Source organism: Sorex araneus, chromosome X, assembly GCF_027595985.1.
Source record: "Sorex araneus isolate mSorAra2 chromosome X, mSorAra2.pri, whole genome shotgun sequence".
Taxonomy (NCBI): Eukaryota; Metazoa; Chordata; class Mammalia; order Eulipotyphla; family Soricidae; genus Sorex; species Sorex araneus.
Genome location: NC_073313.1, coordinates 216,705,063 through 216,777,151, shown reverse-complemented (window position 1 = coordinate 216,777,151; position 72,089 = coordinate 216,705,063). Strand labels below are relative to the sequence as shown.

The following is a 72,089-nucleotide window of genomic DNA, read 5'->3' as shown; positions in this document are numbered from 1 at the left end:
GTAATGTAAGACAAGTGCCTTAACCCCTGTACTATCTCTCTTGGACAGAGGGTAACACCCTAACTGCCTTATGTGTCCTTGTGCTATTTCCTCAGCATTGTTAGACTATAGCCTTTATGACAGAAAATACTCTGAGCTCACCTTGCACTTTCTTAACACAGACTTAAATGAGTCATTTTTGCAAGTGGGAATGAACCTTAGAAACTAAGAATTTTATATGTGCTTTTTGCATTGCAGTGTAATTCCTCTAGACCTTTTAATCAAAGCTAGGATACCTCTGTCTCTTTTGGTATGTCTCTTTCTATTAACATCTTTCCTGGGCTGGAGTGATAGCATAGCGGTAGGGCGTTCGCCTTTCACTCGGCCAACCCGTGTTCGATTCCTCCTCCCCTCTGGGGGAGCCCGGCAAGCTACCGAGAGTATCTCACCTGCATGGCAGAGCCTGGCAAGCTACCTATGGTGTATTGAATATGCCAAAAACAGTAACAAGTTTCACAATGAAAGACGTTACTGGTGCCCGCTCTGTCTAGATAATTCTTTATCTTTGTATCTTTTTTGTGTGTGTGTCTTCCTGTTTCTATGTTATCAGTGAACTGGAAATATTTAAGTACTTCTAGTACGGCCCACATGGCAGAGCCTGGCAAGCTACCTGTGTCGTATTTGATATGCTAAAAACAGTAATAACAAGTCTCACAATGGAGACTGGAGCCCGCTCAAGCAAATCGATGGACAACGGGACAACAGTGCTACAGTGCAGTGCTACTTCAAGTATGAATGGTTTCAAGCTACCTTTATGAAATCATTAATTGCAAATTTGGAATGAAAGTCACTATTCGCTCTTCTGAGTCAATGGGAGGTACTCCAGCAAGCTATCCCTACATCTTCTTCACCCTTCCATCTTTATGCCACCTACCCATATCTCTAGTTCCAATCCAAGCTGTAGAATTTTTCTTGACTTTGCTATTCTATATTTTAATCTGTCTTCTTCCATGAGAATCCTGGTTTTCCAAAATATTAATATGAACTCATTTGCAAAGAATATACAAAGAGTAATCTGAGAAGTTTTACAGCCATAGCAGCTCTGAAACAAACCTATTAAAAGTGGTTCAAAATTTATTTGCATCAGTGTTTATTTTTTATTTATTTCATTTTTTTTGCCACTCCCAGAAATCCTCAGCATTTACTCCTGGCTCTGTGCTCAGGGATCACTCCTAACAAAATTAGTGAACCATATGAGGGGCTGGGGATCAAACCTAGGTTGGCTGTGTGCAAGGCAAACAAACACCCTACCTGTTGTACTACCACTTTGGTCACAAGTGTTTGCTTTTAGTCTTTTAATTCTCTTTCCCTTTCATTTTTGTTGTTTTTGTGCTGACTGTTGGTTGTGGTGTTTTCACACCTGCTTGCTGGGGTTGCATTCTTTAATTGTATGCTCACACACACTTGGTTGAGATGAGATCACATTCTCTGTAGTGAAATATGGGCTTCCAAAGGGCAGTACCATTGTGATGTCCTTCAGTGCCAGAGATTAAACTTTCAGTCTAACACTTGCAAAGCAAATGCTTAGACTACTGAGTTATCCCAGGTTGTCTCTGGAATCTATTTTTTAATCCTATTTTTCCCTTTTAAGGTGTTTCATTTTTTAAGCTGTTTATTTATTTTTTTTTAAATTGAGGTGTGAGGCTGGAGCACTGGCACAGTGGGTAAGGCTCTTGCTATGAATGTCTGATCTGGTTTGATTCCTGGCATCCCATATGACCTCCCAAGCACTTCCAGGAATAATTTTTGAGTTGCAGAGCCAGAAGCAAACCCTAAGCATAGTCGGGTGTTGCACCCCAAAATAAAATATGAGGTAAAAAGGTAAGTAACGTGTATATATATATATATATATATGTATATATATATATGTTACTGTGCCCATGACACACACAAATACACACACACATATATATTTACATGCACATTTCTCGGAGGGCCTGGCAAGCTACCAAGAGTATCCCATCTGCACGGGCAGAACCTGGCAAGCTACCTGTGCCATTTTCGATATGCCAAAAACAGTAACCATAGGTCTCATTCCCCTGACTCTGAAAGAGCCTCCAATTGTTGGAAAAGATGAGTAAGGTGAGACCACTAAAATCTCAGGGCTGGGAGGAATCGAGACGTTACTGGTATCCGCTCGAGTAAATTGATGAACAACGGGATGACAGTGATACAGTGATTTTTCCCTTTTAGTTAAAATTATGTTATTCATTTTACATAAAGCAGAGGCAATTGTTTTTCCCCCCTGCAATTTGAAGATTTCCATTTAAATCTTTGTGGGCTTAAAACTTATTTATTTGGGTCTTGAGACTCGCCTAACTGTGCTTAAGGCTTACTCCTAGCTCTGTGCTCAGGGATCTTTTCTGGTAGCGTTTCAGGAGACCATGTGAGGTGTCAGGGATTGAGTCCAGGTTGGCAGTGCATAAGGCATGCACCCTGCCCACTGTATCCTCTCCCCAGCCTCTAATTTATTTATTGAATATTTAAAACATGATGTAAAAGTAGAAAAAGGGTAAACTTAGAGAAGTGCTACTCTCATCTCTGCCCCTCCGTCTATTCTGTCACATTTCTACAAGAGGGCTCCATTTCCATTAGTTTTTTAAAATTTATCCTTCCTATATTTCTTTTTGTAAAAACAAGCACACACATGTACATTTTTTAAATTCTTTCTTAGATTACCATTCTACATATGTTTGGTACTGCGCTAGTTAATAATATATTTTAGACATGACTACATTTTATTTTCTATAGATTTCTCTCTTTAAAAATATTTCTTTTCACAATTACTTATAACTCTATTGAATAGATATGTCATACTGTATGAAAACCAATTTCCTCTTCATGTACATTTAGGTTACTTATAGTATTTAGCAATGATAAAATACTGCAACCGTGACATTTTGTGCATATGAATTTTCATATTGTTGGAGTGCCTCCAATGAAGACTTCCTAGAAGTAGGTTGCTAGGTAAAAGATAAATGGAGAAGTTCATTTGATCTATGTTGTTATAACCAGTTCTCTTTATAAATAAATCTTTATGGAGATTTATTTAAATAATAATAAAGATTTAGAAACTAAATATAGAGATTATAAATATTTGTAAGTAAATCTTCCTTCTGCTTTAAAAAATACATTTGCTTAAATGTTGACATGTGTTTATCTAATTGAAAATATAGCATACTAATTTTTTTTTACTCCTCCTTTCCAATTTAGTTTTATTATTGCTCTCCTGGAGTGACTTTGGGAAAGAAATTTTAGCTCACATGATTTCCCTTAATCTACATCCAAAAGCAGCACAAATAGCATGCTTGTAAGGTCAGTGTATCTTCAAGACAGGCTGCTGGCCTTGACTATAAAGGATGACCTTCTGGTGTCCCAGAGTAGCTGTTGACAGCTTATCTTCTGTGCTGGTAAACTCTTCATCTTCAAATGCCTTCATTTTCTTGTCCATCTTCTGTGGCAAGGTCACACACAGTTCAGACTCCAGGCTGGATCTGAAATTGTTTGATATCATAGTACTTTAAAATGTTTTAAATAAGGTTGCAGAACTAGTACAAGGGTTAAGACTCCTGCTTTTCATTCAATTGACTCAGGTCTGATCCTTGACACTACTTGAGTAGGGAGCCAAGAGATTAAACCCTGAGTGTCACTGGTGGTGACCCCTGCATCCAACAATGTTTTAAGTACTATTAAAACTTAAAGATTTTTTGTAAAAGTTCAAACCCTGCCTTTTCTTGGTTATTTGAATTTTGTGTATCTGTTTCTTCAAGACAAGTATCCTTGGGAGCTGTGAAACTGTTGCCGACTTTAGAATAGGCAGGAACCTCCTTCGTTTATTGTGTCCAGCAACCTGTGTGAGTTTGCATCCCTAAACTGCAGAGCCTTTCTTTAGATCAGGGTATCTGTACTTCCTCCTTCCTCTTAGTTTGGGTTAATGTCAGTTTTAGTTTTTATTTTATCAAGCTGAAAATCAATGACATTTGCATTTTTTAACTTACAAATGAATTTAGAAAAAATACTAAATACTAAAAAAAATACTAAGAATTACTAAATACCACTAAATGCTAAAAACTACTAAATACTAAAAAAATACTTCCAAAAGAACCTAGTGGCTAAAATTATTTACTTCTCATTCTTTAGTTTGAATGCTATAATCAAAAGAGAGACAGATTCTTCATTTAATCCTTCACCAACTTTTTACTATGACAAAAGATGTTCATGTCCATCGATATAGATGTGCTTCCCCAATCTTCCTCATCTGATTTTCCCAAATACTCTTTCTAGCTCCAATCTCTAGTTCTTTAAATTTGACTTGCATCTCTCTTGGCTTGCAGCTTTTGTCACCCATATCTTGTGTATTTTTTGTTAATGCATTCATGTTATGGAGACATCCACCACACAACCACCTCAGCAAAACCGTATTATTTGCTTGCTATTTTTGTCTGGCCAAGTATAAAATTCAAGGTTAAAAATAGCCAGAATCTGGAAACAACCTGAGTGCCCGAGAGCAGATGACTAGATAAAGAAACTATGGTACATCTACACAACAGAATACTATGCAGTCATCAGGAAAAATGAAGTCATGAAGTTGCTTATAAATGGATGAACATGGGGTGTATCATGCTGAATGAAATGAGTCAGAGATATAGGAACATACATAGAATGACTGGACTCATTTGTGGGATATAAAAAAAACATAGAATGAGATTAGTACCCAAGGACAGAAGAAAGAAGGGCCAAGAGGACTGGTTCCTGGTTAGAAGCTTGCCACAAGGAGTGGTAGTGGGGGGAGAGCACCTAGAGCAGAGAACAAATCACTATGAAAAAGATAGTTGGGAATGATCAGTCTGGACAAGAACTCGGTGCTGAAAGTAGGTAAAGGGACAAATATTATAACCTTTCAGTATCTGTATTGCAAACCATAATGCCCAAAAGGAGAGGGGGTGGAGAGGGGGAGAGGGGGAGACAGGAAGAGGGGCAGAAAGGGGGAGAGGAAGGGGGACAGGGAGGCAGGGGGACAGGGAGACAAGGGAAGGGAGATAAAAAGTACCTGTCATAGAGACAAGCTTGGGGATGGGGATCTGGAAACTGTGGACACTAGTGGTGGGAAAAGTACATGGAAGCGCCTGGCAAACTCCCTGCAGCGTATTCGATATGCCAAAACCAGTAACAATAATAGGTCTCATTCCCCTGACCCTGAAAAAGCCTCCAGTTGTTGGGAAAGACGAGTAAGGAGAGGCTGCTAAAATCTCAGGACCAAGATGAATGGAGACATTACTGGTGCCCGCTCGAGCAAATCAGCAAACATCGGGATAAAAGTGAGTGACAGAACATGAAAGGATTTCCTTTATAGTCTGTCAGCATATCCAAAATTCCAATTACAACCTGATTTTGTTCTTCCCTCTGTGAGTATTTTCTACAAAAGTTTTTAGTATCTGCTGTTTGATTCTGGGACTTGATCATTTCATTTTGACTAAAAGTCCTTAGAGTAAGTCATTAAATAATCTCTCTATGGTCTGAGATAATAACCCCCTCCAACTCTGACCCACATCCTCTCTTCAGACCTGTCACAATAACCTCCTGTTTCCCTGAATAAGGCCTAACATGTCTTGATATCTGTTTTACCTGTTTTTACTACTGATATGTCTATCGGCAGACATTCTTGTGGCTGCGTTGCTGTCTTTTTAACTTCTTCAAAGTCTTTCTCCAAGAGACCTGCTACTAAATATAAAGCATTAAATACCCATTTTTTTCTTTCATCCACTGCTTTTAACACTGTAACCCACCCGCTGCTACCTCTTCATTGCTAACCCTTGACAACCATCACTTTCTTTATTCTCTAACATCGCATTTACTTACTTTAAGTATTTATTGTTCATCTCTCACTGCTATACTAAAGTATTACCAAGGTCTTAAAATTTGTTTCATCAAATAATCATGAATGCTAGAAACAAAGTATAGCACGGTTTAAGTGCCCCCCCAAATCTTTTTGACAACCATAGAGATAGTATAAGGGTTAGGGCGCACATCTTGCATGTGGCTGACCTGGGTTCAATCTGACACCACATGGTTACCCGAGGGTTGCCAGATACAGCCCTAAAACCCCTGAGCATTACTCGTGTGGCTGTGAAGGCTCCTGAGCACAACCAGGGTGACATAGTTAACTCATACACTGCAAGGCCTGAGCAGTGCCGCACCCTTGGGCTTTTATTGAACTGCAGAGGCAGTTGGCTGAACACTGCCGAGTAGGACCTCAGGCCTCCCACTCACTGCTTGGAGACCTTCCCAAGTTGTGGTGTTGTCGTTTTGTTTGGAAACTTACACCTGGCTGTGCTCAGGGCTTATTCCTGGCTCTGCACTCAGGGATCACTGCTGGTGGGATTTGGGGGAACTGTCTGGCATGCCCTATCTGCTGTACTAATTCTCTAGCTCCTCTCCACCAACTTTTTTTTTAGTTGTTGATTACATGGGTCCATGTAGTACTAATATAGATAGCTCATAAATTATTTGTCTTCAGGCTGGCTAAAGGGAAGATATCAAAGAGGATCACAGTGCAGTTCCATTAGTGGAACAGCTGTACCTAATACTTAATCACTGTGAGGTTGCGGACTTGGAGTTTACTAAGAAACTGGCATGCATTTCAGATGGACGCCTATAAACTCATGGACCTGTAATTTGTGGGGTGCAAAGGACTAGTCCTTGAAAGAAATCTATCTGAATTGGTAGCAGCTCTAACGAAAATATTTAGGGGAAATTGAGATTTCCGTATTAAACTTTTGTATTAAATTTTGGACTCAAATATTCTTTGTTCCACAATCCCGAAAACAATCTTACAAAATAACCAACTGTCCTAGTATAATTTTTAATTAGGTGCCTAATTCTAATGAAAATAATGAAAGATTATCACATGTAATTTAATAATTTTTCATTTGTTTATACACACTTGCAAGGACTGCTTAAAAATGGATTGGTGCACCTGTTTTTTCCTTCAGCTTCCAAATATTCAATGCTGAATCCTGAACTAAAATGTGAATCAACTGATCTTTACTGTTTATGTAATATTATTCAGGAGCATAGACAAGTAGATAGGTCTTAACTTACAAGGTGAGTCTTAGGTTTCAAATATTTTGGTTCTGTAAAATATTTCTTAGACTCTAATTTAAAATTTGTTTTTGGGTATATAGTATCTATTCAGTACATGTTTAAAATTCAATTTAGACCCGAAATGCTGAAATGTAAGATGTGCTTCTGACTTTTAAGCCTTTATTTTCTACTCATGCTGCAATTCATTAAAACATACTAAAAAAATCTAAATAGAAATATTATTGTATATTATGACTGAATTCCTACTTTGAAGTATTTTATCCACATTACATTTGGATGCCTCAAAACATTGCATGCAGTTTGGATGCCTGAGTACTGAATTTGATTAATTGAAAAGAAATGAAAGCCAGCATAAGGAAGTGTATGGGAGACAGATTTCTCTAGTCAATGAAAACCTGAGGCCAGTTTGAGCTCGTGAAAAGCGTTTTTTAAGTTAGATATGGAATTGCAGCAAGTTTTATTATTATTTTGCCAACAAACATAACCATTATGGGTTAATTTATTTCCCCCTAGCTTTATATTGTCACACATGAAGTTTTAGTTGAGTTGCCCTTTTAAGGTTATATATACATATTAGTTTCATCCAAGAAACTTCATTTGATGCTAATTTGCTAAAAATAGTAATAAAAAATACTATGTATAAATGATCACCTGGATATGTTTCGCCCCTAAATTATAACTCTTGAAGCAGAGAAGGTTTTATGTTAAGACTTATTCACACCAAGGAATACCAGCTTTTGTTGCCAACTAGTTTTGATGCAGGACGACTGAAAACTAGGCTCTAGAATTTCTTTAATTGGAGAATTACAGCTTGGATCCAAATTTTATGGCTTGATCCCATAATGGATGAATTGGCCTGCTTAGACGGGAACACATTTCATGGAGGTATTTATTCAGTGAATTAATATAGTGTCTCTTTTTTTGCCAAATGAAGAACTTTAAAATATTTACTTGAAAATAAGTCACAGGGTTTAAATACCAGAACATAGAACAAGGGAACAGAGAGTAAAGATAGAATTAAAGAAGGGAATATGGTTACTTGAAAAGAGAATAAAGCAAAGACAAAATTCAAAGGAAAAAAAATAATCAACTTTCAGTTGTAACTGATATAGTTAATCATAAGATTATTTAATTTTGGTGTTGAGAGGCATAACTATTACTTGTAATTTAAAGAAGGAAGGAAACATACTTTATTGGGGTGATGATTTTTTTTTTTTACATTTTATATAGGATATTTAAACACACATTGGTATTCAATTTTGTAAGACTAAAGTATTTATTCAGATTTCTCAAGTTTTATAAGTAGAACATTATAAAAACTAAATGAATAAGCTAAGTTTACTTAGCACCCTATGATATTTCAGCAATCCAAGGAAGGCTATACACATAAAACAAATTTCTTTAGCTTTCAACGACCAATTTTGTTAGGTCGTCAACATCACATGGAATAACTGAAAAATAAGACAGGATTCAATTAAATCTTACATTTTCTTATAACAAATACTTAACAAATGCTAAGTTAAATGATAGTTTTTGAGAGATATTTCTAGAAACTGAGAAACCAATGTGAAGTAAAGAAGTCAGCACAGGGGCTGTGGAGGTAACTCAGATTGTTGGAGCATGTGCTGTGCTTGCTGGAGACCATGGTTTGATCCCCAGCACCCATGGTTCCCTAACTACCACAAGGAGTTACCCCTAAACACTGTGCTGGGAGTAGTCACTGAGCATCACCTGGTGTGTCACAATCCCCACCCACCAAAACCCCAAAATTTCATTTAAGGTTTCACAAAGAAAGATAAGGTTTGAATTAATATTTTTTATTTTAATTTCAGTTTAGGAACCGTGATTCACAATGTTCGAATAACAGTGTCTGGAAAAGATTGCTCCATAACCAGCACCAAATGAATGTCCTTCCACCAAAGCTTCCTCCTCTCCTCCCATCGTAGAAGCTGTAAGCTTTAAAAGTAATTCTAATTTGGCTCACGTAGTTGTAATAAAGTTACTGCTTCTGATTTTGATGTAAAAAGTTACCTCACCTCATAGCAAGGTGTCCAGGTTCTCCTGCCGGAAACCTTGTTATTTCTAGTTCACCTAATCATTTTCTAACACCTATCCTCCACTTTACTTGGCATTCTTGGTTCTATAATCCAGGTTTTGCCACGGTTTTGTCATCATCAGAAACCCTCCATTGTCTTATAAAAATAACAACATTTAAAAGCACAGATGAGTAGGATCATCTGGTATTTGCCCTCTTCCCCCAGTTCTATCCAACTTGCAGTAAATTGCATGACTTCATATTTCCTTCTTGCTGGATAGTATTCCACTGTGTATATTATACCACAACATCTTTATCCATTCATCTGTTGTTGGATATTTGAGCCGCTTCCATATCATGGCTATTGAACTGCAATGCTGCAATGGAAAATAGAAGTTGCTTAACATAAACTTGTCTTGGGGGGTAGATGTTTGGGGGTAGTTGCCAAGAAGTAGAATTTTTGGGCCATATGAAAGTTCTATTATTACATTTTTGAGAAATCGCCATACTATTTCCATAAAGGATAAATTAAACAACATTCTCACCAACTATGAATGAGGGTTTGTTTTTCACCACAACCCTGCCAACATAGTTTTTTCCCTGGTCTATTTTGATACATGCTATTCTCACTGGCCTGAGATGATATCTCATTTGTTTTGACTTACATTTTCCCTAATAGTAAGTGAAACTTTTTCATATGCCTATTTAACATCCATATATCCTCTTTATGGAAGTGTCTGTTCATATACATGTACCATTTCTTTTTAAAAAAATTTAATGAATCACAGTGAGGTAGTTACAGACTTACAAACTTTTGTGATTACGTTTCAGTCATACAATGATTGAGTACCCATCCCTCCACCAGTGCCCATTCTCCATCACCAATGTTCCCAGTAACCCATCCCCCTGACCTCTGCTTCTGTGGCAGGTACAGTACTTTTTTTGTAGGATGACATTATTTTGTCCTCTCCCCCCTTGCCACGAGGAGATTGTCCCGGTTTTTCCCAGAGTTTAGGCTTACCCCAGTCTCACCCATCATGGTGTTCCTGAATCTCTCCCATCCCTTTGTTTAGCTGTAATCACTTCTCTATGCTCTCTTTCCCAGAAAGAGTTAATCACCTTCTCCCCCTAATCTGACTCTACTAATTTGTAAGGTCAGACCTTCCTAGGATACTGAATTTATATTATAAGTTAATATTGCCTTTCTCCTTTCCTTATGCCTTTGAATAATTTACTTTAAAGCAATGTCCTTTTTGTATGGGCACAAGAAGACAATATTATGCTTTTGTAACTTGGGACTTAATTGGCTTCGAATATTATTCATTCCAGGGCATCTGCTTTCTCCACTTAAGCCTCAGTTGCCCTCAGTTCCTAGCATCCCAAAAGCAGGGTCCTGACGAGGGACGGGATGGATCCAGGGCAAGCAGTGAGTTATGTGCTACCCTGGCATTGAGATGGGCCTGGCCAAAGTGCCTAATTCTTAACTATAAGTTAAGAGCTTGATCATAGACAAAAGCTGTCATGATCCAAAAGTAATGACGAGACTAGGACCCTGCTAGGGATAGGAAAGACTGATCCGGCCTGAGCACTGTAGTCTGAGATCGAGATGGCCCCAGGAGAGCAATTCTATAAGCTTTGATGCATCTCTTATTGTGTCCATACAAAATGATTATTATTATGAATGCTTATGTTTGCTGGATGAAGAGAGGAGAAACACACTCATGGGACTCCACCCTTGGGTGGATCCTCCTGCTGAAAGAGAATCAGTCCTAGGAGAAGCATCCCCTGAGGGAAAGGAACCTTACCCTATTGATTGTGACCACACCTATGTGTACGCCCCAAATCCCTCATGATGGGGGGACTTAACTAGGCTGTAAGAGTGGGTTGGGAGACCAGATCCAGAGATCCAGAGAGAGATCCAGAGCCGGGAGAGAAGCAGAGAGAATGAAATAAACTGATTGGGCAACCAGTTTGGCCTTCTTTCTTCCGTTGCCTGCCCTTGACCGACAGCACACACAGCAGTTCCAGAGCACCAAACGTGGGCGGTGAGACAGAGCCACCCAGAGAGCCCACGAGTGCACATGCCCCTCAGCGTTAGTTTTTTCCACTTTTCACTCTCTCTCTCTCTCTCTCTCTCTCTCTCTCTGTCTCTCTCTCTCTCTCTCTCTCTCTCTCTCTCTCCTTTTGGGTGTTATGATTTGCAATACAGGTAGTAAGTGGCCATCATGTTTGGTCTACAGTCTACTTTCAGCATGCATCTCCCATCCTGAGCAAGCCCTCCAAGCATCATTCAGTTAGTGATCCCTTCTCCATCCCCACTGTCTTTTCCCCTAGGATGTGAGGCTGGCTTCCAAGCTGTGGAGCGATCCTCCTGGCCCTTATCTCTACTATCCATGGGTGTTAGTCTCCCATACTGTTACTTTATATTTCACAAATAAGTGAAGTCATTCTATGTCTGTCCCTCTCTCTCTGACTCATTTTACTTAGCATAATATTCTCCATGTCAATCCACTTATATGCAAATTTAATGATCTCATCTTTTCTAACAACTGCATAGTATTTCATTGTATATATGTACCAAAATGTTTTTTTTTCTTTTTCCAAAGTTTTTTTTAACCAGTCATCTGTTCTTGGGCACTGTTTTTTTCCAGATTTTGACTACTGTAAATAGTGCTGCAATGAACATACAAATACAGATGTCATTTCTACTGTACTTTTTTTGCATCTCTGGAAATATATTTCCAGAAGTAGTATTGCTGGGTCAAATGGGAGATCAATTTCTAACTTTTTGAGAAACATCCATACTGTTTTCCAAAAGGGCTGAACCAGTCTGCATTCCCTTCAGGAGTGCAGGAGAGTCCCTTTTTTCTCCACATCCATGCCAACACTGGTTGCATTTGTTCTTTTGGATGTGTGCCAGTCTCTGTGGTGTGAGATGATATCTTATTTTTGTTTCGATCTGCATGTCCTTGGTGATTAGTGATGAAGAGCATTATTTTCTCATGTGCCTTTTGGCCATTCGGATTTCTTCTTTGAGAACATTTCTGTTCATTTCATCACCCCATTTTATGATGGGATTGGATACTTTCTTCTTGTAGAGTTCAACTAATGCCTTGTATATCCTAGATACCCCTTATCAGAAGAGTATTGAGTGAATATTCTTTTCCATTCTGTAGACTGTCTTTGTATTCTGGTCACTGTTTCTTTGGAAGTGCAGAAGCTTCTCAGTTTAAGATAGTCCTATTTGTTTATCTCTGTTTCCACTTGCTTGGTCAGTGGCATTTCGTCTTTGAAGAATACCTTTAGCTTCAGTGTTGTGGAGGGTTTTGCCAACTTCTTCAATGTACCTTATGGATTCTGGTCTGATGTTGAGGTCTTTAATCCATTTTGATCTTACTTTTGTGCACGGTGTTAGGTAGAGGTCTGCGCCCATTTTTTTGCATGTAGCTGTCCAATTTTGCCAGCACCATTTGTTAAAGAGGCTTTCCTTGCTCCACCTCACATTTCTTGCTCCCTTGTTAGATGATAATATATTTGAGAGTGTGTGTAAGGCTATTCAACCCAATTCCATTGGTCTGTGGATCTGTCTTTGTTCCACTACCATGCTGTTTTAATTAGTATTGCTTTATAGTACAGTTTGGAGAGTGGCCTTGAGCATGGCTGTGACTGGGTCCTGGAAGTTTTTGGTTGCCAGGGCTCTGCTCGGGGCAGAGAGGGAAATTCAATCCAACCCCCTCTAAGGGGCCCCGGTGAAGACAACATGGCACAGGAGCAAGAGACTCTGCTGCAACTAAAGAGAGGCTGCTAAAAATCTCAGGTCTAGGACGAATGGAGCCTTACTAGTGCCCGCTCGAGCAAATTGATGATCAATGGGATAACACTGATACAGTGACAGTACAGTTTGGAGTTGGGGAAGGTGATGCCTCCCTTCATTTTTCCCCCCTAAGAATTGTTTTAGCTATTCACGGATGCTTGTTGTTCCATATGAATTTCAGAAGTGTTTGATCAATTTACTTGAAAAATGTTATGGGTACCCTTATAGGGATCAGATTGAATCTGTACAAGGCTTTGGGGAGTGTTGCTATTTTGATAATGTTAATTCTCTTAATGATAATGTTAATTCTCATGAGCAGGGGATGCGATGCGTTTCCAATTCCTCATATCTTCTTTTTCTAAAATTAATTTATTCTTTTATTGAATCACCATGTGGAAAGATACAAAGCTTTCAGGTTTAAGTCTCAGTTATAAAATGCTCGAACACCCATCCCTTCACCAGTGCACATATTCCACCACCAAGAATCACAGTATACCTTCCCCCTCCCCCCAACTACTTCCCCAGCCCCCCACCCCGCCTTTGTAACTGATAAATTTCACTTTACTTTCACTTATCTTCTTTTATTACTTGAAGTAACATTTTTAAATTTTCTTTGTTTAGGTCTTTACCTCCTTAGTTAAGCTGATTCCGAGGTACTTGATTTTCTAAGGCATGATTGTGAATAGGATTGTTTTTCATATCACTTTCTTTTCTCTCATTATTTGTGTATAGGAAAGTGTATGGACTTTTTGGGTACTGATTTTATAGACTTCGACTTTACTATATAAATCTATTGTCTTTAGGAGCTCCTTGGTAGAGGCTTTAGGGTTCTCAAAACATAGTATCATGTCATCTGCAAATTGTGAGAGCTTGATTTCTTCCTTTCCTATCTGGATGCCCTAAATATATTTTTCTTGCCTAACTGCTATTTGTCCCATTTATTGATGGGCTATTCATTTCATTTTTATTGTTGCAGAGCTTTGTCACTCTCTCTCTCTCTTCCCTCTCTCTCTCTCTGCACGTGTGTGTGTAAGGCAAGAAAGCTGTTATTGAACAAAACTTAGAAAGATGTGAGAAGAAAGAGGAAATACATGTTCAAGAGAGAACACAGGCTGTTTAACAATATTTGTTGAAAAGACCATTCTTTGTATTTGAATGACCTGAGCACCTGTGTTAAAATGAGAGGGGGGGAGAGGGAAGGAGGGAGGAAGGAAGGGAAGAAGGGAGAAGGAGAGAAAAATGAAGAGAGGGAGAGAGGGAGATGGAGAGTCTTCTCCAAAGTAGAAAAAGCACAGGCATAGAAACAAGTGAAGTACTTGTTCAATAAAGAACATGGGCTTTAAGAGCTCTATATATAGTTATGAGTGCTTTATATATATTGGTTATTAGCCCTTTATCTGATACATTGTGTCAAATATTTTCTCCCATTTTGTACGGTATCTCTTAATTTTATTATTTTTGCTTTTGTTTTGGTTGCTGATTCTGGTGGACCTTGGGGCTTCCTCCTGGCCCTTCACTCATGCATCACTCCTGGCAGGAATGAAGGGAACCATATATTGTGCAGGGGATCAGATTTGATTTCACTGAGTGTAAGGCAAGCCCTACCCCCATACCCTCACTCCCGATATAGTATATTTTTATTTCAGCCTGTTTCTGTTTCTTGCCCACACGCCTGACTGTCTTCCCCGGGGCCCCTTGGAGGGGATGGGCTCCAGCTTCCCTCCCCACCCCGAGCAGAGCTCCTGGCAGCCGAAGACTACGGAACCTAGCTACAGCCATACTTGAGGCCCTTCACACATTCAGACAGGCCTCATGCATGAAGGTACCGGCAGAGGAACCCAGGTGTGTGTAATTCCATCAACAGCCAACATCCAGAGACTTAAAAGCAAGCTCTCAGAAAGTCTCGGTGGCGAATAGATAACTTGTAGCCTACTTCTCCCTCTGGGAGAAACTGGCAATTTTCTGAGAGTTTCCTGCCCACATGGGACAGCCTTGCAAGCTTCCCATGCTGTATTCATATGCTAAATCAAGTAACAAGCTGGATCTCATCCCCTTGACCCTGAAAGAGCCCCCAGTGCGACATCCTTGGGAGGGCCGAGTTGAGATAGACTTCTAAGATCTCAGGGAAAGGATGAAATGAGAGGTTACTGAGTCCACCCGAGATATTGGTGGTTAACGGTATTTTGTGATCATGATCGTGATCTTTTTCCATGTAAAAACTTTGAAGTAATTCCATATGTTATTTTTTTTATTTTTAATAGAATTAAATTATTGCAAATACCTCCTGAGGTCCATATCCAGAGAGTTCAGCCTGTTTTCCTTGATATATTTTATAGATTCTGTATTGCCTTGTTTTGGGGCAACACCCAGTGATACTCTGGGGTTACTCCTGGCTCTGCACTCAGGAATTACTCCTGGTGGTGCTCAAAAAACCATATGGGACGCTGGGGATGGACCAGGATAAGTAGCATGCAAGGTTCATGCCCTACCTGCTATACTATTTTCCTGCCCCTATTATGTGGATTCTGATCTAATCTTGAGGCTTTTAGCCTATTTTGGATTAAATTTTGTGTATGGTGTGTGATATTGAACTAATTTAATTAGAAAAAAATTGATACATATTTTAATTAAGGTACTGATTTACTAAGTTGTTCATAATAATTTCAGGCATATAGTATTCCAACACTAATTCAGTATGAATAGGTCTTTCCCTCTAACCCCTAGGTGCCCTTAGGTTTGCTCTCTTCCCCTCACCTGCCTCTTTGGCAGGTACATTTTTAAGCTGAGTTGTATTTGGATCTCCTGCCTGTAGTGTTGATGGCTCTGTGCTCAACATATACACATACCTCTTATAACCTATGATGTACTAATAACCCCTGGCCCCTCTGTTACTTTCCACTCATCTCTTTTTTAAAATAAAAAAAATTTTATTAGTGAATCACCATGAGGTAGTTACAGATTTACATGCTTTTGTGCTTGTGTTTCAGTCATACAATGCTCAAGTACCCATCCCTCCACCAGTGTCCATTCTCTACCACCGATGATACCAGTATCCCTCTCCCCCATCCCATCCCATCCCCCCTGCCCCACCTCTGTGGCAGGGCATTCCCTTTTGTTCTCTCTCCTTTTGGATGTTTTGGTTTGCAATAGAGGTATTGAGTGGCCATCATGTTTGATCTATAGTCTACTTTCAGCACACATCTCCCATCCCGAGCAGGTTCTCCAACCACACTTGGTGTTCCCTTCTCTATCTCTATCTCTATCTTCTCTATCTCTTTCCCCCAGCATGTGAGGCTGGCTTCCAAGCTGGAAGCAAAACTCCTGGTACTTATCTCTACTATTCTTGGGTGTCAGTCTCCATTCTGTTACTTTATATTCCACAGATGAGTGCAGTCTTTCTGTCTGTCTTTCTCTGACTCATTTCATTTAGTATGATACTTTCCATGTTAATCCACTTATAAGTTCATGACTTCATCTTTTCTAACAGCTGCATAGTATTCCATTGTGTAGATATACCAAAGTTTCTTTAACCAGTCATCTGTTATCGGGCACTCGGTTTTTTTTCCAGATTCTGGCTATTGTAAAGAGTGCTGCAATGAACATACAAGTGTCATTTTGACTATACTTTTTTGCCTCTCCAGGATATATTCCCAGAAATGGTATTGCTGGGTCAAATGGGATCTCAATTTCTAAATTTCTGAGAAGAGGCCATACTGTTTTCCAAAAGGGCTGAACCAGTTGGCATTCCCACCAGCAATGAAGGAGGGTCCCTTTCTCCCCACATCCATACCAACAACTGGTTGCTTTTGTTCTTTTGGATGTGTGCCAGTCTCTATGGTGTGAGGTGATATCTCAATGTTGTTTTAATCTGCATCTTATTTGCCCTGGGACCATCCCGTCCCTCGTGGGGACCCTGCCTTTGGGGGTGCTAGGAAGTTAGGGCAGCTGAGGCTTAGGTCGAGAGATGCCCAGGAAGAAAATATCACGTAGAGTTAAATGACTCCCAGGATACAAAGGCATAGCATTTGCTACAGTCTTCCTGTGCCCATAGGAAAGAACATGGCTCTGAATAAACTATGCAAAAGACTCAAGAAGAGAAAAACAATATTTACAAGTCAACAGAACACAAAGAAAGAAGTTACAAATAAACACAGAGGAATGGGAGCACTGTGATGGGAACAACCCAATAAACCTAAAACTACCTGAGGCTATGTTATCCTACACATCTGCCTGATGATGAGTGACGAAGAGCATTTTTTCATGTGCCTTTTGGCCATTCATATTTCTTCTTGACCACTCACCTCTTCTTACCCCATTCACTTTCTTTCCTTTTCTTGTCCTTCTCATTTCTATAAGCTAGGGTCCAAGTAATCTAAATATTCCACTTTGAGATCTTGTATTTCCTTGTCCTGTAACGCTACATACTGCAAGAAAGGCAGATCATTAGGTACTTGCCCTTCTTCTGATTTCACTATCATGATATTCTATTTCTAATTGCAGAATTTTATCATTTCCTGGAAGCTGCAGGACATTCCACTGGTATATATACCACCTATATTCTTTTCCCGTCCTCCTTCTTCGTGTGTGTCTACTCAGCTTTTACAACACCATTTGTTGAACACTTTTCTTTGCTTCTCCACATCATACTCCACACCTTGTCGAAGATTGGCTGTCCATAAATCTGATAATTTCTCTCTGGGCTCTCTAGTCCATTGGTCTAAGAATTTAACTTTATTCTGCTTTTTGTTTGTTTTTTTTTAGGGGGTGGGTGTGGGGTGGGGTATCTTCCTGGCAGTTGAGAGATCATTCCTGGCAATGCTTAGGGGTTACTCCTGATCCTGTTCAGGAATTACTCCTGTCAGTGCACAGGGGACCATATAGGGTGCTGGGGAAAGAACCTGGGTTGGGTGCATGCAATGCAAGGTCCCTATCTGCTATACGATCACTCCGAACCCTAATCTAACTCTATTCTAAAACCACTCTACTTTAATTACAAAATGATAAGGTGATGAATGTAAAAGGGATCCAAATGGAAAATTGCTTAGCTAATCTGTCACAAAATATTTTGGTATGAAAAAGTAATAATTAAAAAACTCTAGGGACAAATAGAAATAGTATAGAGGTAAACCACTTGTAATTGACCAACCCAGGTTTGATCCCTGCACTGTATGGTCCTCCGAGCATAAGCCAGGAATGATCTCTCAATGGAGCTGGGAGCAGCCCCAGACACTGCTGGTGTGGCCCAACCCTCCCTCACCCCCTAAGCAAAACAAAACCAAACCCCCAAACTCTGAAAGTTGACCTCACAATAGGATGACTACTATAAAACATGGGTTGGTGAGGATTTGGAGAACTTAGAACCTCTGTGTACAGGTGGCATGGAATATTATAATGGGTTGCCACTAAGGAAAGTAATACAGGTTCCTCCTAATAATTAAACATGCATAGAGTTCAGCAATTTCACTTTTAGTTATAAATGCAAAAAGCCAAAAGCAAGGTCTCAGAAAGATCTCTGTAATCCACACTCTCAGCATTTATTATTTTGCCATGTCCAGCAGTACTCAGGGCTATTTCTGGCTCTTCGCTCAGCTCCTGGGGGATCAGAGGAACATATGTATGCTACAGATGGAATCAGGGGTGGGGTTGGCTGCATGCAAGGCAAGTGCCTTGACCTTAGTACTCTTTCTGGCTTCACAGGAGAAAGCATTATTAACAGTAGCAAAAAGTGTAAGCAACTCTTGTCCCTTGATAGATGAATGGATAAACAAAATGTGCTATATATAAGCACATACTTTTAAGAATCCTGGAACTATTACATCAAGAGTTTTAAGGAAGATAAATAAGTGACCTTTATTGTTTGGAAATGTTCCATCAACCAAAAATAAAACCTAGACATACTTGATAGTCTTGCTATTGAGCTAATAATTCTTTCCTCTAAGTAGCTGACAGTAATTCTCATCTGTTACCAAGTGTTCATAAACTCCTAGCGCCTAGAATCCTTTAAGACCATCCTTCACTCTTGGATCTTCCCAGAAAGCAATTTAGCCGCCTTTCCCTGAGAGGAGCAGCTACCACGTAAGCAGCAGATCAACTCACTTGCTTTTGTTCTTCTCTGACTAAATATAGCTATGACCATCACTTGCAGGACAGTGACTTATGACTATACATTACTAACATTTCCTCAGAAATATTTAAGCTTTCCAATATTTACTTTTTTCAACCTTTTGTACTTTAAAAAATTTTTTTTCCTCAGATTCTCTTTTTTTGTTTGGGGCTGGGAGGCTCCCAAGGGATGTTCAGTGGCGCTGGAATCCACTCCCGGCTATACATGACCAAGCCAGCAAGTTCAGTGCTGGTGCCTGAGGATGTGGTGCTGCTGCAGACGATCAAGTATAGGGAAACACACAAAAACTCTGGGTGATGTGTCTGTTCCCCGCTAGAACCTACTCCATAGAAAAGCATCAGTATTATCCATGACCATGTCATTTGAGTCCAGGGCTCTGCTGCTGATTTCTATGTAGGACTTGCTGTTGTAGGAAATACTAAGACTGGTCAAAACAGAATGTATTCTCTAGCTGGTCTCAGCTAACACGTTTACTACATGATGTTGAGATAATTTTGTTTTGGACTGAAGTTGACTATGAAGACAACTACCACCTCATTTTTTTTTTTTGTATTGCAAAAGGAGACGATTGGTCAGAGTGAGCTTACTGCTATTGCTAATTCGTCCAAACCAGAAACTGAGGTCGGTGTCACTGTTTATACTCATCGTCTTCATCTCCACCCGAGCTCCTGTGTCCTGATTGAACATTACTTTCTCATTCCTAAAGGAAACTGTTCATAGGTTATTGTGAAATTAGAAAACAATATTTCAGCAATGCTTTAGGTGACTCAATCTTTCCCAGTTATCTTCTTCTCCACTAAAGACTTCACTGGAAGCTACTGCACTTATTAGAACCACATCTGTCTCTAATGCTGGGAACTACCACACATCTGATGATGTTTCTGGGTTTGATCTATGTCTGTGCATCTATCCTCATAGTGGAGATATGCAAAGAAACTTTAGAGTTGTTCTTAGGTTCCCTAGAGTCTAAGTTCTTAACCTGTGGATCTTGAACACATGAATGTTGTGAAAATGGTAACTTGAAAAGGTTTCTGAATGCACTGAACAAAAATTCCTCCCAACTAAACCACATAATGAATTTGAGGTATTTATAGCAGTGCTCACCTGTGGCATTTCTTAGGTAAAAGGCTCTGAAAAAGCCTAAGCAGCCTTAATGAAGTGAATTCAGGCAACAAGATGATCAGAGAGAACACAGGGGATTGGCTTTAAAGAAACTTCTGGGGCTGGAGAGATAGCACAGTCAGTACAACAGACCCCGTGTTCAATCCCTGGCATCCCATACGGCCCCCCCCTGAGCCCGTCAGTAGTAATTCCTGAGTACAGAGCCAGGAGTAACCCCTGAGTCCTACTGGGGGTGGCATCTCCCTCCCACCAAAGCCCCCAAGTAAGTATTTGTTTAAGAAAGAAAAAAAAGGTTGCACAACTCAAGGAATAAAGCAGCACATGTGAAGCTAAGGGAAAGTCTGTGGTCTGCTCTGTGGCTTGAAGAAGGAAAGAGTTAGGAGAATGAAGGCTTGGGACAGAGTCCAGACTAGAATCCATATGTATCTATTTCATACATTATTTACAAAGTTATACCACACTTACGTTGCATAACTTCTATTTACTACTGAGTTTACAGTTCCTTAGGTATATCATAAATGTTTCTTAAATTAAAAATCTTTGGATTTCATCTGGGATTTATGTTACAGAATACACAAATCTCTTTAAAGACCTGTTTATGAAAAAAAAACGTGTGGTTTATAAACATGGTATTTTATAGAAGCCATAGTAAGAAAATAACTCTGAGCTATAGGGAGGGAGAAAAATTCCCATGTATTTATCAGTCTTTAGTTTTGTTAGTCTGATTATTTCTTTTTTTGGGCCACACACGACTATGCTCATGGCCTACTCCTCAGTGCTCAGATATCACTCCTGATGGTGCCCAAGGGCACCATATGGGGTACAGGGACTGAACGTGGGTTGACACTTGCAAGGCAAACACCCAACCCACTGTACTCTCACTCTGGCCCCTTGTCTGATTTGATTAGACAGTTTCTGAGTCAGTTCCTTGAGAATGCAGTCTTATGACCTGAGGAAACAGCATAATTTTCCAGCATAGTGAGAATATGAGACAATTCAGGGAATCTATGTAATGATCCAATATAGTGAAAAGACTTTTAAATTCTAAACTTGGAAGGACTAATGAAAGGAAAACACAATATTTTCTTTCAAAGTAATCCTACTTAATACTAAATAATTCTACCTTTATTGTTTTTCCCTTCTGATTAAATGATTATCATTTAGAGTGCTGCATGAAATTTCATTTCTATTTTATAAGATAACTGGAGCCAGAGATAGAGTCCAACAGGTAGGCATTTCCCTTGCACACAACTGTCTCAGGATGGACTCCAGCACCCTACATGGTCCGAGTTACTGCCAGAAGTGATTCCTGAGCAAAGAGCCAGGAAGAGTTAGCCTTGAGCACTGCCAGGTGTGGCCCCCCCAAAAAAAAACTAAAGAAAAAAACAAGAAACAAAACCCCAAACAAAAACCCAAAACCCTTTTGTTAAAAAAATTAAATTTGATTTTTGTGGACACTTTTAAATAGAAAAAAAAAGAATACTATGATCCTTATTTATCAACTTATTATTCATCTTCAATACTGAATAAAATATGGCCAATTTTATTTAACAATCACTTCTACCCCTCTGTTTACCTATAATTTATACTCATGGCGAATGAGTATAATAAATTATAGGTAAACAGACTTACAAAGCAATTGATGGCAGAGTTTAAGGCAGTCAATATCTCAACGCCAGACTACCAGTGTCAGTATTACTCCACCAATGATCCCAGGTTCCCTCCCTGTCCCCATCCCATCTCCTGAGCAAACTTGAAACAATTGTTATAGCTTGGGTCACTATGCTTACATTAGTGCTGACTCTTGGTTTTGATGTGCATAGCTACCTCCCTCTAAACCAACAAAATATCCTAGACCCTTGATCTTTGTTATTATAGTAGTGTCCTCATATCCCACAGCCCCGACTTCTCCTTTCTTGGCATTATTCTTATAGCTCAGCAACCTATATTAAAATTTCCCTTTTTTCCCCCTCTCCCTCATAATTTTTTTTATTAGAGTCACCATGAAGGAACAGTTAGTTTCATGCTAGTGTTAGTCATACATTACTCGAGTACCCGTCCCTCCACCAGTGCCCCTTCTTCTCCACCGATGGCCCCAGGGTCCCTCCCACCCCCCCATCCTGTCCACACACCCCATCCAGCCCCGCCCCTGTGACAGGGAATTCCTTTTTGTTCTCTCTCTCCTTTTGGGTGTTGTGGTTTGCAATGGAGATCTGGGTGGCTATCGTGTTTAGTCTGCTTTCAACCTGCCTCTCCCATCCCAAGTGGATCCTCCACCACACTTTAGTTGGTGTTCCCTTCTCTATCTGAGCTGCCTTTTCCCCCAGCATATGAGGCCTGCTTCCAAGCTATGGAGCAAACCTTCTGATACTTATTTCTACTATTCTTGGGTGTTAGTCTCTCATTCTGTTGTTTCATATTCCCCGTGAGTACAACTTTTTTTGTCTGTCTCTTTCTGACTCATTTCACTTAGCATAATATTTTCCATGTTGAGCCACTTATATGCAAAGTTCATGACTTCATCCTTTCTGACAGCTGCATAGAATTCCGTTATGTAGACGTACCAAAGTTCTTTTAATCAGTCATCTGTTCTTGGGCATTCGGTTCCCCCCCCTCCCAGATTCTGGCTATTGTAAACAGTTCTGCGATGAACATATAGGTACATGTCATTTTGACTGTACTTTTTTGCCTCTCCAGTATATATTCCCAGAAGTGGTATTGCTGGGTCAAATGAGCTCAATTTCTAATTTTTTGAGAAGCGACCATATTTTTTTCCAAAAGGGCTGAACCAGTCGGCATTCCCACCAGCAGTGTAGGAGGGTCCTTTTCTCCCCACGTCCATGCTAACAGTGGTTGCTTTTGTTCTTTTGGATGTGAGCCAGTCTCTGTGGTGTCTCCCTCACACTTTAAAATAAATTAAAAATATGTCTTTAAAGTAAATCCCAGTTATTAATTGGGTTTTGAGCCACACTGGCAATGCTCAGGGATTATACTAAGTGACTATAGCTGGCTCTGCACTCAGGAATCACTTCTGGTGGTGCTTGGGGGCCCAGGGATCAAACCCAGGTCAGTAGGTCATGTGCAAAGCAAGGATCTCACCCACTGTACTCCTTGCCCTCTATCATTTTATTAAAAACATTGGCATACTTGAAAATAGTTCTCTTTCCTCAACAATGTCAAATGTACAGTCAGTGTTCTAAATATCTGAACAATTTCACCAATTTTATTGGTCTGTTTGAAAAGAAAATACAAATAAAGTCCAGACATTGTTTTGGTTGATATGATTCAAAAGCCCCTTCAATTTCTTTAGTAATACAGGTTACATTTTTGCCTTTCCTTCTCACCACTGTTTTAAGAAGTCACATCACTCACCTGTCCTATAAAATTTCTCACATTCTTGATTTTTGTTGCCTGCATATGTATTTTTTAAAAAAAAACCCAATCATTGCATTTTATCCACAAAGCAACCTGATGAATTAGATAGAAGACATCTTTTTGCCATTTAGCAAATGAACTGATCATGTCACAGAGATGAAATAGTTTGTTCAAATTTTGTGATGAGACCGCTGAACCAGGACTAGAATTCAAGAAACCCATTTCTTTTTTTGTTAACTTTTTTATTGAATCACTGTGAGACAGACCATTACAAAGTTGTTCATGATTGGATTTCAGTCATACAGTATTCCGATACCCATGTCTCGACCAGTCAGCATCAGTGTCCCCAGCCTCCCTCCCATCACCCCCAACCCTCTGCCCCCCACCCCCTGCCTGCCTCTACGGCAGGTACTTAAGAAACCCATTTCTTAGACCAGAATGCTTTGATCATTTTGCCCCCTAAATGATACTTATTTCATGAAAAAAGTATTAAAACCACCAAAGAGCCTAGGAAGTCTATTGTATTAGAAAAAAAAAAAAAAAGGTCAAGAGGTCTATAGCTCAAAGGGCTTAGCACATGCTTCAACCCCTGGTACGGTATGGCTCCCTGAGCACACAGCTAGCAGCAGCCCACAAGTACCACCAGTTGTGGCCCTAAATCTAAGATTAAGAACTTATGGAATAAAAAGGCATTACCAGTAGTACAATTTTATACAGGCTTTATTTTGGACTTTTGGGGTCAGACCTGACTGTGCTCAGGGTTTAACCCTATCTTGGTGCTCAGGTGTCACTCCTGACAGGGCTTGAGGTGATTTATATGTTCAGCTATTTATTTTTAGATTTTTATTCTTTTGGGGGGGGGGTTAGTCATATCCAGTGATGCTCTAAGGGTTACTCCTGGTTCTCCTGGGGTGAGTAGTTACTTATAGTAGTATGCACTGTAGCACTGTCGTCCCGTTGTTCATCGATTTGCTCGAGCGGGCACCAGTAATGTCTCCATTGTGAGACTTGTTTTTACTGTTTTTGGCATATCGAATATGCCAGGCTGGCGTGCGGGATACTCTTGGTAGCTTGCCGGGTTCTCCAAGAGGGATGAAGGAATCAAACCCGGGTCGGCCACGTGCAAGGTAAATGCCCTACTCGCTGTGCTATTGCTCCAGTAGTAGTAGTATAGGTGCCTTTATAACTTTCTTGAATTAATCTTTTCTATCATTTATACACTTGAATGTTTGTCTTGCTATACAGATTATATAGAAAAGTTTCTTTTTTGGGGAGGAGTGTACACTGGCAGTGATTAAGCCTTACTCTGGTCTTTGTGCTCAGGGATCACTCCTGGCAGTGCCTGGGGGAACATATCTTGGGTGCTAGGAATTGAACCTGGGTGGCTCCAAGCAAAGCAAAAGCCCTACCTTGCCCCAGAAAAGAGTAAAATTTATTTGTTAAATGTATGTGACTGATACTTGGGGTCTTATTAGTGAAAAAGTTAAACTAGACTGTGAATTTTCATTAAGAACTGAGGTAGAAACAACATTTTCCAAAAGTAGTCAAGTTACCTTCTGTTTTAAGTTATATTTTACTGCCATCTACTGGTACCTAATGTTTCAGATTTAAATCTAAGAAAAGTATATCAAAAGAACTTGAAAGTACTGTTAAAGGAGGCAGGCTGGAGACAGGAGTGAATCTGGAGGCACTGGTGAAAGAAGCATCAGTGGTAACTCTGATACTGGAAAACTGTATGCCTGAAACTTTATTATGAACAACTTCATAAGTCGTGGTATTTAAAAATAAAAGTAGGTGATTTTTTACTGGGTAGATTTACATTCTTAAAAAAGTTCCCTTAATATTGACTCTTCTAAGCATTATAAGGATGACTAATTTTTAAATTTATAAGGTACTCATTTTGGGCACACAACTTTTAGCTAACAATTTTTTGGGGGGTATATGGGATACATATGCTCTGCTTCTTATATATAAGTAATTGCTGGTCTAGCTAACAATCCTTACCCAAATGAGCTACTAGATTAATTTTAAATGAATTTATGAACGTGATACAATACTTTAAGCTGTTAATTAGAATATACACTGTCAATGTGCTAGGTTCTTACATTTGAGGAAAATATAAGTTGTGGCCTCTCCATAGATTATAATAATAAATACTTGGGGCAGGATATGGAAGAAACATATTACTTGGGTCCTTTAAATTTTTTATCTAACAACAAAATTAATTCTAAAACTACTTAATTTCTAATAAAACAAATGTTTGTATAGTCAATGTAGGTTAAATGACCTTTCCAAAGTAATGGTGATTTAGACTTCGGTCTAACATACCATGTAAAATCTTGTGTTCTTTCATCTTTCATGACTATTTTTAAAGAGAAAATGATTTGTTGATGTATTAAAAAAATAAATCACAATAGGGGGCAGAGAGATAGCACAGCTCCTAAGGCACTTTCCTTGCACAGGACAACCCAGGTTTGAACCCGACCTAGGTTTGATCCCAGCACCAGTTGGCCCCGAGTCCTGCCAGGAGTGATTCCTGAATGTACTCAGGACTAAGCCCTGAGCGCTGGTATAGCTCCAACCACCTCCTGCACCCCTGCCCCTCAAATCACAATAGTTTATCTAGAAATATTCTCAGTTTAAAAAATAAGAAACCATGTGATATATTACTATCTCAAGTCGGAAAATTTATCACATGAATATGTATCATTTTTATAATGGGCAATTTGAAAGATGCCTATTAATTATGATAAACTTACTATGGCAATCATTTCATATGTTATTATGTATCATTATACTAAAACACCTGAAGAAAATACAATGTTACATGTGTCAATTACAATTCAACTTTTGTTTTTATTTTTTGTTTGGAGCCATACCCAATGGTCCTCAGGGCTTACACCTATGCTAAATGGCACTGCCACAAGCTATAGTATTTTTCTACTTGTGATGAAAATTTAAACGATTTACTCTGGTAGCATCTTTCAAACTGCACTAGTCATTATTCTGCTTGTCACATTTACAGATCTGATTTATAAATAAGAGTTTGTACATTTTGGCAACCTTCACCCATTTTTTTTTTTTTTTTTTTTTTGCTTTTTGAGTCACACCCAGTGATGCTCAGGGGTTCTTCCTGGCTTTGCACTCAGGAATTACTCCTGGAAGTGCTTGGAGGACTAAGTGGGTTGCTGGGAATCAAACCTGGGTTAGCCGAATGCAAGGCAAACGCCCTACCCTCTGTGCGATCACTCCAGCCCCCGACCTTCACCTATTTTGTCCATCCCACCTTGGCAACTGGCAATGTTTTCTGTAACTGAGGTAGTTCTTATGTTTGATAACGTTACATGTATACAAATACACTGTATTTGCTCTGACCACTTTACTTACTTTAAATGTCCACAAAAGTTCATTCCATCAAAAGGAATAGCAGAATTTAACTTTTATGGTAACTTTTTATTGCATATATTATACTTTATTTTTTAATTCATTCACTAGTAGGACTTAGGTAGTTTTCATGTCTTGACTATAGTAAATAAGTCTGCCATGACCATAGGGGTATGGTTCTTTTTAAGTATTTGTATCAGTAAAACCAATAACATATATTTACTTTAACTTCATTACAGAAGATCCAATTCAATCTTTTACCATATACAGTTGATGCTACTTGATACTCTTATTTCCTCCAGACCAGAAACCACTTACTCATCTTTTAATCTAAAAGTTCACTTTATTTATTTGGTTTCTTTATATACTATATGAATGAAGTGATACAGGTTTTCTTTTTTCATATAATTTACTAAGCTTTATACCCCCTAGGTTTAACCACATTGCTGCAAGAGTTTCATCCCTTTTCCTTTTAAATGCTGAGTATAAATATTCCATTGTATGTAGACATCATCTATAAAATACTGGTTTTATTTACCTATCATTTCTCCTTGTGAACATCTTTCTATGCTCTTAAGCACCACATAAATAAAATCATACATAAATGAAATAATTATCTACAATTTGCTTTATTTGCTCACCATCCTCTTTAAATAACTAACTGGTTTCCATTATGGAATTTCAGGGGGTTGGCTTCACTGTTCTTGATGTGGTTCTCACCACTCCCGCCCCAAAGTTCCAGCGCCATCCTGCCACGTCGTGATAGGTCTATCTCATCACCTCACCAGCTGCTCCCCTGGTATGTACCATAATTTTCACTGCTTCCATTTTTTGTTTACTGATTAATAATATGCTTTAGAATTCATGTTCCAAATGAGTGAAATCATTAAATACTTCTTTTATCACCTTTTTTTCCCTACTTAGCAAAAACACCTCAAGGGCCATCCATTTTTTAACCCAAAGGACACAAAACAGCACAGTAGTATTCCACTGATATATACATATATTATATATGTCATAGATACACCAGGGCAGTTTGTTTTTTTTTCCAACTTGGCTATCTTTTATAGGAATTTAGACTGGTTCCAAGTTTGGACTACTATAAATAATGCTGCTAGGAATGAGGGGTGCAATTTTACTTTTGAATTAGTGTTTTCATATATATCCAATAAAACACAGAAGTGATACTGCTGGATTTTATAGAATTTTCATTCTTATTATTCTTTTCTTCTTTTTTTTTTGGGGGGGAGGAGTCACACCCAACTGTCTAGAGATGAAACCCAGGTTGGTTGCTTGCAAAGACAAGTACTTTAACCACTGTATTATTTTTCACGACTCCCATTCTTAATTTTCTAAAGAATCTCCCATGTCATTTTCCAGAGAGGTTGCATCAATATTCCCACCTGTCAAAGCAACTGCATGTGCATTACTTAAAACTCTATCAGGTAAATCACTTGTTTCATTAAGGTCTCTTTCTGGGATCTTATTTTGTTTGACTCTGTTGTTTTCATGGGTTAGGTAATAGGCACATATTAAAGCCAATTTCTAGGTTATAAAATACTTGCTTATTTTATTTAGTAAGTTGCTCCTCACTTAATACATTCAACATTGTAAAGGTAGTAGTACAGACACTTGTAAATCTGTTTGTGTTCAGTGTCAGAACTGGGAATTACAAATACCTGGGTGATAGACACCATGCCTTACAGCTGTCCTATTATAGATGTGGAGAGACAGAGAAATAATAAATGAAAGGCACTTCTATTGCTGATCATAACCCAAAAATAAATTAGCGATTAGAGTGGTAATTGTCCCATAGGTGCTCACACACATCCAGTATAAGGAGATAAAGGATATTCTAGAAACAGTATGAAAAGAATATAAAGAATATAGTGAGAATTGAAAAAAATCTACTATTGTATAAATTATACTATATATGTATAAGAAAGTATTAGAGAAGAGGAAAAAATCTTCAGAGTGTAATAACATAAACCTTACAGTTTTTAAACTGAAGTGTTTTCAAAGAAAAGTTCAATTACATCTTTTAATCAATTAGAATCTAGAAGTCACTTTTTTTTTTTTTAAATGTGCCAGAGATCAAACCCAGGTGCCACATTGCAAGGTAAAAGCTCTACCACTAAGCTTTATCTCCAGCCCCTGGTTTTATGAAAAGCTTGGATTATTTCTAATCAATACAACTGAAAAATGCAAATGTCAAATTCTTAGATTTATGTATTTTTCTTACAAAAATAACTTCAGTTGATATGGCAGTACTTACATTAAAAAGTAGTTTTTGAATAAACTAAAAATTGGAATATAGTATTATTTGAACTACTGTGATACAAATTTGCAGTTATTTTGCCTACATGAATTATACAGAGATTAGACATGAGTGAAAAATTACAACCATGAAGGTAAAAGGCAAAGGTATGTGAAGGATACACATCAAATCAGAATGTCTAGAGGGCAAAAACATGAATATCATAACGATGCTTCAGAAATCAATTACTATCCCAGGAAAACTTTTATGAAAGCAATTCAGGAAATATATGAATGCACAAACTTTTAAAATATAGAATGCTAAAATCTCAATGTATTTGGTATACAATGCCCAATTAATTGGTATAAATATCTTTTTTCCCTTTTATTTCTGGAAGCTGTAGAAATCTATAAAACTTATTTAATGTTGCACATTTTTTTAATAATAAAATTAAAAATAAATTTTCAACTTTTGAAAAGAAAAAGGGGATCTTTTCACTATGATTAATATGAAAATAAGGTTATCTGTTAATTTTGCCACATTATATGTTTAAAAAATGAAATGAACGGCTAGAGAATTACAGAATTTCTTTTCTGAAACAGGTGACTTAAAACTAAGTTAGCTTTTCTCAGGCCAGCTACAAAACTTAAAAAATACTGAAGATCTTTTCGTACATCTTAGACATGCATGCCAGCCAGTCTAATCATTTCCAGGGGTCAGCAACCAATGGCCCATGGACTAAATTTGGCTTACAGCCATTCTCTGTATAGCCCTGAGCTAAGAAGGGCTGTAAACAAAACAGAATTAAGACTATGCCAGGAACAAAATAAAATATTTATGATCTCACCTTTTACAGAAAAGTATACAGACCCTTCATTATAGCAATGTTGTACAGAACTCAAACAGTGCAAGTAAAGTCCAAGATAATGTTCATTTATTCTTATCAAGAATGAAGAAACAGTCTAAAGATATCTTCTGATGTAATTTGTGAGGACTTCTTTTTAATTCTCTCTTCATCCTTAACATCATTAAAGTTCATCCTATAATAATGTAAGTTATTGAAAGAGACATGAGTTTATAATATTAAAAGGTAAAGTAATACAAATCCAAAATTTACCTTCAAATATAATTATAGAATTGCAAATGAAACGTTTGTTGCCTAACTATGATAATGAAAAAAAAAAAAACCACCTTATAGTTCTTACATTTCCATCCATGGTAGATACCAAACAGTTTTACAAACTGTCAAAAGTCTGTCTTTAGTAAAACAGTTTTACTTAAAATATCTTTATGATTAATAATTTTGTTTCAGAGATAAGATAAATTTCTGAAAGAAACATCTTGACAATACTAATACAGTCAAAAGACAGGCAAACATTGTGTTCACTTAAACCAAGATCTGTAATTATTTCTTTCCATTTTCTACTGGGGCAGGCAGTTCTGTGATGGCTCTGTCAAGTCAGATCTTTGGCCCACCCCAGAGACCAGGCTGCTCATTTGCCTCATCTTTGAAGAAAGAGAATCCAAGAAACCTTGTAAGGAAGCGTATTAATTTTCCACTCAGAAAACATTCCAGCATTTAAAATCGATTTCTAAGGATGACCTAGAAGCATATGGATTTAGAAAATGGAAAAAAATTAACAGCCTCCTGAAGTCTTATCAGGAGAGGTGTGTATTTCTCTATAGATGGCAAGTTTGAAGAAGGGCCAAGATGAATATGAATTCTAACATACTCTGACTATTGAGAACAGAAGTCAGTAGGCGATCCAAAATGTGGTATGATATTCCAGTGCATTTATTTCTAAAGAGTTAATGCTTCTTAATATAACTGAGAAGAATGTAATTTATGGTCATAATCACTTTAAAAAAATTTCTTTTATTTTTTTTTGGGGGGGCTATACTTGAGTCTACATTCAAGGGTTATACCTGACTATGCTTCTGATTCTGTTTGGGGCCCATACTGGGTTTGAATCACTGTTGCAGCCCTAACTGTGCCTTAACCTCTGCACTACCTCAGGTCCATGATCATCTGCTTTTTGTTGAATGTTTTACTTGTCCGAATTTTGCTGTCTATTGAATACACTCACTGCCACTTTTTTCTACAAGGAAAATTTCTAACCACTTTACTATATTTTTGATGTTTTATATTTATGGATACAAGTAAAAATTCAAATGTTTACCAAAATCAGCTCAGATTTAGTCCTTACCTTATTTCTCTTTTCATGATTTTGAAGATTTTCCAATTTTTCATATATTAAGGCAGCAATTTCTTTTGCATCTCTGTTATCTATATGCTCTCCCCAAATATTTCTCTAAAATGAAAAACTCTTATTAAATCGATTGAACATTTTCATCTAAGAAATTTTAATAAATATCCCTAAAAGTTTTTTTTTTTTTTTTTTGCTTTTTGGGTCACACCCAGCGATGCTCAGGGGTTACTCCTGGCTTTGCACTCAGGAATTACTCCTGGCGGTGCTTGGGGGACCATATGGGATGCCGGGGATCGAACCCGGGTTGGCCACGTGCAAGGCAAACGCCCTACCCGCTGTGCTATCGCTCCGGCCCCTATCCCTAAAAGTTTTAAGTATTAGTTTTGTTTGGGGGCCATAGCCAGCACTGCTCAGAGCACACTCCTGGCTCTGTGCTCAGGGATCACTCTTGGTAGACTCTGCAGACCACGTGGGTGCTAGGGATCAATCGCAGGTCAGCCAGGTGCAAGACAAATGCCCTATCCACTGTAATGTCAGTTGGCTCCAAGTCTTAAAGTATTTAAAACTCCGATTTCTTCAAGGGAGTGATACTGCAAAAGCAAAGTTATCTCATATTTACCCAGAATAAATACGATGTTGACATGAGAACATATAAATTAAATTAACCCTTTAAAAATGCATGACTAACTTCAATGCCATCTAAACTGTAAAAGACAAATGTGCCTTTGAAACAATCATTGGTTTAGAACAAATCAAATCTTAGAATAATTCAATGATGGAACAAAGGAACTCTAATTTTTATTACGTAGACAGGTGATCTGCAAGCCAGTGCAGTCTATAAAAATGCTGAATCCCGCCACCTACCAGCATGATTGGACCAAAGACTGGTGCACAGACAAATGCCTACCCTCAGTTGTCAAATGGATTGAAAATTACTGGTAGAAACAACTAAGACTCAAATATATGCTAAGGACAAAGACCATTTGAAAAGGTTTATGACAGTATTTTACATTTTTTCCCTTTCCTGGAAAAAAGTTAAAAACACATACTAATTCTGTAAGAGGAAATATATAACTTCACAGAAAATAAATGACCCTGAATTCTACTAGTCCATAGAAAATCACTACTAGTACTAGTTTTTTCTATTTATATGCATTAAAGTTTTAAGGCAATTCAACTGTCCATCAGAAAACCCTTTTAAGAGGACTTTGGTATACTTTTAAAAAACCTGTTATATTAGGCAATGAAAAAAATCAAGACCAATGAAGAAAAAACTAAAACTGAACACATTGCTCATTTAAAATTAACATTGGCTGCCTAAGGCACGGCGCTGCGCGGACAGCCTGGACATACCTTTGTGCTTTCGTAGGGATAAAATCTAACAGTTGGGTAGGCTCTGATGCCGGCGTTCTGGCATGTCTGAGAATGAGCCTGACAGTCTACTTTTCCAGCTTTTACTTTTCCTTTAATCATCTGAAAAAGAGAAACAAACAGTCTGGGTTCCGCTTGGCATAAATTAGTTTGGCAACCACAAAACAACATACTGAAAATTAAGATGTTACTTAAAAATTTTGAACATTCACATAAGACTGCTTCCAAATTCTTTTTTTCCAATGAAAATTTTAATTGGTTAAGCTTTTTGATAGGGGCTACGGTGCAGGCAGAGGTGCTGAATTCTCAACAGTGATCCGAGGTTGGGTGGCTGAGGGCCACCCGAGTTACATCCAGCAGCGCTGTACTGGAGGAGTGTGTAGTTTCAGGAGTCAAACCTGGGACCACACATGCCTAGCACATACTTTTACTACATATGAGCGCCAGACTTGCTTCCTAGTTCATAGTACTTTTTAATCTTTCTATCAGACATGAATTAATCCCTTTTCATTAAGCAAATAGTCTTATCAAGAAAATTGAGAAATTTTAGCCCCAACCACCCAACTTGTTCCTGCTACCACACCATGACTTTACAGCAAAGCCATGTCAGTTCTGCCCTAGCCCTTCCTTTCCCTGGTCTGATATGCTGACGTGTTACTCTTGTAGGCTAACTACCTATATTCCCTAGTCACTCCCTGTGAGAGCCCTTCGTTCTTCTTCGGAGTATGCCCATAATCAAAAAGGATACTTTCTCCAGAAAGTAGTAGTATAGTAGACTATACTATTCGTCTACTATCCTGCTTCTGTTCTGTGGCCATATCTGGCAGTCCTCAGTGTTCAGGAATCACTAACGGCAGTGCAAGGGGATTAACTATGTGCTATAGGGGATCAAACCCAGGTTGGCTGTGTGCAAGGAAAGTGCCTTACTTGCTCTTCTCTCTCTGGCCCAGAATTTAGTTTTGGGGACACATTTGGCTGTGTTTAGGAATTAGTGCTGGCAGGGCTCAGGGGAACCAAATGTGATGCTGGAGATCAAAACTGGATTGGCTGCATGCAAGGCAAGTGCTTTACCCTCTGGATTAACTCTCTGGCTCTAAAAAGAAAGGTATTAGTAACTCTTTTACTACCTTCATCCTCATCATTTACATTGTTACTATTGTACCTCTATGCATTTAATAATGATGTATTTCTTCAAAATGAGAGGAGACTTCTATTTTCTTAATGATTATGTGACAAGGCAAACTATTTATTTGTCACTTTTCCTTCTTCCCTGACCTTTTAACTTTTTCATCATTTCCTTCCCCACCCACCCCAGGCTTTAACTGAGGCACTATAATTCACAGTTAGTTTTGTGCACAGTATTATAACAGCACACCCACCAGAGTGCCCACTCTCCTCCACCAGGGTCCCAAAGGTCCCTAACCCCCCAGCTCTGTTCTGTGGACCAACTTTCAACTTCTGTTGCCTCTGGTCATTTGTTATTCCCTTACATGCTTCTTTATATCCCACGAGAGACCCTTCTGTATCTGTCCCTCTTCCTTCTATCAGCATGATACCCTCCAGTTCCATCGACACAGTGGCAAATGGCATGATTCTATCTTTTCTTAAAATTTTTTATTTTTTATTAGTGAATCACTGTGAGGTACAGTTATAGACTTACAAACTTTCGTGTTTGCATTTCAGTCATACAATGATCGAGTATCCATCCCTCCACCAGTGCCCATTTTCCACCACCAATGGTCCCAGCAACCCTCTCACCCCTACCCTGTCTCTTCCACCCCATCCCGCCTCTGTGGCAGGGCATTCCCTTTTGCTCTCTCTCTCCTTTTGGGTGTTGTGGTTTGCAGTAGAGGTATTAAGTGGCCATCATGTTCGGTCTATAGTCTATTGGCGTGGATGGGGAGAGAAAGGGACCCTCCTTCACTGCTGGTGGGAATGCCGACTGGTTCAGCCCTTTTGGAAAATGGTATGGATGCTTCTCCATCTTTTCTTATAGCTGAGTTCTTCCTCATTTCTTTTAGGTTAAGAATCAAAGGATCACTGCTGCCTCTAGTGGAGCACTCCAGGAAAGTTCTATGTACAAGTCTTGACTGCACATCCCCTGACATACATGTGCAGGCAAAGTCAGAAAAATCTAGAACTGTTATTTTAATTATGTTGATTTGTATTTTCAATTGCCTATAGGAGGGCTCCAAATTGATTTTGGTGCTCTAAATTTCTTTGGCTTTGTGACCTACTGATCCAGTGTGATCTTTATAAAATATACAAAGGATCCTGCTGTAATCAACAATTTGTGTCTAGTGCTTAGATCATATTCGATAGTATGAAACCACTAAGGAAGAGTCTACAATGTGAACAGCATGGGGGAAGAGGGTCAAACCTCCTTATCTACTTATTGAGACTTCACTTTTGCCACTGCCCATTGTCTTTATGGTCTGGAATACTGGATTAAGAGTGACCCCTGAACATACCCCACTCTCTCTCATGTCCTTGCATCTCGACTAATTCCATCTCCTATGCTTAAGCATGATCTTTATCCAACCGTTTAAAGTATGAAACTCCTAGTTATACTGTAATTATCTTATCAAATACCAACTTTTATGTGGAGTCTCTTAAATCCTGACATGATTGACATTCTGCTTTCCACATTTTTGATTCTAACTTTACCAACATAGTGATTTACTGTTTGGAATATGTTATCTATTAGCATTTAAGCACTTCATTAAATCCTAAGGAAATGGAACTTTCTTTTTTGTAGCCCCAGTATTTAGCATACTTCTTTCCACCTAGTTCTTTTAACTGTCAAATTATCTTTTTGTAATAAAATGTATAACTAAATCAAATTTTCATAAGCATGAGAATAAGTAAAAAAAATTTTTACAAGGTGTTAAGGTGAGGAGTAGGAGAAGAAACTGTTTCATTTTATTTATTTTAGTTTTTGGGCCACACTTGGCAGTGCTCAGGAGTTACTCTTCTCTCTGCACTCAGGAATTATTCCCGGTGGTGCTTGATGGAACAGCCATATGGGATGCCAGGGGCCGAACCCAGGTCGCCAACATGCAAAGCGAATACCCTATCCACTGTACTATTTTTTTGACCCTGAAGTAAAATACAGATTGCAGAAACTCTAAGAACACAAGACTGCATTTAGGTTTTTATGTCCAGTTGAATTTTACTAGACATAATGAAGACATTGTAGATGTAAAGATATAAACGTATTTTGTTCTCATAATGTTCTTTTTTTGTTTTGGGTCACACCAGACAGTGCTCAGGGCTACTCTGGTTATCTGCTCAGGGGTTAACCTGGTGGGTTCGAAGGACCATCTGGAGTGCTGGAGATTGAACCCAGGTCAGCCGCATACAAGGCAAGCATCCTACCCGCTCCAGCTCAATGTCTGTATTCTTATAAAGGAAATAAGATTTTTGAAAAAGCATGGTGTATAACTACACTGATGGAGTAAGACATCAAGGTGACATCTCACCTGCAAGTGATTACCTGAGGAGGGCAGAGTATGACCAGGGAACTAGCTGGATAAGGAGCAGAAAAACAAATGAACAAAAATAAGGAAGAGGTACTTCAGAAGAAGGAACAGGATGCACACAGGCATACTTGTGCAGAAAATATAGAGTATTTTGTTGTGCCTGCCTGAACTATCGGGAATCGAATAAGGGACAAGAGATAAAGCTGAAAAAGTAGGAAAGGTCAGACTGCAGACTGATAAGAATATGTGTCCAGACATTCAGTTAACAAGAAGAGAAGGGGATATTTTAGAGCAATAACTATAGCAAAACGAAAGAAGGTAAATTGTAACAATATAAGGCTAATTAAAAGGCAAATATGGTACAAGTAAGTGTGACACTGAGGGCTTGAGCAAAGAGACTGGCATACGAGATGGAAGATTATCGAAAGGCATTAACTAATAGGAGCTATTTAGTGAATGCTTGTGGCATCAGAACAATGGTAGTTCAGGAATGAAAGAAGTGGGAGAAATAAAGTTTCTACCTCTATGATTAAGCAGATGATGTTATCAAATCAAAGAATATATTACCTATAAACTTTAATAAAGGAGCAGACTATAGATATAGAAATGTAGTTTGTTTTATAAAAGTCAGGAATAACTTAAGAAGATTTAGGCATTATAATGAGTTGTCTAATGTGTGGGACCTGGGACTGAAACCTCCAAGGCTGCTTGGATCGGGACTGGGCCTCTTCCGCCCAGATTTCCCATTTCCCAGTAGCTAGGTAGTCACACCCAGGGACTGCACCCGGCACCGTGTAATCTTGTCAACGGTCAGCATCCAGAGACTTAAGCTCTAGGAAGCGTGCGGCCGCTTTGCGATATCTTATAGCATATTTCTCCCTCTGGGAGAACCTGACAAACTACTAGGAGTTTCCTGCCCACATGGGAGAGCCTCGCAAAGTCCCCATGGTGTATTAATATGCCAAAACCAGTAACAAGCAGGGTCTCATTCCCCTGACTCTGAAAGAGCCTCCGGTACGGCATCATTGGAAGGACGACTAGAGAGAGGCTTCTAAAATCTCAGGGCTTGGATGAATGAAGACGTTACTGAGACCGCTCGAGAAAATCAACGATCGACAGGATGATGATGATGATGATGATGATGAATGAGTTGTCTAATATATCATACATGTGACCACAACTTAAGTAGATAGACAATACTTACCCTAGCTAGTAGCTCAAATTCTGGAGCAAAATTCTGGCAAGGTCCACACCACGGAGCATAAAAATCAATCACCCAGTGGTTTTTTCCTTGTAAAACTTTTTCATTGAAAGTCTGAGGTGTCAAATCTACTGATGCTTGAGGTAAAAATCTGTAGCAAGAACAAATTTATTACACAAAGTCAAATTAAACACTAACATGTAATACTGCAATGCTTTCTAAAAAATAATGACTTCAAAGAAAAACAATCTAGTATATCCAGGTCCGATCTTAATATTTGACCATTACTTCACAATACATTTAACTATGGACATAAAATGAAGGTAAATAGCATTATAATGACACATATTACTCACCCGAGACCCCAGATTCTTAGGGAATAAGCGTCTCTATTCCAACCATTGTAGCTACTAAAAGAAAAAAAATTACGAGTTGAAAAACAGCACTTTCTATTATAAGTATGTTCAAAGACTAATTATGTAGCAATTTTAATGATTTTAGTCATTGACTTCAAATAACACCTCTCTTCTCAAATACATGTAGCTGTAATTACTGCTTGATTCTCAAACAAACTTTTCTTTATACTTGATAATTTTTGTGTTCTAGACTAGAGGTTTCCCAGCTCTGTCTTATCAGTCTTTAGGAAAAAAATTTTTTTCTTGTGCCAATCCCCAGAAATCTACTTTCTTGAAGCAAACAGAAAGGACCATCCAGTTTTATTCAAGCACACAATGACAATCCCAGTGACCCTGGGAAGGAATATCATCACACTGGAAAACATTGCTCTCAGACCTGAATGTCCAATTTCCCATTCAACAGATTTATGGGAACAGCAAAACTCATGCCCAGTGCTTTAGTCTTTAAATCTTTATTGAAGTTAATTTGTTTCGTTTATCTCACACCTAGCAGCGTTCAGGACTTACTACTGGCTCTGTGCTCAACGATCATCGAGGAGGGCTCCGAGGACTATACGGGATATCAAGGATCAAACAAAGGTTGGCTGTGTGCCCTCTGTACTATCTTTTTGGCTTCTTCCAGTTATTAATGTCAATTTATTACACATTTTAAAAATCCAAGCCAAAATCCACTTCATAAATGCAGCTTTTCATGATTTCATCACAGAATCCAAGGTTTCTTTATGTTTAGAGTTACTTGCATAAATGCTTTACTGTTTACTTTTCTGAAATTCTCATCAGTTCAACTGCAAGTACATATACTGTACTCTGAACAGTTACGGTATACTAGCATTTCCTTTACAGGTTTTTGTCTAGTCTCTATTAATTTGATCTTAATGGTAATTTCTTTTCTGTTCCAATTTTTACTGAGTCCCTGTGAAACTATTATTGTTAATGGCAGTTTCACGCATACATTGTTAATAACACCATACCAAATAACACCAAAGCATAGATTTCCTTCTCAACCAATGAGCCCAGCTCCCGCTCACACATCCCTGGCCCTCCCTTACAAGCACTGTTCTGTAGTCTTTCAGGCTCTGTTGCCTTTGATCATTTGTTATTCTCTTATACTGTATTGAAGATACTTGTATTACATGTGCCAGACCCTGTTTAGAACCCTGGCATTGCTTATGGTACTAAGTACTTGCCAGGGGTCACTATTAAGCTTAGAGCCAGGAATAGCCCCCGAACAGTTCCATGTATGGCCCAACACCTCCCTCCCCAAAGTTTGTATTTTTATTTTTAATAACATACATTATATTCTGTCTTGCATTTGAGTTTTCTATCTGACCTACTATGTGGTTCAGTGGGATAGCATGGAAACTGAGAAACAGAGCTCAAATCCCTATTTTAAATAGGGATTTGGCTCTCCACACCTGAGAGATCTGGGAAAATTATTTAAGGTCTGTGAGTCAGTTTCCTCATCTGTAATAGGAGAGAAGGGTATTCACTTTTACATCTTGGGGTATGGAATGAGGCCTACTACAGATAATGTGAAAAATAAAAAAAAAAATCTAGTATATTATCTGCAGTCAAATCAGAGCATAATGTCATAATGTTACCAATTCTCATCTTTTAAAATTTCTTTTTTTTTTTCCTTTTTTGTGTTTGTGTTCAGTGATCACTCCTGGTGGTACTCAGGGGACAACATGAGATTCTGGGGGTCAAACACAGGTCAACTACAGTATGGGTTGGTCTCATGTAAGGCAAACATCTCACCTGCTATGCTCTCTCTCCAGCCTCTCATGTTCTGCAGTTTCATGAACACTAACACTATCAATTTACTTCCCATATACCGAAGAATTCATTTGCACGCTACCTTGCACATAGTAGAGGTGAGATATATTTCTGGGGTTAATATTTATTAGAAAAAATAAGTATCAAAAACATCCTGCAGGTAGAGAGAATACTTACTGATACTGAGAATTCTTATTTGATTTTTTGGGATAAAATCTTATCTCAGGGTATCTCCGAACTTCTTCTTGGGAACAAAAAGAATGATACTTTTGACAGTCAATACTGCCCACATTGATCAGTCCAGTTAATGTCTACAAAATAAATAAATAGATCAAAAGTGGCTAGAATAAAATTACCTTCATGCCTATCTTACTTATTTTTCAGTAGAGAAACTGTGAGCCACTTAGATTATCCGTCCATAATTTTCACCAAATAATAGGATAAACCACAGAACTTTAATGAACTGCAAATTCAATTTTATAACCAGGAACTTAATACGATTAAGTTTGCAAAGTAAAATATTTATTGGAAAATGATTTATTCCAAGTATCAAAATCCAGAGAGATATATTTTAATGAATCTCTGCAATATTTCAAATGAAGACAAAGCTTGCCAGCAAGCTGATTTACACTTCAATTAAAAAATAAATTATTTTAATGTTAAGATATCAGAAATCACATATACTTTTTGTCTTAGAAATAAAGATAAAATAAGAATTGTATTTTTTCATTCTGGTACTTGAACTGTTCCCAAGTTTTAATGTTACGTATACTGTGTCTATTTGTAAGAAACCTTATAAATCTTATTAACGGATTAAAATACTACAACGAAACCATACTTTTAAGCTTTTAAAAAGAAATGTTCAAAAGTATTTGTTGGCAAGAACGTAACTAAGTTTGCGAAATTAGTAAATTAAGGGGGGTCTTTCTAATATAGTGGAAATTTGATAAAACATGTAGATGGCATGAGAAAAATGATAAATTTTCTAGATCATTTACATCCAGAGAAAAAGTGGTATGATCTAAATTAAATTATTAAGTGGTAATCTAGTGAGTTCATCTGTTTCAAAATAACTGCTCAATAGTTATTAAATGATAATATTAATATTTGTTAAATTAAATATTAAATTAGCAAATATTAACATTTTAATAGTTATACCCGGGCCATTCTTTTCCATTCTGGCATTAAGAGTTGGCATGGATGACACCATGGTGAATAAAAATCAACCATCCAGACTTCATTATGTTTTCTTTCTTTAACTAGTTCATTGAAAGTGGTTGGTGTCAGGGAGATCACTGAAGGATTCATAAGATCCTAAAGAGAATATAACATCCATTAGTCACTGAAAAACTTTAAAAATAATTCTTTGAAAACTACCGGCATAAATCTATTTAGTAAAGTTCCTGATACTGAATAACCAAACTACTTTTTAGAAGGAAATTATTTAAAAAATATAATTCCTAATTTTTACAAAGTATGGATTTACAACTATCAGTTTTCTTAAATCAATTGTATTTTATTTCTATGTATGTCTATAATCAACTTAGGCAAGGAAAAGAGGCAATTTTCAGGTTATGACACAAATTATGACAAATTAATAGATGAGACAAGAATTCTATAAACTGCCCAAATATCCATGTAGGTCATGTAATTCTTTGTGGAATCTAGAAATGTTGGAATGGAAACAGCTTTTGATAACTAATGAATTATTTTCCTGACACTGACAGCCCACAATTGGTGTCAAACACTATTTTAACAAAATTTCAACAAAATTTCAATCTAATAGGAAGGAATACCCCTAAGATTCACTAGGGACACAAAAGAAAACAGTATGAAACAAAAAACTTACTATGGAGTAGGAAGAGATGATTAGGACATAGAAAATGATCATATGTGGATAAGCTACTTTTTCTTTCTTAGGAGTCCTCTGTCAATCAATTTAGACTATTAGAAGGAGATACTAATTTTTACTATAATATAGATTGAACTAGAGGAATCAGAGGGAGAAGGACAAATGCAGAATGATCTCTCTCCTAAGTGGAATGCAAAGAAATACCAACTGAGTAACAGTAAAAGACCTTGAGTTTAAAGGTCTACAGAGCAGAATCTGTCAATGGGTAGGATTAGGGCGGGGGTGGGGCAGAGGGGTCTTGTGACTGATGAAAAGATGCTGATACTCTGGTGCTTGGTGTGGAACTAGAATATTGTATGTTTGGAAACTTACCTTAAGTATTCAAAATTTAAAATTTTAAAAATTGAGGCACCATGATTTTACATAATAGTTTCAGAAATACAATGGTCCAACACTGTTCCCACCACCAGTGTCAACTTCCTGCCACTAGTTTTCACAGGTTCCCTCCCAGCCCTCTAATCTGTCTCCTTAATATCAACATTTTAAAGTTTAAATACTATAGGTTTGGATCAAATGCAACTAGTATTGTTAGCTCTGTGGGTTAGATATACGTAACCATACTTTTACACCACACCAACGTGTATCTAAGGCCCCTGACACTTCCATCAGCTCTTCTCAGCTCCTTCCTCCGTTTCTCTCCTTCCCTGACATTTTTCATTTCTATAATCTACAGCCAAGGGTTTGCCCACTCTTGATACCTTGCACTCTCTGGTTATATTGATCACAGGTAACTGAGATCATCTGGTATTTGTCCTTCTAACTTAACGTGATATCCTCCAGTTCCATCCAAGTTGCAGCACATTTCATGACTTCATCAATCCTTGTAGTGGTTTAGTATTCCACTGTCTCTATATGCATATACACCATTGTTATTCACTCATCTCTCACTGGACAACTGGGTTGACGGCTCGCTGTTACTAACTGCTGCAATGGATAATGGTGTGCCTATGTCCTTCTGAATGTTTTTGTGCCTTGAGGGTAGATATCAAGAAGTGGAATTGGTGGGTCAAATGAAGCACTACTTTTTTTTTGAGAAATCTCCATACTATTTCCCACAGGGAGTGACTGAATCTGTACTATGAACAGTGTGATAAATCATGGCATGAGGGGTAGAACACTACTGTGCCAGTAACAGCAAAATCAGCACAGCTCCAGGCTTGAAGAAACCATGATGGAGAAGGGCAACCTCTCTTAGTTCCTAGCCAACACTGGGTTCCCTCCAGCCTCAACTATAAGGAACCGACACCGTGACAGTGGTGGACATCTTGGATACTTGATGGAGCAGCAGAAATTTTGTACACCTTAGGCATGAATATAAACACTGTTGTTAAAAAGAAAAAAAAAACTGAGACTTTAACCTGAACGCTTTGTAACTTTCCACATGGTGAATTAATAAAAGAATTAAAAAAAAAAAACATCATGTGTAGTGATTTTCATTAGAGAAAACAAGGAGAGAAGGTCACAAAGCTTCTTGTGAAAGCCTAACTTCATGTTCTCACTAAATAAATGTATTCACTTTGTTGGAGTAATAAAAACAGACCAACTTTGATTTAATTCTAATAATATAATTGATGGGCTGGAGTGATAGCGCAGTGGGTAGGGCGTTTGCCTTTGCATGCAGCCCACCCCGGGGTTGATTCCTCTGTCCCTCTCAGAGAGCCCAGCAAGCTACTGAGAGTATCCCCCCTGCACGGCAGAGCCTGGCAAGCTCCCCGTGGCGTATTCGATATGCCAAAAACAGTACCATCAAGTCTCACAATGGAGATGTTAGTGGTGCCCGCTCGAGCAAACGATGAACAACAGGAAGACAGTGCTACAGTGCTAATAATAATTGTTATCAGAAAATTTTTTTAAATTTCATTTTCTAGTCAGAAAATAATATTCTGGCATGAATACATTTTACTAGTGAACAGTAAATACTCATACAAAGTATACATATAAACAGAAAGATTCATAGTTTCAGCTTTAATTCAAGATACCTCTATGAACTCTAAGATCTGTTCGGCAGAGTGATGTCCCTCATATTCATGAATGCTAGACTGGTTGAAAACCACTGTTGTTGGATAAGCTTGAATGTTATACTGTGAGGAATGAGAATACAAATCAGTCAGGATTAATACATTTCACCTGCTTACAAATTTTAACCAGCTTTGCCCTTATTTAAGTAACAAAAAATGTCAAAACGCCTGATGACAGGAAATTTTAGGCTGGCTAAATTTAGCAAAGAAAATAGATTCATAGTTGTGATGAGTAACTGAACCTTATAAAACTCTATTACATCAGCCATAAAATCAAAGGACCTTGAAACACTGAGAAGTAAAAAAAAAAGATGATGTTGGTCCTTTTTCACTCTCTTGAACCAGGGTGGAGAGACTTTAAAAGTGGACTAATGGGACCAGAGTGACAGCACAGTGGGTGGGTGTCTGCTTTGCATGTGACCGACGTGGGTTCAATCGCCAGCATCACATATGGTCCACCTGTGCACCGCCAGGAGTAATACCTGAGCATCGCCGGGTATTATGATGCCCCCGAAAAAAGTATAAAAAAAAAGAGTGGACTAATTTCTAGCTTGATTTTTTAAAAAAAAAATATTAATACTCTGATTTCTCTGAAAGTGGAAAAGAATTAAATTAACACTGTAACCATATTTTTGGTTAAAGATTATAATATTCTTATGAACATAGTTGCTCTCTGTTCAAGATAGCTTTCATTATGATAGAAATACTGTAATTTCCTCAGAACTAAAATGAATACCAGTTAGGAAGTTTTTCAAGTGTATGTATGTATTAACGCTATCGATCTGCTATAGCTAAACTTGGCATAATTAAAGCAGACAAGCACCTGTTAGTAAACTAGGACTTCTGACTAAAAATAAAATTCTGAAAACAAAAATGTAAGATTGAGCAAGCATTCATAAGATATGTAAAATTCTACCAAATTATTAAATTAACAAAGTATATACAACAATGTTTACCATATGTGAAGCATCTCCTCAGCAATTACACATGTAGTTTCTCATCTTTTCCTCACAATTCTAAATCAGAAGCTAAAATGTTACAGATGAAAAATCTGAGGTACTAAGAGGTATTGTGGTTTGGACAAGGTTAACTAGTTAGTAAGTAGTGAACCCAAGTGAATATGATACCGTATCTTTGAATCTTAATTTATAATACGAAGTTACTTACAGCAATGTTTCTCAATGGTGCTATATAATACCCCCAAATATTCCAAGGAGTCATGGTAAAAATTATATAAATGAGGGGCAATTGTGGGCCAACGAAGTAACAAAGTCAGAAGGGGGGGGGTCACAGTTGGAAAGAGGCTGAGAACAGGATACACAATGCATTAAATAAAATGCATAGAAACCAGAACTTAATATTAATTACTGCTTACCAAGCTACTTTTTTATTTTTGCTTAGCATCCTCTCAAAGTCACATAGCCACTCAAAATGAAAGGCATGTTTTCATTCTTAACATGTTGACAATGGTGCTGCAATATATGACAAATGAGCCACATCTAATTAAGTGTGAGTCATCTGTGGTATATACTGGTGTCTTCAATTTTATTTTTAATAAAAATTTCAAACACAGGGGACTAGAGACTACAGAGGTAAGACACTTGTTTTGCTTAAGAATAACTCTGGTTTGAGCCCCAACGCAGTATACAGTATCCAAAGCACTGACAGAAATGATCTTGAGCATTCACCAGGTATGGTCCCAGCCCATAGCCTCACAATTACTTGATCAAATATAACAACAAGATGACATAATACAACAAACACCTACATCCCTCCCTTTTATAATTAACTTTTTTTCCTCACTGACTTTGGAATTTTTATCTCATTTCCTTTGCTTCCTGCTAATAAGAACAAACGATACTGAAAATAATTGTGTCCCATCTTGCCCTTTAAAATTCATTCCTACATGCAGGCACACGTATTGCTAACAGTATAGTGTAATGTTTGAGCTTTAATTTTTTTTCCCTGAGTTTTAGCACTTTCTATGTTATTCTGCAACCTGCTTTTCCCATTTCCACTATAAGATTTATTCATGTTTAAGGGCAGATCAAGCTTTAAATGTTCTAATGTATTCTACTGTGTAATTGGATAATTTATCCTTAAACAATGTGGGGGCTTGCCTGTGTAATCAAAATTTAAATATAACTTAGAGTCAAGTCTCCTACTGGGTTGGGTTCTATGTCCACAGACTCAACCAAGAGACATTTATGTTTGTTAGATTTATGATAATGTAGAACTCACCGAGGTGGAAAAGAAAAGGGCTTATTAACAAACTTGAGCAGTTCAAGCCCTTTACTATTCAAGAGGCAACTGTACTGGCTCTTGTAAGATTTCTCTGCTTGCTCTTGGCATTTATAAGTATATACTTTGATGGGTGGAGTACAATAGGACTATTGCAATATAGTTTCTTGCTTAAGTGAAGTTGGATATTTCACACATATTAGATTTTCACTCTTATGAGATGTTAACACTATTTTTGTGGAGCTGGAGAGTTCTGCAGGGAAGGCATCTGCCTTGCTAGCAGTGGACCTGGGCTCAATCCCTGGCACCACCTATGGCCTCAGGGACTCCTCCAGGAATAATCCCTGAGCACAGAGCCAGAGCCAGGATTAAGGAATGCTGCTAGCTATGGCCCAAAAGTCAACTCCCCCATCCCTCCGCCCAATGATTTGTAGGCTTCATCATGAACATGGAACTGTCAATTATACGGGCTACAAACAGTTGTTTAACTTTAAGTGCTTCTCTCTTTGGCAATTAAAATTTAACAGATACTATAAAGCTCCATCCTACCATGATAAAATGTCTCAAGTTATTCTTAATCCATCCTCCCCCACATTGGTCAATGAGAGGGTCCAAGGTTTTGGTGCTGCTCAAACTGAAGAAGACACTCCAGGGCCATGCCTGGCAGTGCTTGGAGGCCTCAGGATTAATACTCGGAGACAGAGACATGATCCTGTGGTGCATAGAAGTGAGCCTGACCTCATGTATCTTATTACCTATTTTCCTGAGTCACATCTATATTCAACCACAAATATTGCCTATTTATGTTTTAATACAATCATAATTGCCTATCACTTTGATGAAATGATCTGAATATTTTGTTACTACTCTAAGTGTAGGTATATAATTATTTTTAAACTGTTACAAGATCTCTATTTTACAAAAACATTAAACTAAAATAACATATTTTATACTTTGTCTTACCATATTACAGAGTCCTTCATGAATTGTACAATCCAAGGTTCCAAACTTAAGCTGACCATAAAGATGTTTTGATGCTTTTCGTAACTCAGGTAATAGAGCTCGACATGGTGGACACCACTATCAAAGAGAAAACAATGACACAAATCAGAAAAAATAATTTTTGCAGCAAGAAATAGACTAAGTAAAAGAAACCATACCAAGCTGCAAATCATAAACTTACTTCTTGGATGAAAGAATATATTAGCATTCTCTTAGAATATGTCACAGCCAAAACTGAGTAACAGAAATTCTAGTAACTCATGGTTCATGGCTATCTAGATGGTGTCTTTTAGCTTGGACAAGAGAACATTTAATTGTACTGAAATTTGAGAGATAAAAACAACTTACAGGAGCAAAAAAATCAACAAGCCATGGTTCTTTTTCATTGGCAGGAAAATTTTGAGGTCCAAGTGTAGTAACATGAGAATTAACACTTTCTTTGGCAAATGCAAGTATATCATATAGAATCTTCTTTCCTGTGAAATTAAGGAAGAAAATTAAAATTCAGAAGCATTTCAAAGTTTTTATACTTAACATATTAAAAAAGCTACTTCTAAATAAACCGATCCAGTGAAGTTTCAGTGTTCTGTATGCTACACACACACAGGTTGACTCTGACTTCCCATCGCCCTGTCCTTCAGCTTCTTGTTAAAATGAAGAAAATGAGAAGACCTCTTTGAAATGATTTTCGGTGTGCCCAAATAAGATTCCCAGAGTGATTCTTTCCTTCTATCTATGATAAATAATAGCATCATAAAAAGATTTCTTACTGTTTCTAGTCCTGATTTGGAATTCTGCCTTAAATATAGTTTTACTCTTAAATGTACTCCAATAACCAATAAACTGATCTTTCTGCCCTATTTTCCTTAAATAGTGAATCAAGCATTGACTGCCATAGGTTACTCACAAAAACACAAATCTGATCCCATTGTCCCCTTATTTTAAGGTATCTGGTGATTTGCTGCAGCCTAATTCTCAATCAGCTACTCAATGGATTTTCCCAGGTGCTTTGACTTATTACAACAAGAACTTATTTTGTGCCAGACATTGTTTTACATGCCATGTGGCATGCACTGTATCAATGTCACCACTGTCATCCTGTTCCGCATTGATTTGCTTGAGTGGGCACCAGTAATGTCTCCATTGTGAGACTTGTTGTTACTGTTTTTTGACATACTAAATACGCCACGGGTAGTTTGCCAGGTTCTGCCATGCGGACGAGATACTCTCAGTAGCTTGCTGGGCTCTCTGAGAGGGGTGGAGGAATTGAACCTGGGTCATCCACGTGCAAGGCAAATACCCTACCCACTGTGCTATTGCTCCAGCCATATGGCATTAAAAAAAAAGAGTCCTATTTAAGGAGCTCAGTCTAGTGGGAAAGAATCTATAAGGATTGAAGTAAAATAAGACATGCTACACATTCTTCTTTTGCTTACTTTTCAGCCACTGCTTGAATCCTTCATCCATCCCTTGCAAATGGGCCCTAATTCCGATTCTCTATATTCTATTTTCTAAATCTCAATTTTTCTCCATATCCATTCTTAAGCTCTCACTCAAGGTTTCAGTTATCATTACTATATAACTATATATAGTTTACTTCTAATACTTCTCCTGAGGCAGGCACACACACATATTAATATATATGTGTGTATATATTTCTATATAAAACATATGTATAGATATCTATATAGATCATATTTCGTGTATATGCCTCTTCGAGAGCCTGGCAAGCTCCCCATTGCGTATCCGATATGCCAAATACAGTAACAGTAACAGTTCTCATTCCTGACCCTGAAAAGAGCCTCCAATCGTTGGGAAAAACGTATAAGGGGAGGCTGCTAAAATCTCAGAGCTGGGACGAATGGAGATGTTACTAGCGTCCGCTCAAGTAAATCGATAAACAATGAGATGACAGTAATACAGTGATCTATATATAGATAGATCAACCCAGTTCAGTTTTATATATATGTCAATATATCTCTAGATCTATCTATCTATCTATCTATCTATCTATCTATCTATCTATCTATCTATCTATCTAAAACTGAACTGGGTTATTTTTTTAAATGTAGGGGTACTGCTGACTATAGGGGACATGAACTACACATTATTTTTTAAAAAAAATTTTTTTAAATGAATATCCATGAGACAGACCATTACAAAGCTGTTCATAATTGGGTTCCAGTCATACAATGATTCATTACTCATCCTTCCACCATTGTATATTTCCCACCACCAGTGCGACCTGTTTCCCTCCCACAATCCCCCAACCCTCACCACCCCACCCCCAGTCTCCCTCTATGGGAGACTTCTTTCTCTCTCCTTTTCCTTTTGCACATTATGATTTGCAATACAGGCACTAAGACGTCATCTTGTTTGTTCAGGGCATTTGGTATTTTTATAGGGACAGTAAGGCTGGAGTAGCTTTTTAGCTGAGTGGCAGTTTTGGGGTGTTGATGTGACTGCCAATGCTTCCGGAAGTACAGGGAGGCAGTGGCGATTTTGGATTGTGGAAACAAGCGGCTGCTGGGGGCTCGGCTTGGCACGGGCACCAGGCAGACCCACTCCACCTCTGACTTACCCTGGTCTGTTCAGCCTTGCACAGGTCTGAGTTTAACTGCGGTTTTTGGTATCTTTCGAGTTTTATTTATGGGCCTCTGAAGCAAGTCCCTAGCAGAGCTTACATGGTAACACTGGAGTTAGTTTGTGGGGGTGACTGCCATTGCTTCCAGAAGTATTGGGAAGTGGGGGAGATAGTCCACCCCAACTCCTAGAGATTGCAGTCACAAAACTCGCACACCAGAATTTTCAGCAGATTCAGTCTTGGTAAGGTCTGTCCTGAGATGGCAGTCAGGCTGGGGTACAGCGGCAAGTTTGGATTGTGGGACCAAGTGGCTGCTGGGGGCTTGACCCACCAAACTGGGGTTGTTATCTCCATATTAACTCTCTTAAGTTCTCTTCTCCACTGAATAGTGATGCAATTATCAGTAATGCAAGTGCCCATTCACCAAGTAAAAAACCTCAGCTGTCCTCTTTATTGCCATTATCTTAAGTATACTTGCATAATTTTCTGTTATTGCTGGGCTTTTTTTTTTTGGTGCCACACCCAGTATGCTAAGGGTTTACACTCCTGGCTTTGTGCTCAGGGACCACAAGTGGTGCCAGGGACTGAACTCAGGTTGGGAGCACCATGCAAAGCCAGCACCTTAACCGCTGTACTCTTCTCTGGCCCCTATTCTTGATATTTTAAATAAAATGTCCACTACTCTTCATCCACATTATCATTATTTAACTAAGACAATCATCATCTCTTACAAAAATAGTTACATTCTATCCGCTCTTGCTCCCATCCATTTTAAGCAATCACCTTCATAAAATGTCAATCTAGTTAAATAATTCTCTGCTTTTAACAAATGCCTCTGATTTTTCTTCAAAGAATAAATTTCAAGACCCTTTAGTAAAAGATGAGAAACATGGTTTGAAGGAAATTAGAAAAAACAGCACAATAGACTGGAGTGTATAGTTGCACACAGGAGGCCAGGGTTTGAGAACAAGCACCAAGTAAGTGCCTTACCCCTGTACTATCTCTCTGCATTGGTTTAAACTTGCTGAAAAATGAGTTCATGCCTTACTACTTTATTAATATTTGTGAACTAAGTAACTGTTACTTAACTCCACCATAATTGGTAAGTTGTGTTTTGTTACATTTCTTTTAGGATAGGGTGTATCATGTAGCCCAAACACTAGGAACTGAAAATGTACTCATATGAATAGTCACAAGCAAACTGAATTGTAGAAATGTAGTTATAATTTGAGGAAATAACGAAGTAGTTAATACTAGTCTGGTGGTCTACTGGAGGAAAATCCAAAAGTATGTCTGGAAATTAAGATGCTTTATTTGCACAATATTACAGAAACTCTAGGCCTTCCTTACTTTTGCTAACTGACCGAGATCCTTAAAGTATTCACTAGCCTGGTATGTTAGAACTCTTACTGAAGTAAACACTGATCAAAATACTGAGTAGAATATATATTAGAGTAAAAAAAAATGTGGGAAAGAATTAAAATATGCCTAAGGTAATATTTAAAAATCAATCTTTGAGAGTAATTTTTTAAATTACTTTCCCCCATTTCTTACCATGATGAATTTCATATTCTTTGGTTCCTTGTCCCTTAAATACAGCTAAGCATGGCTGAAAAATGTAGAACTTACTACAGAAGTCTGGCGCAGATGAACAGTCAAACCTGCCAATCTGAAGAAAAAGTGCAATTTGGTGAAACAATTTTAACCATTCAATTTTTAAATATTCATAAAAATTATCGATTCAAAAATAACTGCTCTACTTAATAGCTTCTAACAAGAAGTTGAAATTTTGCTCAAGTGGGCACCAGTAACATCTCCATTGTGACTTGTTGTTACTGTTTTTGGCATATCGAATACGCTACGGGTAGCTTGCCAGGTTCTGCCATGCGGACGAGATACTCTCAGTAGCTTGCCGGGCTCTCTGAGAGGGACGGAGGAATTGAACCTGGGCTGGGGATCAATACCATAAGAAATAACCAACTGAAGCTGATGCTGACAGAGTCACCAACCCTAACATAATAACTATAGAGGGCTTTAATGGCCCACCTGCAGCAATCAACCATCATCTAGAAAGAAAATCTACAAGAAAAAGACCTGAATTCACATATTACGCCACTTTAAAATGTCAAAACACATCCTTTGCAAGAACTCACAAAATTCTTAAGCCTAGTTTCAGGATACAAAATTAATATATTTAAAAAATCTGTTCAGTTTCTGCATATAAATAACAAACCAGCAGAAAAGAAACCAGGAATGCAATCCCATTTGCAATGCTATCAGGAAGGCTCTAATGCCTTGGAGCAAATTTAACCAAAGAAGTATAATATATGTTTGCTGAAGACTAGAAGACACTATTTTAAGAAACAGAAAACACAAAGAGATAAAAACATATTCCATGCTTATAGATTGGAAGAGTTAACATTGTAAAAATACCTTTGTTACCTAATGCAACATACAGATAACTTAAAGCAATTCTAATAAAAATTTCAGAGGTATAGATTTTTGAAAAATAATAATTTATTTGGAACTATAAAATACTGCAGATAAATTGAGAAAAAAATTTAAACTATAAATTGTACTGCAAAGTGATAGTAATTGAAATAGCATAGTAGTGGTATAAACAGACACACAAGTTTATGAAATAGGCCCAAAGCCCAGAAAAAGACTCATATGCCAAAAGAGTCAAAAAAAGCCTCCTTAATAAATAGTACTGAAAAAATTTAACAGTCATGTGCAAAAGAATGAAACTACACCACTAACATCGTAACACAAAAGTTAATTCAAAATGGCTTAAAGACTTGGATATAAGAACCAAAGCCATAAAATATATAGAAAATTCTAACAATGGGTGATAATTTGACGTTGTTCTGAGATAATATTCAGGGACCCAATTCCAAAACAAAAAGCAAACGAAAGCAAAATTTAAATAAATGTAACTATATCAAACAAGTTCTACACATTGACAGTATCAAGACATAAAGATAACTGAAAATCCAACATTCAACAAGGAGTTAATAACACCTACTATAAAACTCAGAAAGACTCAACAACTAAATGGCCTGAATTGAAAAATGGGCAGAGGAGAGGATCTGACACTTCTCCAAAGACATAGGTAGCTAACAGGCACATGAAGAGATGGTCATCATCTTTAATAGGAAAGGCAAATCAAACTGAGTATCACCTGGGCAATAGTACAGCAAGTAGGGCGGTTGCCTTGCACACAGCCAACCTGGGTTCGACCCCTAGCATAGAATCCCATATGGTATTCCATGCACTGCCAAGATGCCAAGAGTAATCCTGGGTGCAGAGCCAAGAGTAACCCCTAAGCACTGCCAGGTGTGACCCCAAAAGCCAAAAAAACCCCAAAAAACAAAAAAACAAAGCCAACCCAAAAACCAACCAAATATAAAACAACCCCAAAACAAACCAAAATATTTACCTTTAATGATAGCTATTCTCCAAAAGACAAAACACAAGAGGTACTGGAGAGAATGAAGAGAAGGCAAACCTTGTACATTGTGGAAATCTTTATTAGTACAGCCATATGGAAAGTGATATGGAGATTCCTCAAAAAATTACAACAGAAATTCTCTAAAATCCAGTGTCTCCCTTCAAGAAACTTAGGCAAAAACAAAACAGAAACACTAATTCCAAGAGATAAATGAATTCCTACTATTTACAATGGTCAAGAGTTGGAAACAACCTAAGTGTCTATTGACATGATCAAATAAAGATGCGGTATTTATAAACAAATGAATACCACTCAGCAATAAAAGATAAAATTCTGTCATTTGCAAGGAGATGAATGCTAATAAACTTAATGAAATAAAAGCCAGAAAGACAACAGTATCACTCATAAGAAGTATAGAGAAAACAAATGAACCAAAATGAAAGAAATGTTCGTAAGGCCAAATATGTGACTATCAGAATAGAGGAAGAATTATTAAACTGGGGAAAGAGTTAACTGAATGTGAAAGATCCCTTTAATGGTGAACTTCTTGTGTCATATAAAGGTTCTGATTTCTAACAAAGTTTTCCTGAAACTTATGCAATATGGCAAGTTCAAAACACACAAAAAAATCCATTGAAAGGCAAATATAAGGAAAAATTTTCAATAAAATTAAAATTTTTTGCTAAACACACAGAATGAAAGTACTTATGTTTCTGTTTTAACCTACACTTTTTTTTTTTCTGGGTCATGCCCGGCAATGCACAGGGGCTACTCCTGTCTCTGCACTCAGGAATTACTCCTGACAATGCTCAGGGGACCATATGGGATGCTGGGAATCGAACCTGGGGCGGCCGTGTGCAAGACAAACGCCCTACCCGCTGTACTATCTCTCCAGCCCCTTAACCTAGACTTTCAAGTAAACTTATTTTTGTTATTTAAAACATAATTGTATTTGTAAGAAAACACAGTAGTAAGTAACAAAAAGACATATTTTCCTTACTTGAATATGTTCATTTTTAAGTAGAGTTTTTAGTTTCTTCAACTCAGGATCATTTGAATTTTCATTTTTTCCAAAATGAAAAAATAAGAGCCACCGATGATGAGCTAAACGATCCTTAAAAGTGAGAGGAAAAAAATGTCAGATGGTAAACTCTACAAGGGTTTTCATCTTTATTTCCTGGGTTTACTAAATCAGATAGTAATGGTCTTACCCATTACTATCCAAGACCATTAATACTCTTTCATTTAATTATTCAGGATAATACTTCGCAAATTACAGAATTATATCACCAAATCACAACACTATGAAGTAGAGTACTGTGCAAAATAAAATGTTTTGCAACATAAAGCTTTTCAGTTTGTTGTTGCTTTTTTTAGGACCACGCACAGCAATGCTTAGGAATACTGCTGGCAGGGTTCAGGGGACCCACAATAAAGGGTTCCTGGGATTGAACCTGCATGGTCCACCTGGTAGGCCTACCCACTTACTATTATTGCTTTGGCCCACCTTTCCCGTTTTAACAAAATGTTTGACACAGAACATGTTGAAATAGATGAACAGAACAAAAAAAAATCAATTTGTAAACTGAGTATTTCTAAAACTGCTTCTTTATTTTTAATGAACAAAATAACTGTATCAGCACAAATATGAAACACAAAATCAGATCTAAAGTTGCTCTGTGAACTAAGTGATCCAAATATTGTCACTTCTGATGCTTTTCCTGATGCCCACACCTTTAGGACTGGGTACTTTTCCAAACTACAAATTCACTGTAAAATTTCAGTATCAGCAACTCCAGCAATTAGTCTAGTCTAAACTAACATATATTATCCTTTGAAACTGGTACTTTCTCATAATGAATGAAACAAATAGCAATTAAAAAATTTTAAATGTTAGCAATATTTTTTTAGTATTAATAAAAATATTACCTCTAGTGTGTTTGTTGAAAGCAGTTCAAAATCTGGAAGATTATGCATTATTTCCAAATATATTTCTTTAGCATCCAATGAATTAAGATACTAGAATAAAGAATAAATTTAATCAACTTGTTCTTTAAATTTATTGTCTATAGCTTATTTCAGATTTCATAGAACTTTTAAGAAAAAATAAGTACACAGGTTAAACATTTCTCAAACTATTTTCTAGACAGTTTTTTCCTAGGTGAAAAAAAAAAACAAAACCCAAGACACTGGCCTAGAGGAATAGCATACTACCTACATGCCAGAAACTTTCATAAACAGTTAGGATAAATCTGTGAAATAATAAAATTAAAAAAAACAAAAACAAAAAGAAATCAAAACCAACTGACTGTGGAAGAAAAATAATGAAAAAATAATAAAGTTGTAGGTGAAAAGTGCCTTGGGATAAGGAAACAATTTTGGAAACATGTAAGAGACAGTTATAGATTTTCATGATGAATTAGTTATGAGAGTACAAAAAAAAGACTCCTTTTTCATGAATTAATAAAAACAAAACTTTTAACCAACGGAGATGGGTAAAAGTTTGGGGGAATTAAATTATAGAGGAATATCAAGAGAGTTTAACTACAGATGTCTAAGTTTGAGACATTGATTAATTTTCCAAGGAAGACTTTGAATGGCAGTAGGATATACACTCCCTCGAATAGAGAGCACAGATTCGCACTGCTTATAAAACTGGTAAATCTTGAGAATTGATCTACAGAACTGAGATTAGAGGCGTGGGAGTAGAATAGGGGAAGGGAACTGGAATCATTCTGGTTTAGAGTGGTGTAGGAACACTGTACTCATAAAACCCAGTAAAGTAATTGTATTGTAAATAACAAAAGTTGAAAAAGTTAAAACTGGGGAGTCATCAACATTAGGCCATTAATATATGTACAATCTATAGGAAGTTTGGTTTTAGTGAATTTTCCTTCCTTACACATTTCTAGAATGTGTTGTCTCTGCTAAAAAGGTACAATTAAAATACAGAGAACTAAAGGATGTTTGAATTGTATCTGAATATTATGGAATCTCCTAAGGTTCTAGTCCTAGGTGGGTTGTTTTTGTTTTTCTAAATCTTAAGTATCTGATAATGAACCTGACTTAAGTATCCTCCAAAATAATACAAACATAAACAAATGGAACTACACTAACCTAAGAAGCTTCTGCACCTCACATGAAACAGTGACTAAAATACAGAGAGAGTCCACAGAATGGGAAAGAATATTTACTCAATGCCTATCATTTAAGGGGTTAATATCCAGGATATATATTAGTAGAACTGTAAGATAAAAATACTTCAAACCCCATCAAAAAGTGGGGAGAAGCAATGAACAGAAGCTTCCTCAAAAAGAAATAAAAATGGCCAAAAGGCACATGAAAAAATGCTCTACAACGCTAATCATCAGGGAGATGCAAATCAAAACAATGAGATATCATCTCACACCACAGAGATTGCCACACATCAAAAAGAACACGAACAACCAATGCTGGCCCTGATGTAGGGAGAAAGGAATTCTCTTTCATTGTCAGTGGGAATGCCAATTTGTCCAGCCTTTTTGGAAACAATATGGGCAATTCCTTAAAAAACTAGAAGCTGAGCTTCCATATGACCCAGCAATGCCACTTCTGGAAATATATTCTGAGTGTGCAAAAAACCACAGTAGCAATGACGTCTGCACCTGTATGTTCACTGCCGCACTAATCACAATTAGCCAGAATCTGGAAACAACCAGAGAGCCGCAGAACAGATGACTGGTAAAAGAAACTTTGGTATATCTATACAATGGAATACTCTATGGCTGTTAGGAAAGATGAAGTCATGAAATTTGTTTATAAATGGATGTACATGGAGTATCATGCTAAGTGAAATGAGTCAGAAAGAGAGGGACAGACATAGAATAACTGCAATCAGTTATGGAATATAAAATATCATAATGTGACACTAACAACCAAGGACAGTGGAGACAGGGCCAGGAAGATTGCTCCACAGTTGGAAGCCTGCCTTATGAGCAGGGAGAGAAGGCAGCTGGGATAGAGAAGGGATCACTAAGTCAATGATGGATGGGGGATGGCTCGGGATGAGAGATGTGTGTTGAAAGTAGATAAAGGACCAAGCATGAAGGCCTCTTGGTATCTGTATTACAAACCATAATGTTCCAAAGTAGAGAGAGTAAATTTCCTTCTTAGAGGCAGGGGGGTGAAGTGGGATGGAGTGGAGAGGGATACTGGGGACATTGGTGGTGGAAAATGTATACTGGTAGAGGGATGGGTGTTTAATCATTGTATGACTGAAACTCCAACATGTAAGCTTTGTAAGTGTAGCTCATGGTGATATAATTTAAAAAAAAGTATCCTCCATAATAAAGTTCAGTGAAGCATACTTAGTGTTTTGTTTTGTTTTTTAAAAGTCAATCCCCAGTTAAACTTAACAATGGTAAACTTGAGGTTTAAAAATATAATGGTTTATGGCAGTTTATTAATAATCATTAAGGCGGATTTATAAGCTATAGTGTGTATTCCACAGAATCATAATACTACTCATTACACATATTCTAGAACTAGAGGATATGAATTGATTTATTCTTTTTTCTTCTTGTTTACAAAATTACATATATGAATGTGTGCACATTTACAAACTAAAGAAATTTAAGTAATTCATACCAAAATATTGCTTTTCTCTTTGTCATTTAAAGTGGCTCCAGGAGGAAAATAGGCAGTAGTACTTGCTGTAATGTCCAAACTTTCACAAAGATTGTCTTGGGTGGCACAATCCATCCATCCTACATTAACAAGACCATCCTAAAATGAAAAGGACCAGTTGGTAGTTATAAGTGGAAGTCACAGGAAATTTAACCTATTTAGCAAAATACGAAACTTATTTTAAGTTAAAAACTATAAAAGTAAAAAACACTCAGGGCCAGAGATGTATAATAGAGCAATGAGAGCTCGCCCTGCATGGAGCTGACCAGAGTTCCATTCCGAGAACCACATTTGGTCCCCCGAGCACCTCTGGGAGTAAGACCTGAGGACAGAGCAAGGAGCAAGCTCTGAGCACTGCAGGGTGTGGCCCCAAAACTGAAACAAAAACAACAACAATCCAAAACACCCCCCTCCTAGACTCAACAAAAACCACTCCAACCTGAAATAATGTAGATCTGAATGTCATGAGTAAGAAACATGATCTATATAAAAAATTACGACACATATAGGAAGAATATTACTTTTTTGTTGTTTGTTTTTGCTTTTTGGGTCACACCCAGTGATGCTCAGGGGTTACTCCTGGCTTTGCACTCAGGAATTGCTCCTGGCAGTGCTTGGGGGAACATATGGGACGCCGGGGATCGAACCCGGGTCGGCCGCGTGCAAGGCTAATGCCCTACCCGCTGTGCTATCGCTCTGGCCCAAGAATATTACTTTCAAGTACACATAGAACTTAACTTTTGTCAGGGAGCAAGGGCACATCTGGTAGTGCTCAGGGCTTACTCCTGACTCTGTGCTCATGAATCACTCCTGGCAACCTCAGGGGCCCATATGGGATGCTAGGAATCAAACCTGGGTTGACCAAGTGTTAGATGCACATTGTACTATCTCTCTTGCCAGAACTTTCAGCTTTTATAATACATAAACTTCCAGATCACAAAGGAAGCTTCAAAAGTGTTAAAACAAACTATATATCCCAACACTGAAAGCTAAATAACAGAATAATAAAATTAAGATTAGAAATGATAAACACAAGCATAGAACTCTTTTGTTTAGAGGAGTTAATTATAGAATATTTAGAAGTGAATGGTGATAGAAACACAACAAATCAAAATTCCAATTAAAGAAACCTGTAAATTTAAATACATTTATCAGATATCAAGAGTTAGGTGCTTAACACTATCAAAGAAAAATACCTAGGTTCAAATTTGAAGTGTATTTCTGACATGGCATTATAGTTTCGTAAAAAAATTGATACTTACCAACATGCCACTAAGTCTGAGACGCGTCTGTGAAGTCAAACAATCTACAGAGGGGGGGGAAAAACTAATGAGGCAATTTTAGCTTTATTTATTTATACGTTCTTTTGCCTGTCCCCGCCACACTTTCACTCTTCTCTTATTCTCTCTCTCTCTCTCTCTCTCTCATATTCGCACACACAGTCTCTCTCTCATTATTTAATTCTCTTCCCTATGTTTCCCAAAATTCCTAGCTAAGGAGCAATGTTTTCTCAAACACCTCTTAAGGATCTTACTCTCAGAACCTCCATAAAACGTTCTCTTTACCTAAGAGAACTCATGATTTGAAGGTACTAAAACGCAAAGAGGTCCTTTCGACAAAAAATAAGTATGCATACTTAAACACAGTATTAACATTTAAAAATATGAATGCTATAGAATGTCCAGGAGCGTGGAGCTACGTGACCTCTTATACTCTAGCCCACTGATGTACCAAAAGTAGCACACATTTGTTTGGGCTTACCATACATGCTTGCAATAAATCTCTTATACAAGGGCTTAAATGGCTCCAGGATGAAATACAACAATCTTCACACACTTTCCTCTTATGGTGTTGGGAAGGTGCATGGTGGTACGATTGGTTTTGAATATTTTTAACTGTAATGAACTATTGTGAACAACTTTTTAAAAATAAAATTAAAAAAATGTGAATACTAGGATACAAGATAGAAGGTAGCTATAGTATCATAAAGCCTAAAAACTACTCAAAAGCTGTTTTTCTTGGGTAAAAAGTAGAATAATGACAGTAAATTTTATTTTATATGAGTAGAATGTACAGAAAACTGTTCATTAGGTCAAAATGAGACAAAACTATTTGATAACAGACTGATGTTAAGGGCGAGTTTTGCTGCAAGGTAGTAAAGAGAGAGTAGCAATAAGTGCAGGCAAAAGAGAAAGACTATTTGGGATCAAGCATATAAAAATTTATCTTATAATGCCTTCACCAATTTTTAACTAATTTTATAGAAAATAAATTTTCAATTTTCACCACACCAAAGTGTGGTCTGGCACATAGGGTGGTGAATCTTCAATTTTGTTTATTCAGGAAGGGGTTTCTAGAAATCAGGACAAATATACATTTTTATACGCATAACTGTGAGGCAAAGTTCATAATCAGAGGGATATATTTATCAACAACTATTTTTGCTGCCAAATACACCCAAGACTTGTCTGAAGATACAATTTCCAGAAGTATAAATAAGCAAAAAAAAAACCACCACAAAAAAAGTTACATCAAACATAAACCCATAAAATAGTACCTGTGTAAAATATTAAATATATAAATATTCATTAATTATAATGTTGAACAGTTTAAAACAATTACAGTAGCGTATATAATTACCTAGAGTATAAACTTTCAGTTATAAATTAATAATTTCTAGTATCTAATATATAGCTGTAACATTGATTATAGCTAATACTAAATCATACATTTGAAAACTGCTGAGTGGACAAATGTTCTCACTTTACAAAAGAACAAGTGATTATGCCACAAAATGGAAGTGGAGGTAATATTGTGGCTGCTATCATTTTTTAACATCTTATCTATCAAATCAATGCACTATAAAGTTTTAAAAAGTTTTATGTCAATTATATCAGATATATAATGGTTAAAACGGTCACATCTCAATAGAAATAATAAAGATCACCAACAAAACACTACATGCCTATTAGAACAATAACAAATAAAATTACCTCCTTCTTTGGAACAAAAAGTGATCAGCCAGCCAATACCAGCAGCAAAAGCAGTTTGTATGGCATTAACAAAATTTCCTTGAAAGAAAATAAAACAAATGTCTGATCAGCTATTACTGGAAATTAGAAATAGTATTACAAATGGCTTTTCCCTTCTAATCTCACCTTCTTAATCTGCTCTGAGTATTATCAGGATTTCCCCAACCCCCCTTGACCCTGTTAGATTCCCTCACTGGTTCTACTTTTTCTTAATCACATAAGATCTAAATGCACTATTTTATAAGAAGGAAACAAACTGGTAAGGTCCTTTTGATCAGAACTTTGCATGCATTTGATTTTTTTTTTTTTAATACCACCCTGCCATCACTCAAGCTTTAACGAATTCATAGTGAAACTTTGCAGGTCTCCGAAATACATCTTGGACAGCCTACTCTTCATTTTGGTGACTGGGTCTGACCTCATTCTAGAAGTAATTTCCAATCCTAACTATTTCTCAGCATAAGTTCTTTTACATCTTTCCTGTTTCCGTAAATCCACATCTATCTTTATAGTTAATACATTGCATTTTAATGGTTTATTAGTATGGTCTTCCTGAATAAAAGAATGATGTTCTCTACATAGCCCAAGTGTTTAATATTGTTTAAAGCTGTTACAACTGGTATGAGATGATATGAACATACTTTTTGATGTAAACACTATCATTTGTATAGCACAGATTCGTTAAAATAGTCTTAAGATCAGAAGAGTTTTAAGCTTTCAAAATTAAGTTGGATAGGCATAAATTTATTGCCTGATAAGAGCAATTAAAAACTCATTTTATTCAACATTCAGTTTGCACTTTCAAAATTGCCTTTTCACCTAGCTCCATTTCTCACCTCTTTTTGTTTGGTTTGATCTGGAGGCCACACCCAGTGGTGTTAAGGGCTACTCCCCACTCTATATCCAACCCTAGCCTCCCACATACAAAGCTGCCCCTTGAGCTATCTCTCCATTCCTCATTTCCAACATCTTAATTTTTTTAGTTTCTGCAAACATAATTCATTTGTTAAATATATGTTTCACAGAGTTCAGAACAAATGACACAATTACTTCTAGGATGCATGAAACAGAGTTTTGAAAATCAAGCAAATAAAGAAAATAAAAATTACCTGTCCACAATTCTGTCACTGTGCTTTTAACATGTTGCATGGCGAAACTCACTAAACTTTCCTTTGATCTGTCACCATGATATTTAACTGCAGCCTATTTTTTAAATACAAATAAATATTTTACTTTTTAAAATTCACTAAAAGCATCAAGTACATTTGATTCCTCATTATTGTGCATATATTTTAAAACTGTAAGAAAGTCAATAATACAGTATTTTCAAATAACATACTAAGTATCTTAATTGCACAAAGTCTGTGAGACATTTTAATTATTTTTGCTATTTTTGTCACTTGAAAATGAAAAAGTTATATACACTTTTGCTCATAGGATGATACCTGAAGAATATTTTGTAAAACCTAATATACAATATACATATTAAATTATATTGGACAGAAACTAAAATTAGCAAACTTTTAATTCTGAAAAAGAGTGAAATCAAAGTAATGGATCAAAAATTATTCACAATACTATGCAAACTGTTTGTCATCACTGAGCCTAGTTAGATAGCATCTATTAGACTTAAAAATATTTTAAAAATTCATATACTGTATTTTGTCTAGTATCAAAAAAAAAAAATCAGTGTTAACTTTAATCCTTACCATTCCAGACCTAAAAATGAAGAGGCTGGGGTAACTGTTGACTCCTTTCATTCGGCAAAGCATTCTATCATCACCACAGTTAACAGCCCCAATTCGAAGTAATCCATCTACTTCTTTAGCAAAGTCTCTCCACTGTGAGAAAAAAAAAGAAATGCAAGTGTTTTCTTTATTCCCTTTGAGAACACTTCAGGACATAAAGTGAATTTCACTGAATAAAACTATATATATATATAATACATATATATGAAAGTATTTGCTAATTATTTTTGATGGGCTGGAGTGATAGCACATCGGTAGGGCGTTTGCCTTGCACTTGAACAACCCGGTTTCGATTCCTCCGCCCCTCTCGAAGTGCCTGGCAAGCTACCGAGAGTACCTCGCCTGCACAGCAGAGCCTGGCAAGTTACCTGTGGGGTAATTTGATATGCCAAAAACAGTAACAAGTCTCACAATGGAGATGTTACTGGTGCCCACTCAAACAAATCGATGAGCACCGGGCAACAGTGATACAGTAATACAGTGATAGTGACAATTACAGAAAAAATCCTAGCATGTTAAAAGTTAACACAATTAACAGACTAGGAATAATGAAACTTTAATAATTATGACATAAAAAAATACATACCGTGGGAGCTAAATCATGACAATGTGAACATCCTGGGGAATAAAAGTTCACAAACCACAGTTCTCCAGAATTAACAGCAGCATCTAAAAACATTTTTAAAAAAGAACGATTAGTTACTAAAGGTTTTATCTAAAAATTTATCTAAATTTTATCTAAAAATTACCTACCTTCTTTAGAAAGAAAATGTATTACTCATATAGCATTAATTATTTTTCTATAACACATCACAAAACTGTAAAATAGATGGAACAGGAAGCAAAGTCAAAGCTCACAAAGGGCCGTAGATATAGTAGAGTGAAAAAGATGCTTGCCTTGCACACAGATCCCTGGCATCACATCTGGTCCCTCAGCCCTCCCGAGAGTAGCCCCCAAAACAAAACAATAAAAGGTCATGTAAAGAGTTTGTGTGGATGAGACAAATGAAGTCTGTTATACATTTCAATTCTTATTACCTCCAGGGCAAATTTAAATATGTGATTAGTCAATTCTGATAGAAATTCAAGTTCTGAAATGAAGAGATCTACATGATGTAGTAGATATAAATTAAAGTAGAAAATTTATTTGAAAAGCTTTATACTGTTTCTTTCATGAAAACAGATCCTCAAATAATAGACGTTAACAGCACATCATGTCTAATAGTACGTTTTAAGTGACCTGAGGCAAAGTAAATATAAAAAAAATTCAACACTTTATGAAAGTAACATTAAAGAATCAAAACAAAAAGGTGAAGACAATTTGGTTTTGGTTAAAAAGTTTTCACAAAATTCTTTATCAAAATCAGTTATTAATAACTAAAAAATTTCATGAAATACATTGATGTGAAAGCACACATACTATTCTATATATGTGTAACTACCTCAGGTGGATTAGAAACATGTAGCACTCAATACTCACATATATTTCAATAAAAAGACAGGTACATAGTAGGAAGTTAACCTATATATTACAGGTAAAATACATAATTTAGGATTTGATAACTATTCTTGGACACTTTTAGAAAGTCTGATAAGTAAATCACCCTGTAGAGGAAGGATATGACCCACCTATTGGAACCTCTGTACATCATGAAAGGCTCTCACAAAGAGCTTGTAGATTAGCTCTCTTGCATATTTTGTTCACTGTATTTAATTTCATCTTTAATTACAAAATTTTCTGCCCCACTGATACAAAACACTAATAGAATAGGATGTAAGAAACAATAAAAGCCAAAAAAAAAACCACGCAAAAAAAGATGTAATTTTTATCAGCTACCTATCTAAATAAATTCAATTCTTTTCTAGTTCCTCTTTAGCAAAGACATGCTTTGTATTTCATGTAAGTATTCAACTTATCAAGTGTTCAATTTATAATGTGATCATGGGCAAGATGTACTGAATACTTTATAAGCCTGAACTCATCAACAAATTATGTAAAAAAAGAATAAAACATAATTCTGGCTTAGAAGGGAACTGTACAAAATTAGTGACTATAAAAACCTCTTTTATAACACAATATTAGGTAGTTCTTTATACTTAGTATCTTACTTTAAAATTCTAAAGGAAATAAAACTGCATTAAATAAAATAAAACTGAAACTTAATGAGCTAAAAACCCTCATTTGAAGTAGGAAAAAAATTCTAAAAAATTCCCAAATATGAAAGTTCGTTCTAAAGCAAAGTGTTCTGCAAATTTGCAGCACGCTAATCTGGGACCTAAAATAGTACTAAACCAAGATCTGGCAACATATTTTTACTTTTTTTAAGAACATATACATATTTGCTAATAAATACTAACTTTATTATTATAGGACCTATATCTGCTAAGATGATGGTAATATACTGTATGCCATATCATTATGTTGAAATCCAAAATAATTCTAATTCTCTCTCTTTTTTTTTGCTTTTTGGGTCACCCCGGCAATGCACAGGGGTCATTCCTGGCTCATGTACTCAGGAATTACCCCTGGCGGTGCTCAGGGGACCATATGGGATGCTGGGATTCGAACCCGGGTCGGCCGCGTGCAAGGCAAACGCCCTACCCAATGTGCTATTGCTCCAGCCCCAAAATAATTCTAATTCTTAAATATATTAGTACTCAAGAGATTGAGTTACATTGGTCATGAACCACCAAAAGAAAATCCTATGCCCACAAACTTACCAAATTCTCTTCTGTCCAATGTTATGATTTCAGGATCATCATCATAAATACCTAGTTTTAAAAGGACATTGAAACAAAATTAAATTTGTCATAAAAATAAATTACTGCATAGATTACTTAAATGGTTTTAATCATCAAAAATTAGATGTCTATACTAAATCTCAACGTTAATTATACACAGCAAACGGAGACACCAGCAATTAACACTTTAGTTGGCACACTGAAGAATTATCAAAAAATATTAATTTTTATAAACTGTCATATGTGTATTGATTTTTACTGTTCACATTATGTACTCCTCACAGAAGTTTCACACATATATATATAATGAAGACTGTTATTTTAAAGAATACTTAGGAAATTGTAAACATTATACTGACATGGTATATTCACCCAATTTGCTTTAATGGTTACATAATATGTAGTTTTAGTAACTATCAAAATCAGGAAACCGGTGATGGTACAACTAGATTATAGACCTCATTAACTTCTCAAATTATATGGCTTCTGATATCAGACTGGTGGTTTTTGAAATATTTCCCATTAGAAGTTTTTACAACTAGAATATTTGCAGAGGCGAAGACAAACTACTTAGAAAATACAAATTTAATCTACCATAGAAATGAAAACAAATCTAAGAAAAATGTATCTTTTTACTTATAAATAGCCATATAATTATCAGTGCCATATAAACCAGGCCGTCAAAAAACCTTCTATAGAGATTATAGCTATTGTTACAACTATTCAATTCTGCCCATGAAATGGTAAATAAGCCACAAATAATGTATCAACAAATGAGCTCAACTGTACTGTAATTTATTGGGGCAGATCAAACTTAAATTATGGAATATAGATACAGACTTTTAAACTGTAGAAAATATATTGAAAATGTTTTTTAAGTCATCTTAAGAAACAATGTTTCAGATATAAATTATTTTAGCCTAATATAAAAGTCTTATTTCAGTTCTTTACTTGCTTCCTAGGCTACTTAATGGCTATTAAAAATACTTATCAGACCACTCCCCTTTGTCTTAAAGTATATTTATATACTCCTTTCTGCCTTTTGTACTTCTTTCCTTTCTTTGGTCATGCTTCCTTTCTAACTTCCGTCAATACCCAAACTTTTACGAGAAACGGTTCTATATATGAGGAAAGGAATTTACACAGAAATTACCTTAACTGAACGTAAGGAAACAAACCATTTTTTGAAAGTATGATGCTTTAAACTGATACTTAAGATGTCAATATTTAACCACTTTTAATGCACACCCTTGAAGTTAAATAGCAATCCATACTTCAAAGAATTTAGCAGGATTATGACCACAACACCTTCATATCTGTGCAGATACCTATAAACCACCCGACCTTCCTTTCTTTCTGAATTCCACTTACATATTAAAAAAGAACCAGAGTAACAAATATAAAATAAATCAGCTAAGTAGTCAGGTAAAATTTTATATAGTCAGGTGAAAATCTACAATTTCATTAAGAAGTATTTTATCATCTTACCAAAATCATAACGATAATAATTCCAGCTTTCATACTGGCCTCCTCCTTGGTTATCTGCAAGTCCCTTTTCTCCATATTTGTCATACTTTTTCCGCAAATCTTCGTCTTTGAGTACTTCATATGCTCTATTTATTTTTAAAAAATCACTATGTGCATTTGGATTATTCTATTAAAAAATATTAGATACAAAGTTGTTTCAGATATGCTATCAAATTTCTTCAGAAACTAAATGTAGATTTAACTTAATCCAGAAGGCTTCTGGGAGAACAGATAAGAAAATAAGGAGGAAATGTGCAAATATGTAACAGGTTATCATGAGATGAAATGAGTATTATGAAAGTACTACAATCTTAAAATATGAAAGCATACCAATGAGAATGCCTTAAATGACTGACAGATGTGATTAGACAATTTAATTCCTTGTAAGAAAAGCAACTGATTAAAAGCTGACTAATAAACTCTTTAAACCCTTAATTTTGTAACTATAATTAGTCACAGCTGGAACAACTACAAAGCATTCTGTATGCTCCTTTTCTGCTGTAAAATAACATAATTAATTTATATAACTATGTACCACAATCAGTAATATAGTAATTATCAGAGTGAAAATGCCAAAGATTGGAAATTTCATTTGCTACTGTTTCAGAGAACTAGCTTTTGAAGAACACTTTTCTGGGATGTTTGTTTCTGGCCACACCCAGATGTACATGGGATAGAACCTGGCTGCATACAAGGCAAGCACCTTACCCAATGTGCTACTTTTTTGGCCAACATAAAACATTTTATTGAAATGGAGTTGTAGATGAGATAATCTTTCATTTGGAAATTTAAAAACTCACTTTGAAAACTCAAAAAAATAAAAAAAATCCCTAAACATAATGTGAATCTCAGGGAAAAATTATGAACTAAAATTTATTTTAAAAATGCAGTAACAGACATTCATTTTAAAAGGGCAAAAGTACATTATAGTATGAAGGACTTTTAATTTTTTTCTTTAACTAGACCCAGTATTTTGAATATGTATGTTAGGTTACTTGCGATTAAATGATATATTTTGAATATAAAATGAGTACAACTTAAAAATAAGACTAACCTTGAAGTATAACATATTTCCAAATTATACTGCCATTGAAACTGTTCTCTGAAGACTAAGAGAACTTATTTGGAAAAGTCAATAGTTTGGTTTTTATATAAGCTGAGATTGATTTCTCCCATACATTCCTTTACTAGTTTTTCCAAAGGGAAAAGATGCTCATTTGCACCTTCTGGCTCGAGGTTCCTAATATAATTTGCAAGTTCAAAAATGCATTCTGTATTTCTTTTACTAGGACCAGCTGCTTTAAATATCTGTCCAGCAGTGTTTTCTAGAGCTATAAAACCAAGAAAATTAGGGTTATCACAAGTTCTAGTACATAGCAAACGCACTGGCTTTGTTGTTGGAGCTTTGGGATAAATGATGACTGTGGTAGTCTCCCTTCACTCTCATATTCCAGTATACTTTGGCTTCTTTCCTCATTTCTGGATGCCTGTAAGCAACACCCCTTACACAATCCCAGAATCTTCAATAGAAATCAATCCCAGAGGATTGGAGTGACAGTACTGTGTACTGATTGGAGTGACAGTACAGTAGGTAGGGCATTCGCCTTGCATGTGGCCAACCCGGATTTGATTCCCAGCATCCCATATGGTCCCCTGAGCACCGCCAGGAGTAATTCCTGAGTGCAGAGCCAGAAATAACCCCTATGCATTGCCGGGTGTGACCCGAAAAGAAAAAAAAAAAATCCCAGAATCTTCAATAAAAATAACTAACATTAATTCTTTCAGGCTGAAAATACTAAAAAATTGTCACACTCATGTATATTTCTTTGATAAGTGTTAGATATCATTATGAAAAATTAAAGTGTAAAACTGAAAGTTATAATTATGAAAGGGTTCATTATTGGAGATATAAAAGTTACTTTTATGGACATAAACTTAATTATCTTCTTTCAAGTTTTATTGATTTTTTTTGGACCACATTGGCTGTGCTCAGGGTTTATTCCTAGTTTAGCGCTCAGATATTACTCTTGGTGATAGTAGGGACTGAACCCAGGTTTGATGTGTGTAAGGCAAATGCCTTACCCGCAAAAGTTTTAATTTACAATAAATACCATATGACTCTGGTCTTTAAGTTATTCATTGGAAAAAAAGAAAAACCTGAGATCTAAGAAAACACTCTTTTTGGTAAGTGTTTTCAAAATAGTTACTTGGTATCCTAACAAAACTACTTCAATCACAACATAACTGTCTGCTTTGGGATCGAGAACTGCAAGAGAACTGCGATTTTAGTACAAAAATCGCATCAAACTAGCCTAAACTACAACACAAAAACGGAATGATTATTTTTGAACGTGAATTCTAGTGATCTATAAAATGTAACTAGAATACATTAAACACAATATGAAAATGTTTACCTACCGGGTTTTTATCAGGATGCAGTTTCAGTGCCAACTTTTTGAAAGCTTGTCTTATTTCTCTACTGCTTGCAGTTTTGGATACTTCAAGTAAACTATAAAAATCCTGATCTGTGCCCACTAAAACAGTCATATACAAAATTAGAAAACAGAGGATGACCCTTTTCAAGTCTCTGACATAGTCGTCTTTATTTAACCAGACTCTCATTCTTGTCTTATTATACAAGTTCTGACTTAAGTGAACATGAAAATACGCAGCTGGTTCCAGTTGATCTAATACGCCACTTTGAGAACTTCTGTCCGTATTACTTCAAGGATGAATCAAGGGGTATGAAACGGTCTCATCAAATGTTAATCTAAAGAGAGGAAACAATGCGGTTAAATACAAACCCCAACCCAACCCAATAACTGCATAGGAAAATAAAACCGGCAGTACCATCATGAGTGACAATAAGATCTGTGTTCCACCTTCTGTTTTTTTGGGGGCCCTTGCTACAATTACATGTCTGATGGTTAGATTTGTGAAATCATTCAAAACGGTAGATAACGGGCAAAATGTAATCTGTTTGTAGGTAGCTTCAGTACTTAAAACCACTGAGCTATCTGATCTGATCAGCATCAGTGCATAAGGAGTTGCTGCGGCCTTTCTTTTTCTACCAAGTTTAATCAGGGGTTGCCCTTTTGTAACACTTTTTTCAAAAAAAATTTTATTGATTCACCATGAGATAGTTACAAGCTTTTATGTCTAAGTTACAATCACAGAATGATCAAACACCCATCCCTCCACCAGTGTACATGCCCCACCACCAATATCCCCAGTATACCCCCACCTTTCCCACCCTCCCCCTGCCTCCATGGCAGATTATATTCCCCATACTTTCTCTACTTTTGGGCATTTATGGTTTGCCATGCAGATATTGAGAGGTTATCATGTTTGGTCCTTTACCGTCAGCACACATCTCCCATCCAGACTGATTCCTCCAACCATCATTTTCTTGGTGATCCCTTCTCTATTCTAGCTGTCCTCTCCCCCACCTTCCCTCCTGAGGGAGGCTTCCAACTATGGAGCAATCTTCCTAGCCCTGCTATCTACCATCCTTGGCTGTCGGTCTTGTGTTATTATTTTATACTCCACAATAAGTGCAGTCTTTCTATATCTGTAACTTTCTTTTGAGCAACTTCTCACCTCTTTAGCGCTCTCCACTTTCCTTTATAGTTATTACTTGAAGGAAACATTTGGAGGGAATTAGGAGGAAGCCCGGGACCAGTCCTTGGAATGGAGACGTCTCTTCCAAGGGTCAATTTACGTATTAAGCTTACAATAAACTTTCTCCAAGTTTCATAGGCCCTTACATCTTAAACTAATGTATAAGAGTAATGAACCAGTTACCTACGATTCTTTTGTTTGTTTCACTTCACATTTGATAGGCATATAAGAAAAACTGAGAAGGGACGAAATCATGTAGACACGCTCACTTGTGTTGAGTACAAATAAATCTCCACCAGATTACATCGACTTTCAGTGATCTCTTTCAATGATCTCAAAATGCATAGGGGGGGAAAAATGTAACCCTATCCTCGCCTCTTTTCTTTCTGACTTCAGGTCATTCTGCAAGTTTTCTTCTTACCTGGAAATGCTTCATTTCCAAGCACTCCTTGTCACTCTACCTGTGCTAACAGGTACTGATGTAAGGATTAGTAAGTAGGTCTGTCTAGAAAGCACCGATCAGAGAAGACAGCGGGTGCCCCGGGAGCCCGGCGCTCTCCCCTCGGGGCAGTTGCGCTCCCCGTGGGCGTGTCCGCAAGGGAAAGGCCGGGCCCACGCGGCCCCGCGGCCAGCGCTCCGCTAGGGGATGCGGGGACCGGGCGGCCCGGGGGACACACACCGGGGTCCCTAAGCCGTCTCGCGGTGGTGCGGCTTCCCGGGAGGCCGGGAGGGTGGAAAAGGCACGGCGGAACCCGGAGTACAGCACGGGGGAGCGGTGGGCGAGGAAGGTGCCGTGCTGGGACCCGGGAGCGAGGCGGCGCGGGCGCGCACAGATGCCGGGACCGAGAGAGCCGTGCAGGGTCGGGCCCGCGGGCGGGTGGCCGGCCTCCCCTCGCCAACCCCGGGCGGCCCCGGCAGTCCGAAAGCCCCGCTCCCCGGCCTAGCAGCCCGTGCCCACCTCGGTTCGACGGCGGGGTCGCTTCCGGCGGCGACTCCCCCATCCGCGACCCCGGCGGCGGACCCCGCCGAGTGCAAGCTGTGCGCGCGGGGGCGGAGGAAACTCGCACGCTCCCACCGCCGGGCCGTCGCGCTCGGGATGGGGGAGGACCGGTCGCGGCGGCGGCGGCGGCGGCGGTGCGCGCGCGGCTCGCTCCGGCGGATTCTCCGGGGCCGCCGGTCTCCTAGGCGAGCGGAGGCGGGGCCTGGCGCGGGGCATTGTGGGAAAGCGCGGAGGACCGCGCCGGGAGGGGCGGGCAGGGCAGGGCTGGGCGCTGGCGGGTTAGGTTGACGTGGCGCTGGGCGCGGAATCCGGCTCCGGCTCCGGCTCCAAGTGGGAGCAGAGGCGAGCTGCAGCCGCACGGCCGGCGCCCACGCCCTAGCGGAGCGACTAGCACCCCCTCGAGGGCCGGATGCGGACGGGGAAGCCCGCCCCTTCGCTTCCCGTCCAAGCCCGTTGCCCCGGTGACGGGGAGGCACCCTCCCCTCTCCTCTCCTCCTCATCCGGAGGGCGGGTTGGGGCTCTGAGGTTTCCTGTCGCGCTGTTTTTAAAGGGAATGCTGGAGGACTCGGGTTGGTGGGTGCTCGGGGTAACCTGAGGACAGAGAAGCTTGATTGCAGTGACATCCATAGCCGGGACGGGATAGCCTGGCTTCCTGCTCATCAGGCCTGGAGCCGAGGCGTTATCCATCCTCTTCCTTCTGCTTCTAGACTGCACAGGGCAGAAACTGCTTCGGGAGAACAACCGAGGACGTAACAAACGGGAAAACGTGACGAAGGGGCTACCTGCTTCTGACATCCACCCCATTGTTAAATCGGTTAGACCCGGAGATAGTCCAG

At 37.6% G+C, this 72,089-nt stretch overlaps 1 protein-coding gene across 1 annotated transcript; it reads right to left on the bottom strand.

Annotated features, from left to right (window-relative positions):
• Window positions 1-24,000: 24,000 nt before the first annotated feature.
• On the bottom strand, window positions 24,001-71,621 carry DNAJC10 (DnaJ heat shock protein family (Hsp40) member C10). Its single transcript, XM_055121050.1, has 23 exons — window positions 71,212-71,621; window positions 69,051-69,402; window positions 66,594-66,759; window positions 65,085-65,135; window positions 62,950-63,032; window positions 62,325-62,456; window positions 61,725-61,818; window positions 60,577-60,654; window positions 58,846-58,889; window positions 57,545-57,682; window positions 54,848-54,937; window positions 53,919-54,032; window positions 51,022-51,136; window positions 47,232-47,359; window positions 46,845-46,961; window positions 43,602-43,703; window positions 40,869-41,024; window positions 39,888-40,021; window positions 37,875-37,928; window positions 37,522-37,669; window positions 32,818-32,937; window positions 31,462-31,566; window positions 24,001-30,294 (listed from the first exon to the last, which is right to left on the bottom strand). The coding sequence occupies exons 2-23, from the start codon at window positions 69,252-69,254 to the stop codon at window positions 30,283-30,285; spliced, it is 2,385 nt and encodes a 794-aa protein (XP_054977025.1). The 5' UTR covers window positions 69,255-69,402; window positions 71,212-71,621; the 3' UTR covers window positions 24,001-30,282.
• Between the last annotated feature and the right edge of the window lie 468 nt (window positions 71,622-72,089).

What these genes read in the sequence shown, in the direction of transcription:
- DNAJC10 (XM_055121050.1), bottom strand. Translation starts at nt 69,254, where the DNA reads ATGAGAGTCTGGTTAAATAAAGACGACTATGTCAGAGACTTGAAAAGG. An exon ending in TTTTTGTTCCAAAGAAGGAG is followed by an intron (nt 58,890 to 60,576) that starts GTAATTTTATTT and finishes CCCCCTCTGTAG; the next exon opens with ATTGTTTGACTTCACAGACG. An exon ending in AGAATATGAAATTCATCATG is followed by an intron (nt 47,360 to 51,021) that starts GTAAGAAATGGG and finishes TTAATTTCACAG; the next exon opens with GAAAGAAGATTCTATATGAT.